Raw genomic sequence first — 72,089 nt, 5'->3', positions numbered from 1 at the left:
ATGATCCCATCCTTGCATATATGGCCATCATCCTGGTCTATTTAATCCCCTTCCTGGAATATTTGATCCCCATCCTAGTTTATATGTTCCCCATTCTTTGCCCATTCTGATATATATGTCCCTCATCCTGGTGTATATGATCCTCATCCTAGTATACATGAGCCTTCACCCTGGTGTATATGTCCACCATCATGGGCCCATCCTTATATATATGATCCTCATCCTGGTATATATGTCCCCCATCATGATCTGATTCTGGTGTCTATGCCTCCAATCACACAGCACACATAAAAAAATAAAAAATTATACTAGCCATCCATCCTCTCCCCTGGTGTGTGGTGTCATCTTCTGATGGCCGGCAAGTGACTTCAGTGTGTAAATGGGGAAGTGCATGATGTCAATGAAATGAATCCCAAGTTACACGCCGATGTCAGCTGCAGGAATATTCACTGCTCCCTACACCCGGTGTGGAGAGCAGTGCATATTCATTCTCTTTAATAGAAGACACGCGATCACTCAGCCGCTGCAGGAAGCTGGTGGCTGGGTAATCATGGGTGCCAACTACTAAAGAGAAGGGACATTCACTACTCCCCATACCCATCATCCTCTGCCCATCTCTCAGCACTGGCTTCAGTGCCAAGAGGAGGGTGGGATTATGGGCATTGGGAGCGGTGAATATTAATTTTCTTTATTAGTGGGCACACTGTTAGCCCCGATGCCGACTTCTTTCTCTTGTTACCTTGTTGCTGCCTCGCTCCTCCATTGCCACCCCCCACAGTCACAGCCAGGTACATCCAAACTATAAGAACAACCTCTCACTTTCCTCCAAAATTTGGGGGATAAAAAAGTTCATCTTATGGTCAACCTGTATATGCCAGGGTTGTTGAGGTAAAAATAAACCGCTCTCACTGCTGTCTTCTATGTCTATCTGATCTAATACTGTACACATCAGGAGTGATGACATAAGAAGACACTGCTCACATTGCAGTCCTCCACATCAATCTGATTTACTACTGGCGATAGATGTTGTGCTAAGGTAAAAAGCGACTGCTCACACTGCAGTCCAACCTCTCTATCTTAATTTCATATTGGAGATACCAAGGGTGTTGAGGTAGAATAATGTTGCTCCTATTGCTGTTCACACTGTCTTTCTGATCTAATAGTGGAGATGTCATGGGTGCTAAGGTAAGAAGAAGAGGCTGCTTACACTGCTGTCCAGCCTCCACCCTGTCTTTCTGTAAGGCAATATAGAGTAGAGGGGTCTCCAGGTCACAGCAGAAGAACGTTTTACTGCATTTGCTCATAGGCATCTTGTCGTAACATTCTAAGACATGTTTCTATCAGTGCATGAAGGTGGAGGCCATTTTAATTCTATAGTTATTACTTTCCCTAAGCATATCAATTATAATCAGCTAATTAAAAGTATATAGTAATTTAAATATATTTCCTTTAATTCTTTATTTTTGTCTACTTCTCAAGAAACCCTTTGAGATACAAATATCGGATTATTAGTGGATGGATGCTCATAGGAATAAGGTGATTGCAGGTCCTGCGGTGGCTATTTAGTTTGTATAGTTAGAACTGAGCTAATTTCTAATGTCTCAAGCACATTCCCTTGAGAAAGCCACCAGGCGAAACGCGTGTCGGGGTTGCTGGAGCTCTCTGGGAGATCTCCCTCATCCATGATGGGTAAGCTGACAGATTAATATTAGATATGCTTTTTTGCATGGAGTGGTGATAGGGACATACTTATTATGGTTATGTTAGTAGTGATATGATATATAGTATATGCTCGCTATATCACCCCACTCACAAATTGACTTGTATTGTCAGCTGCTTGCCCACTGATTTGGATAGCTGTTCTCCCTCATTTTTCCTTCCCCACTAGTGGGATTTATGTCTGTGATTTCCTCTGTATTATTTGACCTATGTATTGTTGTTGATATTATATTTTAGTGGATCTGTAATGCGGGCGTCACACGGTACGATGTATCGTGCGATTGCACGAGTGATCGTACCCGCCCCTGTCGTTTGTGCGTCACGGGCAATTAGTTGCCCGTGGCGCACAAAGTCGTTAAACCACCGTCCCACGTAATTACATGCTGAGCGACCTCGCTGTGGGCGGCGAACATCCTCTTCCTGAAGGGGGAGGGACGTTTGGCGTCACAGCGACATCACACAGCGGCCGGCCAATAGAAGCGGAGGAGCGGAGATGAGCGGGACGTAAACATCTCGCCCATCTCCTTCCTTCCCCATTGCCGGCGGGACGCAGGTAAGCTGTGTTCATCGTTCCCGGGGTGTCACACGGAGCGATGTGTGCTGCCCCGGGTACGATGAAAAACCGGCGCCATGAAAATAAACCATTTTTTTTTAAAATAAGCGACAAGTACACGACTCACGATTTGTAAGCGATTCTGCGTCGCTCGGAGGTGTCACACGAAACGACGTCGCAAGCGATGCCGGATGTGTGTCACAAAAACCGTGACCCCGACGATGCATTGCGCGATAGCTCGTCTCGTGTGATGCCCGCATTACTCCAATTTTTCTATGGTTTGTGACTGCTCTTGTGCATGGCATCTCCTACTGAAGTGATAGCTAATCTGCAGTACCTGAGAATGGCCACCATATGGTATATGGAGTGATGCTGTTCTAGTTATGAACAGTGTCTACATTCAGACACTGCAGGAGCTGCAAACGGCTGATCAGTGGGGTGTCGGCTGTGTATCCCACACCGATTTAATACGCGCTACCTTTCCTATGAGCAACCTTGGGGTGCTGATAAACTATGAGTAACAAAAATAATATTTAGAGTTAAATTAATGTGTAATTTCTGTGCATAATTCAGTTGTAAATTGTTGACGAGGCTGGATATAGTCAGATTTCTTCTAACACCATAGACTTTGCACTATTATGTTCTCCTCGTCAATCAGTGAATAGTTACAGTTTATTTTTTCACAGGGTTCTGGCAAATAGATAGTGTGAAATGTTCTTTTCATGGACACAACAAAGCAAATGTTACTAAGGAGTTCAACTTAATAAATCCCTCTCTGAGCATGAAGTCACTCTTTGACTCTAACAAGTCTGAAGTGACCATTAGGTCAGTAGATGGGCGGCAATCCAATAAACATGGATTAGAAGGCTCAAATTAGGATTCCCCTCACCATTGCACAAGTGGCTGATTCTCACAAGCTCAACTTTCTAAGCTTTTGAATTAGTATACAAGCCAATGCCGAAAGATTAAAATAAGGAAGCAAGATATCTAGAAATACACTTTTCCCATTGTACAGTGTCATCTGTGGATAAAAAAAAATCCTTAAAACCGGGGCAAAAAGGAAATAGGACTGCAAGAAAAGGCTAACGAAAAGTGGATATTGTAGGGATGAACTGATTAGCATGAAGACTTTGCCTCATCTTTTGAAGCTTCTGGGCTTCTTTTTTTAAACTCCAAATGGTATTTGATACTGTGCTAAATTCTTATATATCCATTGGTGCAGGGGTATACAATTGTAGCCATGATGCCTGTGCCATTCTCTCATTTGGCTAGGCATGTCTAAGCAGATGCTCATTGTAGATCTGATGGAAGAAACTCCTCTTTATTAGAAGGCAAGTGACAGTATTCACAATGCCGAACTTTAGTGTATAGGCGATGATGAAAATACAGTCTTTGGTAAGAGCTGTGCAATGCAGCACCGGCACATTGGTTATTGTAGAAGTCAGAGTAATTTGTATAACTATTTTTTTTTAAATGCAGCTAAAAACAATTGAGAGAATATAATATTTGGATATGTTACTATTTTGAGATGTTATATACAGTTAGGTCCAGAAATATTTGGACAGTGACACAATTTTCGCGAGTTGGGCTCTGCATGCCACCACATTGGATTTGAAATGAAATCTCGACAACAGAATTCAAGTGCAGATTGTAACGTTTAATTTGAAGGTTTGAATAAAAATATCCGATAGAAATTGTAGGAATTGTACACATTTCTTTACAAACACTCCACATTTTAGGAGGTCAAAAGTAATTGGACAAATAAACCAAACCCAAACAAAATATTTTTATTTTCAATATTTTATTGCGAATCCTTTGGAGGCAATCACTGCCTTAAGTCTGGAACCCATGGACATCACCAAACGCTGGGTTTCCTCCTTCTTAATGCTTTGCCAGGCCTTTACAGCCGCAGCCTTCAGGTCTTGCTTGTTTGTGGGTCTTTCCGTCTTAAGTCTGGATTTGAGCAAGTGAAATGCATGCTCAATTGGGTTAAGATCTGGTGATTGACTTGGCCATTGCAGAATGTTCCACTTTTTTGCACTCATGAACTCCTGGGTAGCTTTGGCTGTATGCTTGGGGTCATTGTCCATCTGTACTATGAAGCGCCGTCCGATCAACTTTGCGGCATTTGGCTGAATCTGGGCTGAAAGTATATCCCGGTACACTTCAGAATTCATCCGGCTACTCTTGTCTGCTGTTATGTCATCAATAAACACAAGTGACTCAGTGCCATTGAAAGCCATGCATGCCCATGCCATCACGTTGCCTCCACCATGTTTTACAGAGGATGTGGTATGCCTTGGATCATGTGCCGTTCCCTTTCTTCTCCAAACTTTTTTCTTCTCATCATTCTGGTACAGGTTGATCTTGGTCTCATCTGTCCATAGAATACTTTTCCAGAACTGAGCTGGCTTCATGAGGTGTTTTTCAGCAAATGTAACTCTGGCCTGTCTATTTTTGGAATTGATGAATGGTTTGCATCTAGATGTGAACCCTTTGTATTTACTTTCATGGAGTTTTCTCTTTACTGTTGACTTAGAGACAGATACACCTACTTCACTGAGAGTGTTCTGGACTTCAGTTGATGTTGTGAACGGGTTCTTCTTCACCAAAGAAAGTATGTGGCGATCATCCACCACTGTTGTCATCCGTGGACGCCCAGGCCTTTTTGAGTTCCCAAGCTCACCAGTCAATTCCTTTTTCTCAGAATGTACCCGACTGTTGATTTTGCTACTCCAAGCATGTCTGCTATCTCTCTGATGGATTTTTTCTTTTTTTTTCAGCCTCAGGATGTTCTGCTTCACCTCAATTGAGAGTTCCTTAGACCGCATGTTGTCTGGTCACAGCAACAGCTTCCAAATGCAAAACCACACACCTGTAATCAACCCCAGACCTTTTAACTACTTCATTGATTACAGGTTAATGAGGGAGACGCCTTCAGAGTTAATTGCAGCCCTTAGAGTCCCTTGTCCAATTACTTTTGGTCCCTTGAAAAAGAGGAGGCTATGCATTACAGAGCTATGATTCCTAAACCCTTTCTCCAATTTGGATGTGAAAACTCTCATATTGCAGCTGGGAGTGTGCACTTTCAGCCCATATTATATATATAATTGTATTTCTGAACATGTTTTTGTAAACAGCTAAAATAACAAAACTTGTGTCACTGTTCAAATATTTCTGGACCTAACTGTATAGTGCTGAGCGGATCCGGATCCTCAAAATCCGGATCCGCACGGTTTGAGTGCCCGATCCGAGGCTAACCAGTACACGGGATTCGGGGTGCACGATCCGGATCCGTTTTGTTTGGTTTTTTTTTCTCTCTCTCTCTCTCTCATCCGGACTTCGGCGGCAACCCGATCCGGATCGGATCCGGACCCGGATTCTAACCGATCCGCTCAATTCTAGTTATATAGCATTGTGACACATAGCCTATGGATTATATTATGTCCAGTAAGACCCATGCACATATCCATACTATGGATTTCTGATATTTGGGTTTGTGTTATGGTGAGCCTATGGGTGATATTGTGTCCAGTAGGCCCCATGGACAAATATGTGCTATGGATTTCTGATATTTGGGTTTGTGTTATAGTGAGCCTATGGGTTAGGGTTCTTTTCCACTTGCGTACCACTTCCGATGCGAGAGCAATGGATGAAATATGCTAATGAACCTCTGCTGCGTGCTTCAGCCGAGGGTCAAGCGACTGTGAAGTGATCTTGAGATCGAATCACAGGCGCAGAGAAGACGGAGGCAGCATTTTCTCCCCATCTCCTCCGCTGTCTGTCTCTGCGTATATTTTAAAAAAACTGACCCGCACATCCAACAAGTGTGAATAGGTGCTAGCTGAAAAAACATAGTAAATATAAGATACATACAGCTGCACACTAAAAAGCCAAAAATGTATAAGGGAACTCTGTCTCTGCGTATATCACACTGTATTCGAATTACATGTGAGTGCAGTGCGATGTTTCACACTCTCCCATAGACTTGTATGGGGGTGCGTGAGCTGAGACTCGCTGTCAAATGCAGCATGCGGTGATTGCACCGAGAGCATGATTCATGTGGAGATATAAAAGGAGAGAGGACACTGCCTCATTGATTAACACTGCGATCTGATGTTTTTGTCGGATCGCACTCGCACATGAAAATCACGAGTGGAAAAGATACCTTATATTGTGTGCAATAGGACCCATGCACAAATCCATACTATGGATCTCTGATATTTGAGTCTGTGTTATGGTGCTCATATATTGCTTTTGTCGAAAACTGTATCTCTATATGCCTCTGATTTTACTTTTTATTTTTCTTAAAGGGAATCTGTCAGAAGGTTTTTACTATGTAATCTGAGGACAGCATGATGTAGAGATTAAAAAACTGAATTAAGGAATGTGTCACTTACCAGGGTGTGTGCTCCTCTTTCAATATAATTAGTGTTTTATCAGCAGGAAATTATCATTGCCTAGATTGGTGCCTGTGTGAAACCTGTTCAAAACACATTCCTAGCACTAATTAGCAGCTCAATGTCAATATACAATGTATACAGAAAGCTATGGTATGGGCGGGATTAATTTTTTGAGCTGTGCTAAATATTACATCTTAAGCCAGCTTTACATGTTACGATTCTGCATACGATATCGTATGCGATCGTAACCGCCCCCATCGTATGTGCGGCACGTTCAATTTTGTTGAATGTGCCACACAAATGATTAACCCCTGTCACACTTACTTACCTTCCATACGACCTCTCTGTGGGCGGCGAACGTCCACTTCCTGGAGTGGGAGGGACGTTCGGCGTCACATCGACGTCACGCGGCAGCCGGCCAATAGAAGTGTAGGGGCAGAGCTGAGCGGGACGTAAACATCCCGCCCAACTCCTCCCTTCCACATTGCTGTCCGGGAGCCACAGGACGTAGGTAAGATCTGTTCATCGTTTCCGGGGTGTCACACACTGCGATGTCTGCTACCCCGGGTACGATGAACAACCTGACGTTCAATCCATGAGGAATGAACGACGTGCGTGCGATGAACGTTTTACCGTTCATTCGCAATCGCACGGAGCTGTTACACACTACAATGTAACTTACGATGCTGGATGCGCATCACTTACGACGTGACCCCGCCGACACATCGTAAGATATATTGTAGTGTGTAAAGCTGGCTTAAGAATGAAAGATTGTGTCACAACTGCTACATCCAGTAATCTAACAGGAACATTGCTTGAATCAGGGTCTCTTTTCCTATCATTTTGCTGCTCTCAGCAAAAACCTAATGAGAGATTCCCTTTAAATCATTGTATGCTCCAATTTATGCACCATTTTACGTGTGCTTTACTATAAAAAATTTGCTCTAGTGGACAATACAGTGCATCACATAGGCATCATGCAGTAACAGTGAAGTACAGGCCAGTAAGTAGTCTTTCCACATATTAATACCATGTCCGTAGACCGTAACGAACTACATACTAGAGTCTACAATATGGTGGCCAAGGTCAGGTGCAGCTACATACTGGGACACTGGAAAACAACAGTAGGATAATATTACTCACCACTGTGTGGCTTCTTCCTGCTACTCCCATCTAAATGATATAATGACAATTTAGTTGGTTTTTTTTAATTTGTATTACCAATGGCATTATAAAAATATTAAATATTGAATACCACTGTAAGGTGGAAGGCCAAGCAGAAGACACACAGTCAAGATCCTAGATTGCAACATAGTTGTAGAAAAAGACATGGTCCGCACATCCAAAGATCATAAGTTGATCTAAAGCCGCTAGTAAAATTGTATATACCTGAACATGAGATTCTTGGTTAAACATTCTGATCAGACTGTATGAAGCCCACTGCCATGTCATGTCGAAACTCTGAGTGGGTCCCCAGCTTTGACGTCTTAAAGGTGTAGCGACAATGTACCAGCAAGGCAAGTGACTTGGTGCCTCACAGCACCCATACTGCAAGGCTGAGTCCCCAAGACTCCAGGTCATACCGCTCCACAGACACAAAATCACCTCAACAATGGCCGCCACACAGCACAAACACCATGTGAAAGGAGCTGAATAACTCATCTTCTACCAGCTCCCAGTATGTGAACTGAGAGCATGAGTGAACACCGCCCTCTGCTGGTCAGAGAAGGAAAGCATGAACAAAAGAGTAAAGTGTGTGTTTCCTCGAAGGAAGATATTGGAAGAGATGCTGGTTCATGTGATAGTTGTGGTGCAGTTGTGGCGCCCCTGAGGCTTCAGTTGCCACAGGGTACTGCATCTCACCAGAGGTGCAGTATTCATCCCTGGTAAGGAGGAGGTCATTGCTGGTAAACCACAATCCACCAACACACATAGCTAGTTGCCCTCTCACCGGGACTGGGTTAGGGTAGGGGCATTTAGGATGGTCACCAGATCGTCTGGGGCCTCCCACCCACTAACTCAGGAACATGGGGGGTGGAGTGACTGATCAGGGAAGCAAGGCGACACACACACACAGTCAGTTGAGAAAACACCAGGAACCAAGTGAGACTTAGGAGAACATGGTCACTGAAGGGAAAGCTAATAGCTCCCTCAAGACTGGTGCACACCTCAAGGTACGGAGCACTAGGGTGGTGGGCACTTCAAGTCCTGCTAGCAGAATCCACCGGGCAGAGGATTTCAAGTTTTCTGGCCCACACACAAATCCCGGGGAATAGCAGCATATAGAACCAGAAGTCGTAACCAACGGGCAGCACCAGAAACGGACTCGCGCTGCCTGCTATAAGGGATGGGAAAAGAACCATTCCCAGGATTCGGGTCCCCGCATAGCTTCAAGCCACAGGGACTCACACAACACAGCACAGGGAGTAAGGACTCACTTAAGGAAACACCGGTTCTGGCCTCCGAACTATCCGGGATCGGCTGTAGCCCATCATAGCGGAATCCGACAGTCCAAAGGCGGGAGCAACTCAGTGAGTAAAGAGCTTAAACTGCAACCGCTGTGTCGTCTGATCCTTCCCGCGCCCCGCGTTCCCTTGTTAGGATGAACTACTACTCTCAACATCCTCCCTGGGACCTGAGCTCTGCCTGTGGAGAGCTGTACCATCTGAGCTGCGTTATCATCTGCCCCAGAGAGAAGACAACCTGCAGCAGTGACTGCCCTTATAGCCGCACACCACAGGTGGCGTCACGAATACAAACGCTTCTCCCCTGTAAATATTATTATTATTATTATTTATTTTTATAGCGCCATTTATTCCATGGCACTTTACAGTGAAAGAGGGTATACATACAACAATCATTAACAGTACAAAACAGACTGGTATAGGAGGAGAGAGGACCCTGCCCGTGAGGGCTCACAGTCTATAGGGAATGGGTGATGGTACAATAGGTAAGGACAGAGCTGGTTGCGCAGTGGTGTACTGGACTGAGGGTTATTGTAGGTTGTAGGCTTGTTGGAAGAGGTGGGTCTTGAGTTTCCTCTTGAAGCTTTCCACGGTAGGGGAGAGTCTGATATGCTGAAGTAGAGCGTTCCAGAGTATGGGGGAGGCACGGGAGAAATCTTGTACGCGATTGTGGGAAGAGGAGATAAGAGAGGAGTAGAAAAAGAGATCTTGTGAGCATCTGAGGTTGCGTGCAGGTAGGTACCGGGAGACTAGGTCACAGATGTAAGGAGGAGACAGGTTGTGGATGGCTTTGTATGTCATGGTTAATGTTTTGAACTGCAGTCTTTGGGCGATGGGAAGCCAGTGAAGGGATTGGCAGAGTGGCGAGGCTGGGGAATAGCGAGGGGAGAGGTGGATTAAGCGGGCCGCAGAGTTTAGGATAGGTTGGAGGGGTGCAAGAGTGTTGGAAGGGAGACCAGAGAGCAGGAGGTTGCAGTAATCGAGGCGGGAGATGATGAGGGCATGCACTAATATTAAATACACCCTATTCCCCCATTTATTGACACCGCCGGGGTCACAGAACCAGGTCAGGCCTCTGTGACATCCCTAACCGACACTAGCCCGGTGACGAGTAACCCCCCAAGACCCCGCGAGTGCGTCACAGTTAGAAATTATAAAAGTACGGAACGGCAGAAAATGAGCGGAGCTTGCACCTGAACCTCTGCCAGGACAGACAAGTGGGGAAGACCCCCATGATACCCTATCCAGGAGAAGACCAGAGTTCACTGTGCCGTTGCTTCCTCTCCAGATGAACAGTACTGATTGGTGTCTGGGGCTGCAGGAAAAAATGTGAGGTACTTAGTTAATACTTTTTAATAAAAAGTGTATAGACCATTGCATATCAATGAGATGTTCCTCAATGCATGGATCCTAAATCTTTTGACTTACTTCACTGTCTGCCAATATAGCCTCAAATAAACTGGGAAAGGGATCTGGCTTAGCTATAATTAAATCCTGTCTTGGAAAGCTGGATAGATAAGGATGCACAGCCCAAGGGGCGGCCATACACCCCAATGCACAATAGTATAAAAAATACAAGGTCAGCACAAATATTATTAAAAACTAATATGCAGAAACACATTTGAGGCATGTCAGACGATGTAGGATCCATTCATGAGGTCACCTTGTCATGGTTGGAAGGCTTATTTATGCACTTTTTGATAAAAAACGTTAACTAATTACTAGTGATGAGCGAGTACTAAAAAGCTCGGGTGCTCGAAGCTCGGGCCGAGCCTCCCAAGATACTCGTGTACTCGGCCCGAGCAACGAGCCCAATGTTATCCTATGGGAGACCCGAGTATTTTTGTGAAATGACCCCCCGGCAGCATGGAGAAACCCTAAAAATGTCACAAAAGTCTCAGATGAGTGCTCAAATGACATGGCAACAGCATGGGGAAGACCCCTTGAAGCATTTATCACTCAAAAGTCACAGCTGTGAACAATTTTGTCCGCGTTTCACGCCATTTTTACGGACTCACCAGAAAACCTTCCAAAATGACCCCAAAATGATTTTTCATGGCAGAAATGTTAAGGGCACATACCCTATAGTGAGATAGAGCTGGTGTATGTTACTTTTTGAGATTAATACATGAAAGATTTTACGTGAAAACATTGTGTGGCACTCCGATGTCCCTGAGAAGAGACGTACATGAAGGCCTCTTGAGTCTAATGTGCCCATTTTGAGGAAGTGAGTCTTTGTAGTATTTTCCTTTGCCAGGGCAGTCCAAAATTGTGAGGTTCACCAATGCCCCTGCATACAGACGTGCATGATGGCCTGTAAACCTGAAGTGCCCATTGTAAGGAAGTGGGTCTATTTCAGTATAGCCCTTTGCCAGGGCAGCCACAAATTGGGAGGCTCCACATTGTCCCTGGATAGAGACGTGCATGATGGCCTGTAAACCTGAAGTGCCCATTGTAAGGAAGTGGGTCTATTTCAGTATAGCCCTTTGCCAGGGCAGCCACAAATTGGGAGGCTCCACATTGTCCCTGGATAGAGACGTGCATGATGGCCTGTAAACCTGAAGTGCCCATTGTAAGGAAGTGGGTCTATTTCAGTATAGCCCTTTGCCAGGGCAGCCACAAATTGGGAGGCTCCACATTGTCCCTGGATAGAGACGTGCATGATGGCCTGTAAACCTGAAGTGCCCATTGTAAGGAAGTGGGTCTATTTCAGTATAGCCCTTTGCCAGGGCAGCCAAAAATTGGGAGGCTCCACATTGTCCCTGGATAGAGACGTGCATGATGGCCTGTAAACCTGAAGTGCCCATTGTAAGGAAGTGGGTCTATTTCAGTATAGCCCTTTGCCAGGGCAGCCAAAAATTGGGAGGCTCCACATTGTCCCTGGATAGAGACGTGCATGATGGCCTGTAAACCTGAAGTGCCCATTGTAAGGAAGTGGGTCTATTTCAGTATAGCCCTTTGCCAGGGCAGCCAAAAATTGGGAGGCTCCACATTGTCCCTGGATAGAGACGTGCATGATGGCCTGTAAACCTGAAGTGCCCATTGTAAGGAAGTGGGTCTATTTCAGTATAGCCCTTTGCCAGGGCAGCCAAAAATTGGGAGGCTCCACATTGTCCCTGGATAGAGACGTGCATGATGGCCTGTAAACCTGAAGTGCCCATTGTAAGGAAGTGGGTCTATTTCAGTATAGCCCTTTGCCAGGGCAGCCAAAAATTGGGAGGCTCCACATTGTCCCTGGATAGAGACGTGCATGATGGCCTGTAAACCTGAAGTGCCCATTGTAAGGAAGTGGGTCTATTTCAGTATAGCCCTTTGCCAGGGCAGCCAAAAATTGGGAGGCTCCACGTTGTCCCTGGGTAGAGATGTGCATGAGGGCCTCAAAACATTAAGTGTCCATTTTAAGGAAGTGGGTGTATTATAGCATAGCCCTTAGGCAGGGCAGCCAAAAATTGGGAGGCTCCACGTTGTCCCTGGGTAGAGACGTGCATGAGGGCCTCAAAACATTAAGTGTCCATTTTAAGGAAGTGGGTGTATTATAGTATAGCCCTTAGGCAGGGCAGCCAAAAATTGGGAGGCTCCACGTTGTCCCTGGGTAGAGACGTGCATGAGGGCCTCAAAACATTGTTCCCATTGCAAAGGAGCGGGTCTCCTGTCGTTGTAATGTCCATTCTGCAAAGAATGGGCGAAAAAATTTACCACTGGGGGTATACCTGAAACAAAGGCCTAAGTATTGCAATTTGTAACGGTCATCATCATGGTGGCGCATGAGGAGAAGGAGGAGCAGTCCAGCGATTATCCAAAGTCCAGAAGTGTGTACCCATGGGTGAGTGGAGGTACATGGCAAACTTTAAATTCCGCTCTCATTTGCTGGTGGTGTGGTGAAGTCTGGCCCAATCCAACCCTTGTTCATCTTGATCAGAGTCAGCCTGTCAGCATTTTCAGTTGACAGGCGGGTGCGTTTATCTGTAATGATTCCACCTGCGGCACTAAAAACACGCTCTGACAAAACGCTAGCAGCAGGGCAGGCCAGGACTTCCAAGGCGTAGAGAGCCAATTCATGCCACGTGTCCAGCTTGGATACCCAATAATTGTAAGGCACAGAGGAATGTCGGAGTACAGTTGTTCGATCTGCAAGGTACTCCTTCAGCATCTGGGCAAACTTAGGATTTCTTGTGGCACTACCCCGCACCTCAGGGGCTGTGGTACGTGAGGGGCTGAGAAAACTGTCCCACATCTTAAAGACTGTTCCCCTACCTCTGGCGGATTGGACTTGTGCCTCTCTCGGCTGTACGCCTCGGTTGTCCACTGATTCCTGACCTATGCCGCTAGCGTTTTGTGAGGGGAATGCTTTGCCTACTTCCGTGAGTATGGCCTTCCGGAACTGCTGCATTTTGGTTGACCTCTCCTCCACGGGAATAAGAGACAAAAAGTTCTCCTTGTAGCGTGGGTCTAACAGTGTTACCAACCAGTAATGATTGTCGGCCAAGATGTTCTTAACGCGAGGGTCACGAGACAGGCAGCTTACCATAAAGTCAGCCATGTGCGCCAGACTCTTAACAGCCAGGACTTCAGTAGCCTGACCAACAAGATGACTGAACATGCTGTCCTCCTCCTCCTCCTCCTCCTCCTCATCTACCCTGTCCTCTGGCCAGCCACGCTGAACCGAGGATATGACTGGTGTGCATGTCATATCCTCAATTTGGCCGGAGAGTTGCTCCATGTCTTCATCCTCCTCCTCGTCATAGTCCTCCACTGCACGTTGTGATGAGACGAGGCTGGGCTGTGTGTTATCACCCACACCCACTACTGTTTCTTGCTGCAACTCATCGCGCTCCGCCTGCAATGCATCATGTTTGTTTTTCAGCAGAGACCGTTTTAGAAGGCAGAGTAGCGGTATGGTGACGCTAATAATGGCGTCATCACCACTCACCATCTTGGTGGAGTCCTCAAAGTTTTGGAGGATGGTACATAGGTCTGACATCCATCTCCACTCCTCAGGTGTTATGTGTGGAGTTTGACCCATTTCCCGACGGCTTAGGTGATGCAAGTACTCAACAACTGCCCTCTTCTGCTCACATATCCTGATCAACATGTGCAGAGTTGAATTCCAACGCGTGGGGACATCACACACCAGTCTGTGAGCCGGAAGATGCAAACGGCGCTGAAAGCCGGCAAGGCCGGCTGAAGCAGTAGGTGACTTTCGAAAATGTGCAGACAGGCGGCGAACTTTTACCAGCAGATCAGACAGCTCTGGGTATGACTTTATAAACCGCTGAACCACGAGGTTGAGCACATGGGCCACGCATGGAACATGTGTCAGCTGGCCTCGCCTCAAAGCCGCCACCAGGTTCCGGCCATTGTCACACACGACCTTTCCTGGCTTTAGGTTCAGAGGTGTGAGCCAGTGATCTGCCTGCTGTTTCAGAGCTGTCCACAGCTCTTCTGCATTGTGGGGTTTGTCACCTATGCAGATTAGCTTCAGCACAGCCTGTTGCCGCTTCGCCGAGGCAGTGCTGCAGTGCTTCCAGCTTGTGACTGGTGTGGAGGGCACAGTGGATGAGGATGCGCAGGAGGAGGAGGAGGCTGAAGAGCATGACATTCCGGAGCTGTAGAGTGTGGGTGAAACACTGACTGAGGTAGGGCCTGCAAACCTTGGTGTGGGAAGGACGTGTTCCGTCCCTCGCTCAGACTGGGTCCCAGCTTCCACAATATTAACCCAGTGTGCCGTCAACGAGATGTAGCGGCCTTGCCCACAAGCACTTGTCCACGTGTCTGTGGTTAGGTGGACCTTGGGTGAAACAGCGTTGTTCAGGGCACGTGTGATGTTTTGTGACACGTGGTTATGCAACGCGGGGACGGCACACCGGGAGAAATAGTGGCGGCTGGGGACCGAGTAACGTGGGACAGCTGCCGCCATCAGGTCACGGAATGCTTCTGTCTCCACCAGCCTAAAAGGCAACATTTCCAGCGCAAGCAGTCGCGAAATGTTAGCATTTAGAACTGTGGCATGTGGGGTGTTGGCAGTGTATTTGCGCCTGCGTTCAAAGGTTTGCTGAATGGATAACTGAACGCTGCGCTGGGACAAGGACGTGCTTGATGATGGTGTTCTTTCTGCGTAGGCAACTGCAGGTGCAGGAGTGGAGGAGGCTTGTTCGCAGGCAGCATGGACAGGGGATTGGCTCGCATGCACAACCAGCGAAGACGTAGCAGTGACATCAGCAAGCACTGCTCCTCGACTCTGTTGTACTTCCCACAAAGTCGGGTGCTTGGCTGACATGTGCCTGATCATGCTGGTGGTGGTCAGGCTGCTAGTTTTGGTACCCCTGCTGATGCTGGCACGGCAGGTGTTGCAAATGGCCTTTTTTGAATCATCTGGATCCAACTTAAAAAACTGCCAGACTCGGGAAGACCTAACATTTGTACAGGCACCTTGTGTCGTCGTGTTGTTCCGGGGAACGGTTGCCTGACTTCTGCCTGGGGCCACCACCCTGCTTCTTACTGCCTGTTGTGATGCTACGCCTCCCTCCCCCTGTGCACTGCTGTCCTCGCTCTGCATATCCTCCTGCCAGGTTGGGTCAGTTACTGGATCATCCACCACGTCGTCTTCCTCTTCCGCACCCTGCTCCTCCTCCTGACTTCCTGACAATTGTGTCTCATCATCGTCCACCACTTGTTGAGACACGTTGCCAACTTCGTGAGAACGTGGCTGCTCAAATATTTGGCCATCTGTACAGACGATCTCCTCATGACCCACTTCAATATGAGCTGGCGAGAGGCCAGAATGTGTGAATGGAAACGTGAACAGCTCTTCCGAGTGTCCAAGTGTGGGATCATTAATGTCCGAGGAGGACGTGTACTCAGCCTGGTGGTAGGAAGGAGGATCAGGTTCAGAAATGTGCGGTGCAGTATCACGGCTACTGACACTTGACCGTGTGGAAGACAGAGTGTTTGTGGTGGTGCCAATCTGACTGGAAGCATTATCTGCTATCCAACTAACAACCTGTTGACACTGGTCTTGGTTCAAGAGCGGTGTACTGCTGCGGTCCCCAAGAATTTGGGACAGGACGTGCGAGCGACTAGATGTGGCCCTTTGTTGTGGCGAAATTAGAGCTTGCCCACGACCTCGGCCTCTGCCTGCACCACCATCACGTCCACTTCCTTGTTCCTTGCCAATGCCCTTGCGCATTTTGCAATGCTGTGCACTGCTGACGTGTATATTCACTACTTGTGCGTTATATTAAAGTTTCTGGAAATTGCACACAAGTGCACCTGTACGCTGCCACCAACAGGCACACACGTGCGGTTTTAAAAACCAAGCACGGACGCAATAAGAACCTAACAGGTTTTTTTGGGGAGCGACAATTACAGACAAGTCAGACACTATCTGGACTGTTTTACACTGTGTACACCAGCCCCAGATATGATGAAGGCTGGTATACGGTCACCACTACCCTGCCTGCCTGCCTGCCTGTATACTGGTACAATAGTCCTGACAAGGACTCTTTTGGTCACTAGCCTGTATTCAGACCTGGCTATACCCTGCCTGTATATAGCAACAGTAGTCCTGAGAAGGACTCTGCTACTGTACTCCGACCTGGCTATACCCTGCCTGCCTGTATACAACTAGAATAGTCCTGAGAAGGACTTTTGGTCACACTGTTTGCAGCCCTGCAACTGAAAAAGCTATAAAGGGCCGCAAAGCTTTCCCTGAATCAGCGACACTCTCCCTGCACTGACAGTCTGGATAGCTGTGAGCAGAGCACAGCGCGCCCGCCGGTATAAAGGCTCGGTCACGCTGTGCAGGCCGGCCAATCACTGCAATTCCACAACTAACAGGGCTGTGGCATTGCAGTGGTCTGCCAGCCAATCCCTGCATGAGGGCTGGCTCTCAAAAGAGCGCCAACATGCAGAAATGAAGACCACGAGTACAGCACGAGTATCGCGAGATTACTCGGTCCCCGCCGAGCAGCCCGAGTACAGCGATACTCGTGCGAGTACCGAGTAGTGACAAGCATGCTCGCTCATCACTACTAATTACCTGATCGTAGTGTGAGGACGCACAACGTATATATGTATGTTTTATTTGCCACAACCTATTTCTGCAGCTGCACATTAATCTAACTTAATACTATACATACGCAGAACTGTTTTTTTCTGGTTTCTATATTGAAGTCTGCACCCTTTTTCACCCATCAGGGTTTTAAAGGGAACCTGTCACCAGATTTGTTCCCCATAAGCCTCGGTGACCACCAGTAAGCCCTTATGTAGAGCATTCTAGAATACTGTATATAAGAGCCCAGGCCGATCTGTATAACATAAAAAAACAACTTTTATTATACTCACATGCAGGGCGGTTCAGTCCAATGGGCGTCACTGGTCTCGGTCCGGCGCCTCCTTTCTTCTTGCTATTGCCGTCCTCCTTCTCTTCTGCGTGTGGATGACACAACCTACGTCATCCACAGAATCCACCATTGCGCTCCTGCACACGTGCACTTCTCTCTGCCCTGCTGCTGGCAGAGCAAAGTACTGTAAAGTGGAGGCGCGGGAAGAGGTCACAGAACCCCCAAGCATGCACATTTCTTGTGGTGGTGGACTCAATGTGAATGACCTAGGATGAGTCACTCATATGGAGCAGGGAAGGAGGACAGCAATCGCAAGAAAATATGAGGTGATGGACCAAGACCAGCGACGCCCATAGGACTGGACCTTCCCACAGGTGAGGATAATGAAAGCTGTTTCCTACGTTATATGGATTGGCCTGGGCCACTTATGCAGTATTCTAAAATGCTGTATATAACAGCTTGCTGGTGATGGCCGCAGCTTATTGGGGACAAATCTGGTGATAGGTTCCCTTTAAATAAAGCTAAGCCAAATACTATATCTTTCCAAGTTCATTTGAGGCCAGGATAGGAGATAGAGAAAAATGAAACGATTTAGGATCCATTAATGAGGTCACTTTTGTTGCTCATTTATTGTTTATACACTTTTTCATCAAAAAAATGTTAATTAGGTCTCTCATGTTTTTAGAGGTATAGCAGTAGGGAAACTCAAGTATTCATCTTCTTATTAAATGGAATTTGTCAGCAGGTTTTTGCTACCTCATCTGAGAGCAACATGACGTAGGCAAAGAGACCCTGAATCTAACGATGTATCACTTGGATCACTTAGTGCAGCCATTCTGACACAATCAGAGATTTAGATTTAGCCATCTAGCAGAGCCCCGCCCACATAAGGCTCTTAATAGAGATTATACATTGACAGCGAGGTGTCAATCAGAGGAGGAGGCGTGTCAGACTGCCATGCCCTTTACGTATTAGTCCAGCACTGATGATCATCAGGTAATAAAGCCTTTAATTTTAGTAAATAAGAGCACACAGCCTGATGAGAGGCATAGTTTATTTTTGTTATTTAACCCCTACAGCATGCTGTCCTCAGATTTCATAGCAAAAACCTGCTGACAGATTCCCTTTAAGAAGGCCCCTTGCCGTTGTGACATTGCAATGCAACACACAATATGAAGTAACCATGATATTCAGGGGGCCAAAGACACTGGGAAGTAGTAGGCATTCCGCAGCTGCCACAAAGCACTGATGTGACCTCTAAACCAGGGTCTTGGGAATCTTTTTGCTCAACTATGAAAACCACCATATATCAACTGATTGAGTACCCATGGATCCATAATACAAACCAGTGGGGATATCATGTGCTGTTGTATAAGATATGTGCAGTCAACAAATAATGGACCCTAATGCTATAAGTACACAGATGTTTTGCTGAGTTTCAAAGTTCAAAGAAAAAATTAAGCAGAAATTAAAAATTTTTGAGGAGTTTCGAAATTTAGTGTTAGTTACTGAATGGGGTAAGTATCCTGTTCGTGACGCCAAGAATTGTCGTAGGCGGGGGCGCAGACCACGGCAGGGGGGCTACTCGAGACGCTCGGATCCGGGATCGTGGCTGTGGCTCGAGTGGCAGCCAGATCCGGGGCTCATGCAGCAGCCCGTCACCCAGAACTCAATAAAGGGGTTATTTACAGGGGAGAGTTTGTCAGTGACGCCACCCGTGGGTTGCGATGATAGTTGGTGACACGGCCGCTGCCTTGGTATGGGGCACCCGGGGGTGATGGAGCGGGGCATCAGGATGGTATCCCCTCCACGGGTAGGGGAGGTGTTGTCCCGGGGCCCAAGTGTAGGTGGAGTAGAATGCTGGGACACAGTCTGCAGGCTGAACCGGATTATACCGATGTACTCACTGTTTTTGAATAAATCACACAGAGTCCAGATAGTAAACCAAGTGCTGGATACCGGTAGCCTCCGGAGGGGTGTGTTCGGGTCCTGCACACCGGTGAACAGAGCAGGGGCCCTTCCTCCTGCACTCTTGTTTGGTGTCTCGTGTGCTGACTAGTCCGCATGAAACAGAAAAAGTCCACTCCCAGTGTCTATGCTGTGGGAGCTGTGGCCCGCGAGATCTGACCCTTGGGATTTTTGCAGGCACTTGCAGATGCCCTATCCCCCGAGTTGGACTTCCGTCTCGCTCTATCTGGGCTTCTAGTGGGACAAGACTTGGAATCTTGTCCCCTGCTGGCTAATTGACAAAGTGCTTTCAGCTGTCCTTGCCCTGGGGTCCAGGTACCCCGACTGTGCACGGCCTCCGGACCGGATTCCCGCTGTCGGCACCGGCGGGCTACAACCCTGCCCCAGTCCACTTAAGGACTCCCGTGACCGGATCTCCATCTCCTGTGGCCCTGCTCTGCCGTCTGCCACCTAGTCAGCTTAGGTAGTCTGGTAGTCCGGGAGCTACAACCCCCGACTACCACTTCACTCCTCTCACTTCCTCTGTCTCCTCTCAACTGAACATTGTACCACTGTTGTTCCCTACCCTTGACCCCTCAGAACCCCTGGGTGGGCGTCACCATCTGCCTGGCCCCGTCCACTGGTGTGTCCCTATTGTCCTGGGGGGGTGACTAGGCTTTTGTGGCTGGTGTTTGTACCTGTGTGTGGGGTTGTGTTGGAAGGCCAAGAAGGAGGGAATCCTGCACCAGGAAGATGGGTGCAGTTTTCTGTGACAACCTGATTTTGTCAGGGCATCACAGATGTGAGCAACTACAGAAGGGTGTTCTTACTACTTTTCCCAGATTTTTCTGTTTTATACATAAAAGAATAGCTGTAGTACCTGGTGTTGCCTGCAATAGTAACTGTCTTTCTGTCTCTCTCCCTCTCTATCTCTTTATCTCTCTGTCTGACTCTCTCTTTCTCTCTATGTCTGTCTGTCTCTCTATCTCCCTGGCTGTCTCTCTCTCTATCTCCCCGTCTGTCTCTCTCTATCTCCCTGTCTGTCTCTCTATCTCCCTGTCTGTGTCCCTCAGTCTCTCTCCTTGTCTGTCTCTTTCCCTGTCTGTCTCTGTGTTTCTGTCTGTCTCTTTGTCTGTCTGGCTCTTTATCTGTCTTGTTGTCTGGCTCTTTCCCTGTCTGTCTTTTTCCCTGTCTGTCTTTCTCTCTGTCTGTGGCTGTTTGTCTGTATCTTTCCTTGTCTGTCTCTTTCCCTGCCTGCCTCTTTCCTTTTTTGTCTGTCTCTGCCTCTCTGACTGTCTCTGTCTGTCTGTGTCTGTCTGTCTCTGCCCCTATGTCTCTTTCCCTGTCTGTCTCCTTTCCTTTCTGTCTCCTTCCCTGTCTGTCTCTGTCTGTTTCTCTCTGTCTGTCTCTGCCTGTCTCTTTCCCTTTCTGTCTCTCTCGCTTTCTGTCTCTCTCCCTGTCTGTCTCTTTTCCTGTTTTTCTTTTTCTGTCTCTGTCTGTCTGTCTCTGTCTGTATCTTTCCCTGTATGTCTCTTTCCCTATCTGTCTCTTTCCCTGTTTGTCTCTTTTCCTGTTTTTCTGTCTCTGTCTGTTTGTCTGTCTCTGTATCTTTCCTTGTCTGTCTCTTTACCTGTCTCTCTCTTTCCTTCTTTGATTGTCTCTGTCTGTCTCTGTCTGTCTGTCTTCTGTCTCTTTTCCTGGCTGCCTCTATCTGTCTCTTTGTCTGTTTCTGTGTGTCTCTGTCTTTCTGTCTGTCACTGTCTATGCCTGTCTCTGTCTGTCTGTCTCTTTTCCTGTCTGTCTTTCCCTGTCTCTCCCTGTCTGTCTCTTTCCATCTGTCTGTATATTTCTCTGTATGTCTCTTTCCCTGTCTGTCTCTTTCACTGTTTGTCTCTTTTCCTGTTTGTCTGTCTGTTTGTCTGTCTCTGTATATTTCCTTGTCTGTCTCTTTCCCTGTCTGTCTCTTTCCCTGTTTGATTGTCTCTGTCTGTCTGTGTGTGTCTGTCTCTTTCCCTGGCTGCCTCTATCTCTTTGTCTGTTTCTGTCTGTCTCTGTCTCTCTGTCTGTCTCTTTGTCTGCTTCTGTCTCTGTCTCTCTGTCTGTCTCTTTTCCTGTCTGTCTCTTTCCCTGTCTCTCTTTCCCTGTCTGTCTCTTTCTGTCTCTTTCCCTGTCTTCCTCTGTCTTTGTCTGTCTGTCTCTGTTTGTCTGTCTATGTGTGTCTGTCTCTTTCCCTGTCTGCCTCTTTCTCTGTCTGCCTCTTTCTGTCTGTCTCTTGCTTTCCATGTCTGTCTCTTTCCCTATCTGTCTGCCTCTTCCCCTGTCTGTCTCTGTTTGTCTGCCTCTTTCCCTATCTGTCTCTGTCTGTCTGTCTCTGTTCCTGTCTGCAAGTAGTGGAAATTCCTTTCCTGATCCAGCAACACGTCCGAGATAGATGTGAATTAAAAATTCATTTTATTGAAAAATTGTTAAACCACCAATCATCAGAATGACATCCAAAAAAATTTTTTTCCCTTAAAAAGAAAGTGTCTTACGCGTTTCTGGCCATTGTGGCCCTTAGTCATAGACATATGTTATCATAACATATGTCTATGACTAAGGGCCACAATGGCCAGAAACGCGTAAGATTTTTCAATAAAATGAATTTTTAATTCACATCTATCTCGGACGTGTTGCTGGATCAGGAAAGGAATTTCCACTACTTGCTGCTTTATATTCCTGAACACGGAATTTACATCCCTGCACCATTCTGGGTCCTGGAGCCAGGTGAAAAAATACTACGGGTGAGCTGAAAAAAACTTTTCTTTCTTACCAACTCTGTTCCTGTCTGCCTGTCTGTCTCTGTCTGTCTCTGTCTGTCTCTCTGTCTGTCTCTTTCTCTCTATCCAACTCTCCACTGGGATAAGGATAATATTACCTCATACATAAGCTTCTTATACTAAGAATGTCCTTTGTTGCCTATAGCAACCAATCACAGCTCCTATTAATGACCTGTGGCTTCCAGCTCCATTCACTTTAACGGAGGCAGGTTTTTTGGTTAATAACTGTAAAGCGTGGTTTAACATTTCCTCTCAAAACATAGTCTGTGACATTCCCTGAGTCAAATGAGGTGTCTATTCAAAATGTTGTGATTGTACATGCGGTGGCACGGATTCCTTTAGCATACACACACACACATACACATACATACATACACTCAGCTTTATATATTAGATTTCAAGATAATCTAGATTGGTTCCTCATTTGCATTGGCCATTAGTGGGTTAATGTGGTACGCTCCACAACACGAGGAGCACCTCCTATAGCTAAGTTGTTTAATCTGTGTTGATCTGTTTGGTTTATCATCCAGGGAATAAAGCAATTCCTTTTTTTTCTTTTTTAAATTCAACCTAGAAAAATCAACAGACATTTGAAATGGTAATGAAGTTGAGTTTATTATTTTTGGGATGTGGTGAGTCTCTGCGGTATGATATCATCGGAGATAATGCCCTGCATCAATGCAAATCTGCTGAATAATTGTACACAAGTCATTGAAGGGCCAGCAGTGTTAACCCTCTCAGTGCCTAGGCGTCTTGTCAATTAAACAATTTGTCTCTTTAAGATGACACTAATGAAGGTGCAGCCTTATCTGCTGAGAATAGGGAATAAAGGTTGGTACTACAATGGAACGGGCGACTCCCAGCTACTAATGAATTTAACTTGCTAAATATTTAATCTGCCAGAACTGCACTTAACAGCAATATTTCCCCATCATTCCTTCATTGTGTTTTTCTTTATCTTTCCTTTCGTTTGCGCTTTCATTCTTTGCTATTCATGCAGTATTTAACCATTATGGGCTACCCCACATTCTCTGTAAATTATTAATGACATGGTCAAATATTGAGGTCTTGTGGCCCCTTCTGTGGCTCGGCTTTTAGGCACAGCATTGCTATAGAAGGGAATGGATTCATAAAGGGGTTCCATTATAAAGATATCCAAAACCAATAGGATTTTCTCTCCTTGTGCGCTTACTAAAAATGTCAACCGGTCTGTAGTTTAGATGTTTCTATGTAGTACAATACAAACAATATATGCATCATTTCTTAACAGGAGAAGCACAAATATAGAAAATGTAGACGGTAAGTGAAAAGGTCAAACATTATTTTCCTCTACAGATTCCCAAATTTCTGAATGTTTGAGCAGGCTTGATTGACAGGCAGCTATTCTAGGTTTATCCATTAGATGTCGGCTCCTTCATGAAGGAAGATTCTGATTGTACACAGTTCTGGAATCAAGAAGCAGCATCACTTCTACATTGCACAGAAATCATATTTTTTTTATGTTAGATTTATATTCTTACCTCTCTGATTAGAAGCTCAATATCAGAAGTAGAGTTATCTCTAGTATTGGATTGACCATATTTGCAATCATCATTTTTAAGTGGCAAAAAAATGACACAAGGAAAAGCGTACTAAAAAAAAAAGCAAAAAAAAAGAAAAAAACCCCCAAAGAAACCCAATGTGTCATACAAAATGTTAAAGATTTAAAAAAGGTATTAAAACATTATAATAAACAAAATCTTTGCGTTTAAGGTTGGAAAGGTCATCATCTCTCTTATCAAAAAAGGTTTGTCCGAACTCCAAATTTGTTTGCAAATGTGTTTAAAATACGAAGATATTCCACTTTTTAATAAACTTGAATTAAAAAAGGTGCCCTGTTCAGTACAAGTGCCAGGCCCTGCCATTTTCACTTTCAGTTAGGGTCAATCAATCATTTTGATAGTAGCCCCATCCCCATTGTTTACACAGCGGTGGACATATAATTGGCATAACATGTACAGGGGCCCTAAAGGTAAGGGGGAGGGAATTTTTATTTCTAAAGTAGGTAGGATTGTGCATTATGATGAGCTTTTGGGCTATAAAGTGCCCTTCTAATGTTCTTGTATAGGCGCCCTCTTCTGTCCGTCTTCTGTAACCACCAGTGTGTCTACATATGTATCGGCCATGATGGTAAAGGAGCCTGGATAGGCTAAAGAAATCAGCCACTAAGCCAACCCCCATCACACAATGCTGGTCTCATTCATAGGAAGTTTTCTGCTGTGTTGAACCCCAGCCAGAAGTGGAGCTGAGATCAGTGCCGATATCTTCAGATCGGGACTCTTTGTTAAATCAAGTATATTAGGCAAATGTAATCCAAAGGAAACGGGGGAGTGGGCAAGCTCACTCTTAGTTCTGCAGACCCAAAGGGACGTGGCTGGCTACCACAAGTACTAGCTGTAGTACCCAGCGTTGCCTGGGATAGTAACTGTCTCTCTGTCTCTCTCCCTCTCTCCCAATCTCTGTCTGTCTCTTTTCCTGTCTGTCTCTGTATCTCTTTGTCTGTCTCTCTCTATTTGTCTTTCTGTCTCCCTGTCTTTCTTTGTATTTTTTTGTCTATCTGTATCTGTCTATCTCTGTCTGTCTGTCTCTCTGTCTGTCTCTTTCCCAGACTGTTTCTGTGTGTCTGTTTGTGTCTGTCTGTGTGTCTGTATCTATCTCTGTGTCTCTGTCTGTGTCTCTCTGTCTGTCTCTGTGTGTCTGTCGGTCTGTGTGTCTGTCTCTTTTCATGTCTCTCTGTCTCTTTCTCTGTCTATTTCTCCATCTCTCTGTCTCTTTGTCTGTATCTTTCCCTGTCTGTCTCTTTCTCTGTCTGTATCTTTCCCTATCTGTCTCTTTCCCTGTCTATCTCTGTCTTTTTCCCTGTCTGTCTACCTCTTTCCCTGTCTGTCTCTGTTTGTCCCTGTTTGCTTCTGTCTATCTTTCCCTGTCTGTCTCTTTCCCTGTTTGCCTCTTTCCCTGTCTTTCTCTTTCCCTGTCTGTCTCTTTCCCTGTCTGTCTCTTTTCCTGTCTGTCTCTTTTCCTGTCTGTCTCTCTCTTTTCCTGTCTGGCTATGTCTGTCTCTTTCCCTGTCTGTCTCTCTCTTTCCCTGTCTGTCTCTGACTCATTCCCTGTCTGTCTCTGTCTGTGCCTATGTCTGTATCTCTGTGTGTCTCTTTGTCTATGTCTGTCTGTCTCTATGTCTGTCTGTGCCTATGTCTGTCTGTCTCTATGTCTGTCTTTGCCTATGTCTGTCTGTGCCTATGTCTGTCGGTCTCTGTCTGTACTGTACCTATGTCTGTCTGTGCCTCTGTCGGTCTGTGCCTCTGTCTGTGCCTATGTCTGTCTGTGCCTGTCTTTCTTTCTATGTCTGTCTCTCAGTCTGTCTCTGTCAGTGTCCATCTCTCCACAGAAATCATATTACCTCACACATAAGCTTCTTATACTAAGAATGTCCTTCGTTCCTATAGCAACCAATCAGAGCTGCTATTAACGACCTGTAGTTCCCAGCTCCATTGACTTTAAAGGAGGCAGATTTTTTGGAGAGTAACTGTAAAGCGCGGGGTTAAATTCTCCAGTCAAAACATAGTTTATGACGTTCCTTGAGTTACATGGGGTGTCTGATCACAAAATTTTGTGATTGTAAAGGTGACGGTGCGGATTACTTTAGCGGACATACACATATTCACACATACACACATACATACACTCAGCTTTATATATTAGATGTGATTTCTCAATAAAGAAGACAGAATTTTTTATGGAAAATTTTGGTGCTGGACCTTTCCTTTTTTCTATATTAGGTGAACATTTTTTTATTTTAGTTTACAACTATTGATCATTTTTTCAAACAGGACAACTCCTTTAATCACTCTCATTGGTGTAACGTGTATCTTTTGATAAATAAACTGATTTGAGAGATATAAACTATTTCACATACAAACTATAAAAGTTTAGAAACTATAAAAAAAATGCATAAAACCAACAGAAAATGAAAGGAAGGTGAAAACATGATTTAATACATAGTATCTACTACCTTCCAGCAAGTTCAACTATTGCTAACCTAACTTTTCACTCTGACTCATTGAACAGATGCCCAAATTTTTACATTTCTTATGCACTGTAAATTATATAAAATTAATACTGCCTAAAAATAAATACATTTTTGCTTAGTTAGACAAGACACATCCCTTTGATTTTGCACCAAATTGGATGTTTCCTTAGGCTGTGTTCACACGTCCAAGATTTATTTTCGTTTCTGGATCCATTATGCGATGACAAGAATGGAAATAAAATGATCCACTGCAGGATCCATTCATTTGAATGAGGACAGAAATGTCCTACAATGTCTAACATTTTACTTTAATCGAGCTGGAATACACTTTTTAGCTGGATCACATGATTTTGACTGCACAACTCTTTTGTTCAGTCAAATAACACAATTTTTTTACATTGAAATCTAATGGGGATGGATAATAGTTGGTGGTTATCTATTATCTCATCTGATAATGGATCTATTTTTTTAGCACTGTGATTACCCAAAACAGTACAGGTATAAAAAGGATCCATTTGAAAGGGAAATAAATGAATGCAAAATGGAAACCAAGATATGCATCCATTTTTACATTATTTGTATTAGATTCATTTTTTTTTAGTATTGAATCTGTAACAGATGACAAGTGCACATGTGAAAAGAACCTAAAACTCAGTGTATAGATCATGTTCCCCTACCCGATGTTCACAGTACTCTTGTATCCTAAAGCATGCTTTGCATCATCTAAATCTATATACTTAGGTACCTGGATGGGAAGTCATTAATTAACCAGAGCCAGCATGGCTTCATGACCAATAAATCTTGTCAGACCAACCTGGTTTCCTTCTACAACAAAGTCACTGAATGGTTGGACCATGGGAATGCTGTGGATATAGCATACCTTGACTTCAGTAAGGCATTCGGTAAAGTATCACATGACATGCTCATTGAAAAAATTATCATGTATGTGTGGCGCCCCTGAGGCTCCTGTCGCCACAAAGTATTGCACCTCATTTAAGGTGTGGGTAAGGAATGGTTAATCACCGGTGTTCCACATTCACACCTTACATAAATCTTAGGAGCCTTCTCACAGGGGAGCTGGACTAGGGTAGGCAGGAGGTTAGCCAACACAAAACTTGGGACTATCCCGGTCACTAGGACAACCACCTGGTGGGCGGGTTCCACTTGGGGTAGAAATAGGAGCAAACTCACACAATGACTAGTCAGTCTAGCCGGGACACCAGTTCTGGGACACACCACCACCACTTTCTGCTCTTCTTTTCACGGAACCTGTGGCTTGGAGCGGAGCGCTCAGCCCAGGTTCCTCCCGGCTGGAAGGGCAACTCTGAAAAAGGACTTTCTTCTTTCAAACACCGGTGACTTCTTCTAACTTATCCGAGGTCGACTGGACACATCATAGCGGGAGACCGGTACTACTCGGGCGAGCAGCATAAAGAGTGAGTAAAGACAACTGGAACCGCAGCAACCGACTCGGACTCTTATTATCTGCACCGCCGGCCCGCGCCTCGGCGCCAAGGGCCATCGCCATCACTATTCCCCTCATCATCCTCCTTGGGGCCCGCTCCACCTGTGGGGAGCGATACCATCTCTGCTGCTACTACCATCCGCCCCAGAGGACAGTGACAGCAGCGACGGCTAATCCCTGGCCGCATACACCAGGTGGTGTCACGACATTCATCCTACTACTATTCCCATCATCTTCCCTCCTTATTGGTGTACACCTCGGGGCATGAAGCCGGGCAGGCCACTGCGACATCCCAGACCATCACACCAGCCCAGTGACGAGTAACTCAGGTATGAGACTCCCTGTGTCTGAAAACCCTAGCCCCCTGGGTGCCACATACTGAATTGACAAAAAATCAGTTAAATGGATTCACAACTTACTTAATGATCATGCACAACGAGTAATACTAAGTAACTACACATCAAACTGGAGGAAAGTTAAAAGCGGGGTGCTGCATGGCTCTGTCCTGGGGCCAGTGCTGTTTAATATCTTTATAAATGATCTGGCCATGGAATTACTGGTAAACTCATAAAATTCGCAACTGATACTAAGATTGGAGGCGTAGCCAACAGTAGAGAGGAAAGAGAGCATATTCAAAATGATCTAGACACGCTCGAACAATGGGCCGAGGAGAACAGTATGGGGTTTAACAGAGACAAATGCAAAGTCCTACATCAGAGTAAAAGAAATGTAAAAAGCATATATAGTATGGGAGTAATAGAACTAGGTGATAGCACCAGGGAAAAGGAGTTGAGTATAATAGTAGATCCTAGATTTAACATGAGCCAACAATGCGGAGCTGCAGCTAAAAAGGACAACCAAATTCTGGGATGTATCAAGACAAGCATTGAATCTAGATCAAGAGAGGTCATTATTCCCCTTTACTCTGCCCTGGTCAGACCCCACCTGAAATACTGTGTACAGTTCTGGGTGTCCCAATTCAAGAAAGACATCGACATATTGGAGCAAGTCCAGAGAAGAGTAACCAAGATGGCAGAAGGTTTGCAAACCATGTCATATGACGACCGGTTAAAAGAACTAGGAATGTTTAGTTTGCAAATAAGAAGGCTGAGAGGAAATTTAATAGCGGTCTACAAATATCTGAAAGGTAGTCACAGTGCAGAGAGAACTACCCTATTCTCATTAGCACAAGGAAGTACAAGAAGCAATGGGATGAAACTAAAAGGAAGGAGATTCAGATTAGACATTAGGAAAAACTTTTTGACTATGAGGGCAGTCAGAGAGTAAAGCAGGCGTCCACGGGAGGTAGTGAGCTCTCCATCAATGGAAATCTTCAAGCAGAAGCTGGATAAACATATAGCTGGGATGATTTGGGAAAACCTCCACTCGCAGGGGGTTGGACCTGATGGCTCACTCTACCATTCTATGATTTAAATCCTCCTTTTCATAAGGAGTTGCTCACATGGGAGAATATTCTCTCTCTTAATTTCTCCATCTTCTCCATTGACCGTGTCGGCGTATATCAGACTGTCCTTGGATCATGTGACACCCTGGCCTATCAGGTCGTCACAGGTATTGTGCAATCTGCTCTTATGCACAGTATCCACCCTCCTTGGTTACGGATCCCAGTCCTTTGGTGTTGTTAACAGCTTGTCCAATCAAAATCCTAGGAACACTTCCCACTTGAACCTACCAGACTTACCATTGGGGGGCCTGAAGGGAATACGGCCTCCCACATGCGGGTTGGTGAGGAGAAAGTGAGGACCGTGAGAGTTGAGAGTGAAGGAGAGAGGAGGTGAAGTGGCTCTCGTGAGGAGAGGCCACGGAGGAGAGTTCCTGTATACTAGGTGGTAGACGTTGGTCTGGGCCTGGTAGGAGCTGGAACCCGGTTGCAGAGGACAGTGTCAAGGGGCACGGACTGCCGAGGAGGGCAGCTGGCAGCCTTGAGCTATCACCAGGCAGGGGGAGGGCATGACGGGGTACGTGGACCCCAGGCCGGAAAATAGCTTCACGCGTTCCGGTAATTTACCCGACGGGGGTGAAGACTTCAAGTGTCATCCCCAACCCGCTCCAAAATCAGGGTACTAGCGCACCAATGGGATAGGACTTTCCCACTACAGTCCAAAAAAATCCTACGCGTGAACCCTGAGAGCAAGCTCACTCCGTTAGCCATATGGGTGAGCAGGACCCGGAGAGTTTCATACCAACGGGTCCAATCAAGACTAATGCGGGCGTCACACGATACAATCTATCGTGCGATCGCACGAGCGATCGTACCCGCCCCCGTCATTTGTGCGTCACGGGCAATTAGTTGCACTTTGGCGCACAAAGTCGTTAAACCGCCGTCACACGTACTTACCTGCTGAGCGACGTCGCTGTGGGCGGCGAACATCCACTTCCTGAAGGGGTGGGATGTTCGGCGTCACAGTGACGTCACACAGCGGCCGGCCAATAGAAGCGGAGGGGCAGAGATGAGCGGGACATAAATCCCGCCCACCTCCTTCCTTCCGCATAGCCGGCAGGAGCCATGGGACGCAGGTAAGCTGTGTTCATCGTTCCCGGGGTGTCACACAGAGCGATGTGTGCTGCCCCGGGTACAATGAACAACTGGTGCAAAGAAAAATAAACGACTTTTTAAAAATGAGCGACGTGTCAACGATACATGATTTGCGAACATTCTGCGTCGCTCGTAGGTGTCACACGGGACGACGTCGTAAATGATGCCGGATGTGCGTCACGAAAACCGTGACCCCGACGACATATCGCACAATAGATCGTCTCGTGTGACACCCGCAATAGGTGCCAGGGATAGGGCCACAGACCAGCAACAACACCAAGGGCACGGATCCAGGCATGCTCCCCGCAGACTACAGTGGTGCTCAGACCTATGGTTTACAAGCTGACGGTGTTGTTATTCCTGGACTGAGTGAGTAAGCTGAAAATCCCTGTTCCTATCTACAACGGCACCCAAACGCCAATCAACAGATGGGCCCCGAGACACAAACCCCCTACCCACGGAGGGGTTAAACATCAGGCTGCCACACCATCGTCACCGGGCTCCCTAACGGCAGCGGTGGTCCCTCACATTACCACGCACCGGGGTGGCGTCACGAACTTTCCAAAATCCCCCTGTACATATCTCCCCCCCTTCTTTTAATCGAGTGGCTGCGGTTCCGGAGACCCCTCGAGCCACCGCAGATCCGGATCCGAGCGGCGGCAGCAACCCGGCTGCTTGCATGGGGGCGGTACAATCACATCTAAGTTCACTAAATGAGGAAAAAAGGTATGCAAATGTTGGCACCACTCATAGTGTGCAGTGTGTCACTCACCCCGTTAGGCTGGAGTCACACTAGCACATCGGATACGATATGATAATGGCCCTCGTCTCCCACTCTCCTGCAAGTTTGAGCTGAGTGTCATTATACTATGATCTGATCTTGTGATCAGATCACAGCTGCAGAGGAGAGGGAGAGAGTGATATATTGCACTGCGGGTGGAATCCGAGTGCAATCCGATGTTTTACTCGCACCCGTAGACTTGTATGGGTGTGCGTAATCCGAGATTCACACACAATTGTAATTATTTCCTCAGTACAATTAAGGCTGAGGAAAAACTCTCAGATCTGAGCTGCAGCATTGTCTTAAATGGGGCCAAGTACAATGTGAGATTTTCTTACCCTTATAGTAAATCTCTGCAGGCTAGGACTCCATGGACTGCTGGCGGTGATCCGCTTGTAATTCCCAGTGCAGGGAAGAAAATTGCAGAAATCAAAGAGCACTCACCATCTGGCTTTATTTAATCCACTTCATAAAATCACAGCTATGACAGTTAAGGCCAAATCTCACTAAGCAACATCGCTAGCAACATTGCTGCTGAGGCACGACTTTTGTGACGCAACAGCGATGTTGCTAGCGATGTTGCTGTGTGTGACATCCAGCAACAACCTGGCCCCTGCTGTGAGGTCGCTGGTTGTTGCTGAATGTCCTGGACCATTTTTTAGTTGTTGCTCTCCCGCTGTGAAGGACACATCGCTGTGTGTGACAGCGAGAGAGCAACAACTGAATGTGCAGTTCAGTGAGCAGGGAGCCGGCTTCTGCGGACGCTGGTAACCAATGTAAATATCGGGTAACCAAGAAGCCCTTTCCTTGGTTACCCGATATTTACCTTCGTTATCAGCATCGCCGCTCTCACCCTGTCAGCGCTAAGCGGTATGCGCTGGTAACCAAGGTAAATATCGGGTTGGTTACCCGATATTTACCTTAGTTACCAAGCGCAGCATCGCTTCCACGCGTCGCTGCTGGCTGGGGGCTGGTCACTGGTTGCTGGTGAGATCTAAAAAAGAAAAATTCAGCTCACCCGTATATGTATCCGCTCAGTTCAGATGGGGTGCAGGATGTCCACCGGACAGGCAGGTCCGTAGAGGCAATAGCAAGGAGTAAGGACGGGACTCAGCACCAATTCCAGGATAGAAAAAATATAAATCCAACGAAAGATATATAAAAATGTAGAAACTTTATTCAACGATTAAAAATCCAAGAAAAACATCATCGATTCCATGAAAACATCATGGCTTGACGCGTTTCGGACAGTTGGAATGTAGATAAGTCCTTAATCATAAGCAGGATACACGGTTTTGCACGGTCAACCTTGTGGACCTGTTAAAGCACTTGACAGCACGAAACGGCCGTCGTCCGGCCTCTGGCACCTGCACCTCCTTGTTCCCCCTCCCCTGCATGACGTTTGGATTTCTGACATCTGAGTGCAGTTCGATGATTTCCACGCTCCCGTAGTCTTGTGTGGGTGCATGTCATCCGATTATCAGATGCACTTGCAGCATGCTGCATATTTTTCTCATGCTGAATGGCCATGAGAATAAAAGTGGAAGTCGGCACTGCCCCAAAGTATAACACCGGCCGAGTGCTATTCAAAAAACATTGGATAGCACACGTCCATGTTATATGCTAATATGAGCGAGCCCTAAGTGACCCCTTATTTGGTTGATAATAATTAAACTTCAGTAAAATCTTTAGCGCTCACAGCTACGAAAATATAAAAGGGCAATAAAAAGTTAAACTGCTCAATGTGCAGCAAAGAGACTTGCTGCTTTTATTGCCTTGGATATTGCCTATATTAAAGAAACACCTATTACTTTGCAACTGTTTATTGATAAATATGTTCCCTGCTGCCATGAATAATATAAATTACAGTAATAAAAATCTGAGTCCTTACAGTGAGAGGAGCCAGCACGGAACAGGTTAAGTCCGTGCCTTTGTGCAGGTGCATGGCAGAGCAGTTCTTAAGAGATTCATTACGACTTCCTTAGAGATCTAGTTTTACTCTGTGTTTAATCAGCCACAGGCAGAATAAATGGCTTCATTTCAGCTTGATGGGAGCCAGATTACAAAGAGGAAAGTAGTCCACGAGGTTCATCAATAAGCATATTGTCTTAATTTGCAAAACACTCTGCATTCCACCGATCAAGCATTTTAAGTCTAGTATCCCAGCTTCTACCTAAGGTCTCACCCATAAGATCTCCATTTCCTAGACATGGACCGACTAAATCTGATCTTGTACTCAGTGCAATACAAACTACTATCATGTTGATTTCTTTGGGCTATTCTAGTAGGCAACTTTGCCATGTTATGGAGGTATCTAAGTCCAAATCAGAAGACAAGCCTTTATTGTTTTACCAGGCATGATTAAATGTCATAAAGGGGGTTGTCTGTTTAGAAAATCTCTTTTCAACTACCCTCTTAGGATGTTCAGACTTATGTAAGAGTAGTGGACAATGGACGTCGCGTTACTGTCCTTGAAGACACGAATAGCGTCATTGTATTATGTAGTTGTGTAACGTGAATTATGTCTTTCATCTTTTGTAAATACTGTGACCTGATATGCTATTTGAAGTGTGATTTATTGTATTGTAATGTGATATATTCCTGTGTAAATAATGTAAGGACTAGGAGATACTGAGCCTGAAAGTCAAAAGTTCAAAACATTGTTACCCATTTGCTTGTCAAATATGTCTTTAGGGTGGCATGGTGGCTCAGTGGTTAGCACTGCAGTCTTGGAGCATTGGGATCTTGGGTTCAAATCCCACCAAGGACAACATCTGCAAGGAGTTTGTATCCTCTCCCTGTGTTGTGTGGGGTTCCTCTGACACTTCAAAGACATACTGATAGGGAATTTAGATTGTTAGCCCCAATGGGGACAGTGTTCCTGTTGTATGTAAAGCACTGTGGAATATGTTAGCGCTACATAAAAATAAAGATTTTTTTTATTTTGCATCTTTTGTAAATACTGTGATGTGATGTGCTACGTGAAGTGTTATATATTGTATTGTAATCTGATATGTTCCTGTGTATTGTAAGGTGTAAGGTGTAAGATGTAATGTTAATGTATAGTATTTATATGAGAATGTTATGTAGGTGAAAGGTAAAGTCTGCCCAACAACAGACAGCAGGGACAGAAACAGTTGCAGCTCATATGGATTCCTACCCCACATGGCTGAAGTCCACACATCCAGTCAGGACCAGGTATTCACATACGTGGCAAGGCGTCCACAGTCAATCCCTTGCCCTCAACTACCGCCTCAAGCCACTTTACACGTTCATGGTCATTCCTCATTTAGGATCTTTACTAATAGTTTGTACATTATATGCACATGAATGATCTGGTGAGAAATATTCTAAAATGGAGAGAAATTATGAAGGCAACAAAAAAATACAAAAAAATTAAATTGACTTTGACCAGCATAATGTAGCAAAGTGAAATAAATGCACACCTGCACGCTGCTGTGACGGCAGAAATATATAAACAAGTGCAGCCGCACACTGGGAGCTCTTGGGTATATGAGATCGGTGAATATATGAATTTTGAATTGTACTATATTGACTATACTTTTGGAGTAGAAGTACTTAATAGAGATGAGTGGATCAAGCAATATTCGAATTAGCCCGTCTACAGTCACTCTATGTGTCACTATGTGACTGCAAACTTGTGAATCCCCACATCATACACTGCGTGCTCGGAGGAATATTTGGTGCTGAATACGGGAACAAGTAATCAACTGACCATAATCTGTAAATATGCCTTCTTCTGGCCACATTCCAACTAGACTGTATCTGGTGTAGCTCAATACACTTTGAATGAACTGTACCCATCTAGTCGGGATGTGACCGCACATGTATCCACATTTTTCCCAGCACATGTCTGCTGATCTGATCAGCAGACGTGCAGCTGACAAGTGATCTTGCCTGTTAACTAGTTAGATCACGTTGGCAAACTTAGATATCCCAATATAATGCGCTCCACTGGGATTTCACCATTCACGGCTGCCATCGGTGGCCCCATGACATGATCACGAGGCACACATAATTTTTCATGACAGTGTGGGGTCAGCTGATGACCCCTATCGCTATCATGACTCAGAGTGCCGGCATTCACTTGAGAACCGCATTTCTGCTGTTCAGAGGGGTGCTGAAACATCCCTCTGAACAGCAGAAGTGATCGGACAGTGCAGGCTTTAAGTCCCCTAAGGGGACAAATAAAATCAGTAAAAAGTAAAAAAAAAGTTTTATAAATATGAAATAAATAAAAAAACTAAAAGTTCAAATCACCCCCTTTTGCCCCATTGAAAATAAAACAAAAAACAAATAAAAAAACACATTTTGTATCGCCACATTCAGAAATACCCAATCTATCAAAATATAAAATCGAATAATCTGATTGGTAAAGGGCGTAGCGATAAAAAAAACAAAACGCCAGTATTACATTTTTCTGGTAGCTGCAGCATTGCATTAAAATGCAATAACAAGTGACCAAAACATCACAACTACACAAAAATATGATTAAAGACTTGAGCTCAACACGCAAAAAATACGCCATTACACAGCTCCAGATCCCGAAAACTGAGAACGCTATGGGTTTCGGAAAATGATGAAACAAGAGCGCAATTCTTTTTTTTTTAATTTTTTTTTTACAAACTTCTGAATTTTTCTCACCACTTAGATAAAGGTAAAACTATACATGTTTGGTATCTGATCTGGGGAATCATATTGGTCAGTTTTACCATATAGTGAACATGGTGAATAAAAATAAAGCAAAACAAAACATTGCATTTTTTTGTAACTTCACCACACCTGGAGTTTTTTTTTCCCCATTTTCCAATTCAATATGTGGCAGAATGATTGGTGTCATTCAAAAGAACAACTTGTCCAGCAAAAAACAAATCTTCGTATGGCTATATTGTTGGAAAAATAAAAAAGTTATGGCTGTCGGAAGAAGGGGATGAAAAAATTAAAAGGAAAATCGCCGGGTGGTATAGGGGTTTATATACTCACCTCCCGTCACCCTCTTTGGTACTGAGCGCCATTCTACTCCGCTTCTCAGTGACATCACCGCTCATCAAACTTTCTGGGTCACACTGTGCTCTGCATCACAAAAAAGTGACTTTTTTCATTATAAGTCTATGCAGTGTCCCAAAGGATAAAAACAAACAATACTTGATAGATTTATACTGTTAAGAGACTTCCCGCTCATGAATAGAGCATAGAGTGATCCGGCTAGTCAGAATTGCTGTGACGTCATTAAGAAGAGGAGAAAAACGACACTGGACACCAGAAAAGGGGGCGTTAGGTGGTATATTAATACACATACTGCACACCATAAATATATACCTACATTTAATTAAAAAAATATATTCATAGGATTGCTTCTTTAAGATGGTTTTACTGAAAAATGCATATCACAAAGTATAGCCGTGTATAATATTTTGTGATTTAAATAATTCAGGAAACTCCCAGCTATTAGTTTGCCATTTTAACCTATGATCTGGCCCAAACACAGTAACATATGTGACCATACTGCCTAATTTGAAAGGAACATTTCAACAGTAAATGTAATTTAAAAAAATAGTTTCCTAATATATTTTTCCAAATGTTTTAATAGGAAAGCTTTGCTCAATGCACTTAGTATAATGCTATACTGTAGCTTAATTGCCTTCTTTGCATGCAAGGTGCCTAATATCAAGATGAAGAGTGCATAATATAAGAATAATATTGTTTTCAGATTTTAATTTATTTTATTTTTTTTTGGGGGGAGTCATCCACCCCTATTGTAAAATACACCACAAATCTTTATTGTTCTATTTTGCATATGAAAGCATAACAGACTATCCTCTACTTTACAGTGACAAAAAAGGTGTCCTCATGCAAACCCATCCATGGTATGTTAAGGCACACCATTTGCTTGTACTGGAGGCTTGGGGCAGGGCAACTTTGGTGAGGGAACTTTGGTGATCAAAGAGTTTACACATTACAGAAGAGAGAGAGGGAGAGAGATAGAGAGGCAGAGAGAGAAGAGGGAGAGAGAGAGAGAGAGAAGAGGGAGAGAGAGATAGAGAGGCAGAGAGAGAAGAGGGAGAAAGAACTTCATTGACCATAAGATCTTACACTCTACAGAAGGGAGAGAGAGAATCCTGTTGACCATAAGAACTTACATTCATTAAGAGAGAGGGATCCCTTGACCATATGATCTTACACACTATAGGAGAGAAAGAAGAACCCACTAGCCACAAGAGCCCATACTCCACACGAGAGAGGACCCCACTGAACAAAAAACCTTAATTACTACTACGAGAGAAGAGCCCACCTACCACCAATAGCCCTTACTCTACACGAGAGAGAGTGAGAATTCCATTGCCCATAAGAGGTTATACTCTACAGAAGAGAGGGGACCAGCTGACCAAAAGACCCAATGCTCTACACAAGAGAGAGGGAATACCTTGCTGACCATAAGAGCTTACACTATACAGAAGAGAAAGACTTTTCCATTGACTCTAGAGTTGGAAAGTGACTCTGCCATACAACCTGTATTCCATTGAGAAACGCTGATCTGTGATGGCCCAGGTAATGACCACCACTGTATAAGGTAAAATTATCTGTTAGATGTTATAGCTGCAGGGCATTATGGCGAGGGCTTCGTGGCCATGAAAAAATATATTAGAACACTCTCTGATGCTTAAGCAGTGTGGGAAATATTGCCAGGCAAGTGTTTTTCTGAACCACATCTCACAGGTTTCAAATAAGCATAAAATCACATATTTCAGGAAAGTTGACTCAAACTCGATCCTCTGTGGATTAGTCCACTCATCAAATCCCTTATTAGTAGAGATGAGAGAACCTCAGGTTTGATTTTCGAACCGAACACCAACTTAAAAAATTAAGGTTCGGGTCCGTGGTTTGGAGTCTTTATGTGTGAACTTCACTCATGCGAGCAACGCAGTGCTCAGTTACGCTTGGTGCTCAGCCCTGTGCGAGACGCTTGCAGTGTTTGAATGACGCACACTGGGGGTAACAACAGCATAATCGGATATAGTGTGCAAGCCAAAAAATTATTTTAAAAGCCCACCCACGCTCCCCTGGAAGTGATCTGCTTATGGCTGGCTGTTTGTGAGCGGAGACTCAAACTGTCAATCAGTTACTTGCTCCGGGGTTCGGTTAAAGCTCAAGCCAGTAAAGGCTCGTCTCCTTGGCTGCTGGTGAACCGAACCTCCCTGGAACCGCTCATCTCTACTTTCTAGCCCGTGTTTGTAGTGTGGGAGGAAATTTGGTGGAAATTGAACCCATGATCTGAGCCACAGTGTCATACTAGAAATGTGGTTTATGTACCTACAATCGGAGAGAACTAATTATAATAAATATTTAACTCTTACTTGATAGAGAAAACCTGCAGCACGCTTTATCCAAGATCTCCCACCCTATCATCATTTATGAACAAAACTTGACAATTATCACTAAAAAGATGCAGCAAACATGATCCAGATGACGGGAATACAGCATTCAAGTTGTCTTACACTGATCATTGTCCTATTTCATTTTCTAGGACCCAGAAGTATGAAACATCTGTCAGTGAACATTGTTTGTGGCTACTATGAGTGTTGTGGGTTGGACATTCTGACAATATGTCAATGATTATTTCTGGCACAATCCTGCCACTCATGGGGCTGCTCTTCAGCGATTCTCTTTAACAAAAGACAGATAGCAGTGAGTTTTTTAGCAGATGTGAACTGCGGTGATGTTCATCCTGGGATGGATTATTCTATTGGCAGCTGAGACAAAGACTACTTGCGAGATTAATGATAACTTTGATTTTCCTTGTATTTTTTTTTTTATGCCAAGTGACTTTGAAAGCAGCAAATGTTTTTTTGGCTTGTGATCTGACCAAGTAATTAGGGCTGAAGCATTGGAGTATAAGCCTCAATGAGTGCAGAAATATGCCAGGATATTGTTTCATTCTTCATTTGGTTGAAGTGTATAAAGTATATAAAGTGTATTTTCTATTTTCAATAGCATTTTACAGTTTTTATAGAGCTGTAAGTGATATAACTAAAATTGAGTAACTTAGCAATACTTAATTTTACATCTTACATCTTAGATATGCACACATATAACATATATTGATATCAGATTAATATTATGTTTCAGACACTTTTGGTGACTCTCTAAGGGTTGTCTCTGAACTACAGAAAATCTGGATTCGGATATGCCCTCAACTTTGGATTCAATTTGATTTTTGTTTTGGCCATATTTATCTTTACAGTTGGAAACTATGGCAGTTATTGTATCCTACGTCCAAGATAGAACCCCTAACAGAGTCCAAAATTGCCTGTTTTGGAGTCTCATAATTGGGATTCCCTGATGGAGTCATGAACATCTGACTGAAGTGTAATTTGAACATATCCAAATCTTTTGCACGTAATATTCTCTGATGCTTACATTTTGGCAAAGATATTTCTTATATTTCAGGATTTGTAAAAAGCCACTAAACCATTGGGGATGTCTGAAAATTTGAGCTGAGAATCACATAGAATTGAGAATGGAGTGACGGAAGAAATGAGCAATAGCCGAATGAAGGCAGAGATGGAATTTGTGAGGTGGGAAAAGGGGCACTTAAACTTCCATTAGCAACAAAAGGGAGAATGAGGGAGACCTTATTAGTAGTAAATATTTGTGTTTGTATTATTCGTAATGAATCCCAAAGTACTATTCCGGTATTCACAACGCATAACAAACGTAATGCAAGTCAATGGGGAACCCGAGCATTTTTCTTGCCATGATGAATAATGGAATAATACTCGGTATTCGATAAGCATTATCCAAACACAAAATGGTACTGTTCACCCATCTCTAATTATTATAAGCAGTTGTAAAGTGGAAAATACTGTAACTATTTCACAGATTCTGCCCTTCTTTTGCAGACTATCCCCCCCGCCATATTAGATATTTGGGAGCAGTCCTAACTTAGATTACTTTAAAATGCCTATTGGACATGATAGACTCTACCAAGGAATACATCTTGCTAAGGTGAGATGTACATTGACAAACAAAGAAGTGAGTAATAGTATAGTTTAAGAAATATATCTTTATTAGAATATTTAAAATAAAAAATAAAAATACAAATTCAATATATAGTGGTGCTTTAACTGAAGAGGGACATATATTACAGACTTGTGTATAAGTAATCAGATAACAAAGCACAACATAAAGTGAGCAATCCATGCTCCCTGAGGAAGTCTATTGAAATGCACGTCGGGGTGGAGGGACAACAGAACCATTTGTTATTCCTAAGGTAAACAAATGCACTAGAGCACCTTAATATTGAAATGTATTATCATTATTTGATTTTTAATACTATTAGTACACCCACCCTGCAGTAGCAGTTTATAGGTTTAGTGGAGACCATATATACTTTGTGACTAGGGGTGTTTATTAAAACACTCATTTAGAACAGGACTGCTCACTTTATGTTGCGCTTTGTTACCTGAATACTTATACACAAGTCTGCAATATATGACCCTCCTCAGTTGAAACACTGCTATATATTGTATTTGTAGTTTTATTTTTTATTTTAAATATTCTAATAAAGATATATTTTTAACTATACTATTACTCCCTTCTTTATTTGTCAAGGTACATCTCATTTTAGCAAGTGTTGTTGAACATTCTATTGATGTGAAGTGAATTACATATTCAGACGTGTTGTTGATATTCAAGAAATAAATTTGGCAAATTTTGGTAGATTTTACAGTGAAATTTGATTCACGGTAATGTTATTTTATTCACAGTGGCAGCAGAGGCCTAATCAAGTAAGAAGCTAGTATATTAACTGAATAGTCAAAACCAGAAAAATGCGAACATAGCCCAAATTGAGAAGCTGCAAAAACTTTATTGAAATTAGGGAGGTGACATGCGTCACAAAACACAAGGAAGGACACGATTACCAGGAAAATACAGCAGTGTTATGAGTTGAATGATAAATGATTAAGAATCTCACCAACTGAATATACTTGTAAGATACATATATATAGTATAGAAAAAAGATGTAAAAAATTGCCAGATATATAATATGGACGCTTCACCACCATGTAAATGTCAGGCACAAAAAACACCATAAATAATGACTACAGTGCAGAGTCATTGAACATAATGAACATGGCTACGCTGATTGTATATAATGGCATATACCAAGATCCTGTGACATATAATTATGAGACACAACGATCAATAACAGGGACAATGGCGAATTTGAAACGATTAGTTCAGTGATATCATACTTGAAGGAGTGATAGGGGAAGCCACCTGGTACCTTGTCCACCCTGATTGCCGTTTCGGCTGAAAGCCTTCGTCAGGGGTGGACGCGGCCGTTGGGATGGCCGCGGTACCAGGTGGCTTCCCCTATCACTCCTTCAGGTATGATGTCACTGAACTAATCGTTCCAAATTCACCATTGTCCCTGTTGTTGATCGTTGTGTCTCATAATTAGAGATGAGCGAACCGGTCGCGGTTCGGCTCGAGGTTGGTTCGCCGAACGGACCTCCCGTTCGAGTTCGGTTCGTCGAACGTTCGACGAACCGAACTCGAACTGCATAGGAAACAATGGCAGGCAATCACAAACACAGAAAAACACCTAGAAAACACCCTCAAAGGTGTCCTAAAGGTGACAAACAACTCAAACACATTGGAAAGTGACAAGGACATATACTCATGCGAAAACAAAACAGCTGGACAAGGAAAAAGAGGAGGACACACAGATATAGGCATGGCACGCCCTTCTAAAATCATGTAAAACACCGCAAGGTGACTCCAAGCGGAGTCTCCATTTTTTCCAAAAATTGGGCCACACACACACCCACCCCTTCAGTGGCAGCAGTTGTGCCCCAGTTGTACACTTCACAGCTACATTTGCATCAAGCACATTCAAAAATACGCCATTCTTATCCGTCCCCAGGATGACACCGGGGTAGGTAGCAAAGTCTTTGCTGATCCCAGCTCTGTTCATCTTGGCTTCTTTTAAAAACACATCAAGCAAGGGTTACTCCAAGCGGAGTCTCCCTTTTTTTCCAAAAATTGGGCCACACAGACACCCACCCCATCAGTGGCAGCACTTGGGCCCTAGTTGCAAACAGGATGTTTTGATTTGCATCAAGCACATTCAAAAATACGCCATTCTTATCCGTCCCCAGGATGACACCGGGGTAGGTAGCAAAGTCTTTGCTGATCCCAGCTCTGTTCATCTTGGCTTCTTTTAAAAACACATCAAGCAAGGGTTACTCCAAGCGGAGTCTCCCTTTTTTTCCAAAAATTGGGCCACACAGACACCCACCCCATCAGTGGCAGCACTTGGGCCCTAGTTGCAAACAGGATGTTTTGATTTGCATCAAGCACATTCAAAAATACGCCATTCTTATCCGTCCCCAGGATGACACCGGGGTAGGTAGCAAAGTATTTCCTGATCCCAGCTCTGTTCATCTTGGCTTCTTTTAAAAACACATCAAGCAAGGGTTACTCCAAGCGGAGTCTCCCTTTTTTCCAAAAATTGGGCCACACAGACACCCACCCCATCAGTGGCAGCACTTGGGCCCTAGTTGCAAACAGGATGTTTTGATTTGCATCAAGCACATTCAAAAATACGCCATTCTTATCCGTCCCCAGGATGACACCGGGGTAGGTAGCAAAGTCTTTGCTGATCCCAGCTCTGTTCATCTTGGCTTCTTTTAAAAACACATCAAGCAAGGGTTACTCCAAGCGGAGTCTCCCTTTTTTTCCAAAAATTGGGCCACACAGACACCCACCCCATCAGTGGCAGCACTTGGGCCCTAGTTGCAAACAGGATGTTTTGATTTGCATCAAGCACATTCAAAAATACGCCATTCTTATCCGTCCCCAGGATGACACCGGGGTAGGTAGCAAAGTCTTTGCTGATCCCAGCTCTGTTCATCTTGGCTTCTTTTAAAAACACATCAAGCAAGGGTTACTCCAAGCGGAGTCTCCCTTTTTTTCCAAAAATTGGGCCACACAGACACCCACCCCATCAGTGGCAGCACTTGGGCCCTAGTTGCAAACAGGATCTTTTGATTTGCATCAAGCACATTCAAAAATACGCCATTCTTATCCGTCCCCAGGATGACACCGGGGTAGGTAGCAAAGTCTTTGCTGATCCCAGCTCTGTTCATCTTGGCTTCTTTTAAAAACACATCAAGCAAGGGTTACTCCAAGCGGAGTCTCCCTTTTTTTCCAAAAATTGGGCCACACAGACACCCACCCCATCAGTGGCAGCACTTGGGCCCTAGTTGCAAACAGGATGTTTTGATTTGCATCAAGCACATTCAAAAATACGCCATTCTTATCCGTCCCCAGGATGACACCGGGGTAGGTAGCAAAGTATTTCCTGATCCCAGCTCTGTTCATCTTGGCTTCTTTTAAAAACACATCAAGCAAGGGTTACTCCAAGCGGAGTCTCCCTTTTTTCCAAAAATTGGGCCACACAGACACCCACCCCATCAGTGGCAGCACTTGGGCCCTAGTTGCAAACAGGATGTTTTGATTTGCATCAAGCACATTCAAAAATACGCCATTCTTATCCGTCCCCAGGATGACACCGGGGTAGGTAGCAAAGTCTTTGCTGATCCCAGCTCTGTTCATCTTGGCTTCTTTTAAAAACACATCAAGCAAGGGTTACTCCAAGCGGAGTCTCCCTTTTTTTCCAAAAATTGGGCCACACAGACACCCACCCCATCAGTGGCAGCACTTGGGCCCTAGTTGCAAACAGGATGTTTTGATTTGCATCAAGCACATTCAAAAATACGCCATTCTTATCCGTCCCCAGGATGACACCGGGGTAGGTAGCAAAGTCTTTCCTGATCCCAGCTCTGTTCATCTTGGCTTCTTTTAAAAACACATCAAGCAAGGGTTACTCCAAGCGGAGTCTCCCTTTTTTTCCAAAAATTGGGCCACACAGACACCCACCCCATCAGTGGCAGCACTTGGGCCCTAGTTGCAAACAGGATGTTTTGATTTGCATCAAGCACATTCAAAAATACGCCATTCTTATCCGTCCCCAGGATGACACCGGGGTAGGTAGCAAAGTCTTTGCTGATCCCAGCTCTGTTCATCTTGGCTTCTTTTAAAAACACATCAAGCAAGGGTTACTCCAAGCGGAGTCTCCCTTTTTTCCAAAAATTGGGCCACACAGACACCCACCCCATCAGTGGCAGCACTTGGGCCCTAGTTGCAAACAGGATGTTTTGATTTGCATCAAGCACATTCAAAAATACGCCATTCTTATCCGTCCCCAGGATGACACCGGGGTAGGTAGCAAAGTCTTTCCTGATCCCAGCTCTGTTCATCTTGGCTTCTTTTAAAAACACATCAAGCAAGGGTTACTCCAAGCGGAGTCTCCCTTTTTTTCCAAAAATTGGGCCACACAGACACCCACCCCATCAGTGGCAGCACTTGGGCCCTAGTTGCAAACAGGATGTTTTGATTTGCATCAAGCACATTCAAAAATACGCCATTCTTATCCGTCCCCAGGATGACACCGGGGTAGGTAGCAAAGTCTTTCCTGATCCCAGCTCTGTTCATCTTGGCTTCTTTTAAAAACACATCAAGCAAGGGTTACTCCAAGCGGAGTCTCCCTTTTTTTCCAAAAATTGGGCCACACAGACACCCACCCCATCAGTGGCAGCACTTGGGCCCTAGTTGCAAACAGGATGTTTTGATTTGCATCAAGCACATTCAAAAATACGCCATTCTTATCCGTCCCCAGGATGACACCGGGGTAGGTAGCAAAGTCTTTCCTGATCCCAGCTCTGTTCATCTTGGCTTCTTTTAAAAACACATCAACCAAGGGTTACTCCAAGCGGAGTCTCCCTTTTTTTCCAAAAATTGGGCCACACAGACACCCACCCCATCAGTGGCAGCACTTGGGCCCTAGTTGCAAACAGGATGTTTTGATTTGCATCAAGCACATTCAAAAATACGCCATTCTTATCCGTCCCCAGGATGACACCGGGGTAGGTAGCAAAGTATTTCCTGATCCCAGCTCTGTTCATCTTGGCTTCTTTTAAAAACACATCAAGCAAGGGTTACTCCAAGCGGAGTCTCCCTTTTTTCCAAAAATTGGGCCACACAGACACCCACCCCATCAGTGGCAGCACTTGGGCCCTAGTTGCAAACAGGATGTTTTGATTTGCATCAAGCACATTCAAAAATACGCCATTCTTATCCGTCCCCAGGATGACACCGGGGTAGGTAGCAAAGTCTTTCCTGATCCCAGCTCTGTTCATCTTGGCTTCTTTTAAAAACACATCAAGCAAGGGTTACTCCAAGCGGAGTCTCCCTTTTTTTCCAAAAATTGGGCCACACAGACACCCACCCCATCAGTGGCAGCACTTGGGCCCTAGTTGCAAACAGGATGTTTTGATTTGCATCAAGCACATTCAAAAATACGCCATTCTTATCCGTCCCCAGGATGACACCGGGGTAGGTAGCAAAGTCTTTGCTGATCCCAGCTCTGTTCATCTTGGCTTCTTTTACAAACACATCAAGCAAGGGTTACTCCAAGCGGAGTCTCCCTTTTTTTCCAAAAATTGGACCACACAGACACCCACCCCATCAGTGGCAGCACTTGGGCCCTAGTTGCAAACAGGATGTTTTGATTTGCATCAAGCACATTCAAAAATACGCCATTCTTATCCGTCCCCAGGATGACACCGGGGTAGGTAGCAAAGTCTTTCCTGATCCCAGCTCTGTTCATCTTGGCTTCTTTTAAAAACACATCAAGCAAGGGTTACTCCAAGCGGAGTCTCCCTTTTTTTCCAAAAATTGGGCCACACAGACACCCACCCCATCAGTGGCAGCACTTGGGCCCTAGTTGCAAACAGGATGTTTTGATTTGCATCAAGCACATTCAAAAATACGCCATTCTTATCCGTCCCCAGGATGACACCGGGGTAGGTAGCAAAGTCTTTGCTGATCCCAGCTCTGTTGATCTTGGCTTCTTTTAAAAACACATCAAGCAAGGGTTACTCCAAGCGGAGTCTCCCTTTTTTTCCAAAAATTGGGCCACACAGACACCCACCCCATCAGTGGCAGCACTTGGGCCCTAGTTGTACCCTTCACAGCTACATTTGCATCAATCACATTCAAAAATACCCCATAATTAACCATCCCCAGGATGACACCGGGGTAGGTAGCAAAGTCTTTGCTGACCCATGACTTGTTCATCTTCGCTTCTTTTAAAAACAATGTAAGCAAGGGTTACTCCAAGCGGAGTCTCCCTTTTTTCCAAAAATTGGGCCACACAGACACCCACCCCATCAGTGGCAGCACTTGGGCCCTAGTTGCAAACAGGATGTTTTGATTTGCATCAAGCACATTCCAAATCCACAAGCATTTACTCTCCCCAGGATGACACAGGGGTAGTAAATTCCTTCTGGATCCATGACTTGTTCATTTTGATGAACGTCAGTCTGTCCACATTGTCACTGGACAGACGCGTGCGCTTATCTGTCAGCACACACCCAGCAGCACTGAATACACGTTCAGAGACAACGCTGGTGTGGCGCCCCTGACCTGGTCAGGCACCACTGAGTACTGCACCCATGCTGGGGACAGTACAAAACAGGTAATCCAGAAGGCTGACAGGGGTGTGGAACACAGGCGCATAGTGATCAGGTCTCACACATGTACCCATGAGAGGACCCCTGGGGATCCCAGGAGGGGGAAAAGCCTTGACCTTCACTGGAATAGTGGAGGGGGCCAAAAGCCTCCATCTCCTCTCAAGGGGTGTGGTAAGAGAGTCTGGTTGCTAGGTGGCGTAGGCAAGAACAGGAGAGGAGGGGCAGTGAGTCAGTTAGAGCAGAACTCCATAGGGCTCAGTGAGGAGCAGACCTGTGGGGCTGTTGCTGTCTAACAGCGCCCGCGCAGTGGCTACTGACGGGGGAGAACGGTCAACTAGGAGTGCTACCCGAAATCCATCTTCAGCTAAAGAGAGAGCACGGAGTGGGAAGTAAGGAGACTGCTAGAGAGTACCAGGCCCAAACGGGCGGCAGATCCCGAAGCGGAGATAGATCCAGCTTTCTTTTGCTAAACCTGCCGGTGTGGGGCTCTCAAAGCCCACGCCACAACACCACAAAAGCCGCAGCCACGTAGCCACAGTTAGGGCCCATAGGTCACAGGAGGCAAGCAGCTGGAGTGGCCTGGCCCAGGCAACAAGCACACGGCAAACGAAGGGGAGAGAGGCTGCAGCATCTTCCCTGGGTGACCCCCATAGGGACTCAAAGTCGGGGTTACCCCAAACCACCAAGGGCTAAGGAAGGCGAGTTAGTAGTCACCCTCACAAGTCAGCCTGAAGGACACCTGGTTCCCGCCTGGTTCATCCCAGCTACGCCCGGGTTACTCACCCTGCCACCTGAAGTGAGTAAAAACCCTGAAAGACATTCTGCCTGTGTGGAGTTATTCTGCGCCTTGTGGTACTACGCACCTACATCGGGCCCTGGGGCTTGCCTCACTCTCAGGAGGCTATTCCAACTAACTGCACATACCATCAGCCCCAGGCGACCCTCAACCTGCAGTGGCGGTCCCTACTGGCCGCAATACTGAGAGTGGCGTCACGACAAGAAGAAGATCTCCTACCTGTGACCAGATCCAGCTGCGTGGAGTCCCTGAAGGTAATGCACCGACACAACACCTGTGGGGCTTCACACTGGCAGCTGGACACGACAAAATCTCCAAGGCGTAACTGGAGAGCTCTGGCCATTTTTCTATGATTGAAGCCCAAAAGGAGCAAGGCTCCAGTTGCACAGTCATGGCATCGATGTTCATTTGGAGATACTCCTGTATCATCCTCTCCAGCCGTTGAGTATGTGTCAGACTTGTTGTCTCTGGTGGCCTTGCAAAAGAGGGTCTAAAAAAATTATGAAAAGATTCCATAAAATTGCTGTTACCGGCACCAGATACGGTCCTACTGGTACGGGTAGACTGGTGAAGATGACGAGACCGTCCCATGTTTGTCAAGTTACAACTGGGAGATTCCCTCCCTGCACCTGCACGGTTGTTTGGTGGAAAAGCCGAGCTAAGATCGAGTAACAGCTTCTGCTGATACTCCTGCATACGTGCGTCCCTTTCTATGGCTGGAATTATGTCACAAAATTTGGACTTGTACCGGGGATCTAATAGTGTGGCAATCCAGTAGTCATCATCACTTCTAATTTTGACAATACGACTGTCATGTTGGAGGTAGTGCAACAAAAAGGCACTCATGTGTCTTGCGCAGCCATGCGGACCAAGTCCACGCTGTGTTTGTGGCATAGAGGTGCTACCCGTTCTTTCTTCCTCTGACATCTCCCTCCAACCTCTTTCAACTGAAATTTGACCAAGGTCTCCCTCATCCGCTGAGTCTTCCATGTCCATGGACAGTTCGTCCTCCATTTCTTCATGTTCTCCTGCACCTTGCTCAACATTTCGCCTGCTACTATGCGCCCTTGTCGATCCCTGTTCCCCATGGTCCCATGCCTGCTGCGTTGGTGATGATGAACGTCTGGACCTTGGTGATGTTGTTGTCCCTTGCACATATGAATCCTCCTGTAGTTCCTCCCCTTCATGTTGTCCCACCCCCTGACTCCGAATAGTGTTTAGCGTGTGCTCCAGCATGTAAATGACTGGAATCGTCATGCTGATAATGGCATTGTCAGAGCTAAACATATTCGTCGCCATGTCGAAACTGTGCAGAAGGGTGCATAGGTCCTTGATCTGAGACCACTCCATCAGGGTGATCTGCCCCACCTCTGCATCTCGTTGGCCCAGGCTATACGTCATGACGTATTGCACCAGGGCTCTGCGGTGCTGCCACAGTCGCTGTAACATGTGGAGAGTTGAATTCCAGCGTGTCGCCACATCGCATTTCAGGCGATGAACCGGCAGGCCGAAAGACTTCTGTAGCGATGCAAGTCGCTCAGCTGCGGCGCTTGAACGCCGGAAGTGAGCAGACAGTTTTCGTGCCCTGTTCAGAAGGCCATCTAGGCCGGGATAGTGTGTTAAAAATTGCTGCACGACAAGGTTCAACACGTGAGCCATACAAGGTACGTGTGTCACCTTGCCCAGGCGAAGGGCCGCACCCAGGTTTGCAGCATTGTCGCACACGGCCTTACCAGGCTGCAGGTTGAGTGGAGACAACCATTTATTAAACTCGGACCGCAGAGCTGACCACAACTCCTCAGCTGTGTGACTCTTATTACCAAGACATGTCAAGCTAAAGACCGCCTGATGCCGTTGCGCTCGGCTGCCAGCATAGTAATGAGGCGTGCGTGATTCCTTCTGCGCAGTGAGAACGCTGGTGGCCTGACCAGGCAGGCTTGGGGCGGAGGTGGAGGACCCAGATGAGGTGGAGGATGCAGAAGCAGTGGCGGAACTTGGACAGACAGAGGATTGACACACAAGTCGTGGGGACGGCAAGACTTGTGCAGCAGACCCTTCACCATCTATCACCATAGTTACCCAGTGCCCAGTCAGCGACATGTAACGTCCCTGTCCATGCTTACTGGTCCAAGTATCGGTGGTGAAATGCACCCGTTCACACACAGAGTTTCTCAAGGAAGCGGTGATGTTGTGTGCGACATGCTGGTGTAGCGCGGGCACACCTTTCTTAGAGAAGTAGTGGCGACTAGGCATCTGGTACTGGGGCACAGCGACAGACATAAGGTCTCTAAAATCCTGTGTGTCCACTAGGCGGAAAGGCAGCATTTCGGTAGCCAACAGCTTACAGAGGGATAGAGTCAACCTCTTAGCTTTGTCATGGGTCGGAGGAAGTAGCCTTTTATTTGACCACATCTGAGGGACAGAGATCTGGCTGCTGTGTGTAGACGGTGTTGAGTAGGGTGTCCCTGGAAAAATGCAGGTTTGTGAGGAAAGTGCAGGCGGAGACATGATGTTGCCTTCATCCAACGTTGGTGCTATCGATGTCTGAGAGAGCTGTACACACTCACTTGTTTCCCCTTCCAAACCAACTGACGACCTTACAAGCAAACTGCCTGTTGCGGTTACAGTGGTGGAAGTTTTGCGTGGAAAAACAGGTGTGACAGCTGTCCCCACAGTCCTAGAAGATGAAGAGCGCGCGGATGCACTGGAAGGGGCGGGCGGTGGATGGTTCGCTCCGCTAGCCGGCATTGCAGCACGGTGAGCTTCCCACCGGGACTTATGATATTTATTCATGTGACGATTCATGGAAGAAGTTGTCAAACTGCTGAGGTTTTGACCTCTACTAACAGAATCATGACAAATGTTACATATCACATGAGTTGGGCGATCTTTTTCGATGTGAAAAAAGGCCCAGGCTAGGCAAGGCTTAGAGGCCATGCGACCTGTTGATCCACCCCGAATAATGCTCATAGGCAGAGTGGTGGCTGAGGATGCAGTTGTAGACGTGCTACCAGTGCTCCGACTCTGTCCAGGAAGGCGCAAGGTAACTTCGTCGTCGGTTGCATCCTCCTCCACCGCCTCTGTTGACCTCCTCGAGTGCCTGACTGGGGGTTGACAGTAGGTGGGATCTAGAACGTCATCATCAATTGTTGTGTTCGCACTCCCCTCCCCCTCAGACCGAGCCTCTTCTTGCCCTGACCGAATATTTAAGTTGTCATCCCAATCGGGTATCTGCGTCTCATCTTCATCAGTATGTTCCTCATTGTCTATAACCACAGGTGTTACAGTTTGTGACAAAGGGTCAACATTATGCTCAGAAACTTGGTCCTCACGGCCTGAATCTGAGTCACAAAGGTTCTGGGCATCACTGCAGACCATTTCCTGTTCTGTACTCACTGTAGCTTGGGAGCAGACCTCTGATTCCCAGGCTATAGTGTGACTGAACAGCTCTGCAGACTCAGCCATCTCAGTTCCACCATACTGTGCAGGGCTGATGGAGACTTCAGAGCTGGGAGAAATCAAGTGTGATTGGGATGACAACTCAGAGGAATGGTGTTTTTTGGATGCGGTACTTGAAGTGGCTGAGAGGGCACTTGTTGGACCACTTGAGATCCATTCAAGCATTTTCCTTTTTTGCCCATCATCTACCTTTGTTCCTCTTGTTCGTGTCCGTAAAAAAGGGAGCACATCGGATTGTCCACAATAAGTAGTAGACATCTTACTTTTGCTAGTAGATGGTCTATCTTCAGCAGATGATAATGGAGCTTTGGCACCTTCCCCACTGACAAAACCTTTTTTGCCTTTTCCACCACGCCTCTTCCCCTTTCCACCAGCATCTGTCATTTTGCCACTCATGTTGATTGCGACAAGATTGTGGACTGAAAATGTGGTAGTAAAAATTGAGAGGTGGTGAAGATTGCAGTGGTGGTCTAGCTTTATTAACAGCAGAATAATAAAGAATAAATATCCCTGACAATGTAACTTAGTTATAATTCGTTGGAGTGTGCAACGCAGGCAGACGAGCTGCAAATGTCTTGGCACTAGTGGGACTATAGCAAAGTCCAATAGCCACGTATAGGATGCCACTAGGTACACTGAGTGTGTGCTAGTATAATGGCTTAGTTATAATTAGTTGGAGTGTGCAACGCAGGCAGACGTGCTGCAAATGTCTTGGCACTAGTGGGACTATAGCAAAGTCCAATAGCCACGTATAGGATGCCACTAGGTACACTGAGTGTGTGCTAGTATAATGGCTTAGTTATAATTAGTTGGAGTGTGCAACGCAGGCAGACGTGCTGCAAATGTCTTGGCACTAGTGGGACTATAGCAAAGTCCAATATCCACGTATAGGATGCCACTAGGTTCACTGAGTGTGTGCTAGTATAATGGCTTAGTTATAATTAGTTGGAGTGTGCAACGCAGGCAGATGCGCTCTGCAAATGTCTTGGCACTAGTAGGACTATAGCAAAGTCCAATAGCCACGTATAGGATGCCACTAGGTACACTGAGTGTGTGCTAGTATAATGGCTTAGTTATAATTAGTTGGAGTGTGCAACGCAGGCAGACGTGCTGCAAATGTCTTGGCACTAGTGGGACTATAGCAAAGTCCAATATCCACGTATAGGATGCCACTAGGTTCACTGAGTGTGTGCTAGTATAATGGCTTAGTTATAATTAGTTGGAGTGTGCAACGCAGGCAGATGCGCTCTGCAAATGTCTTGGCACTAGTAGGACTATAGCAAAGTCCAATAGCCACGTATAGGATGCCACTAAAAAACACTTAGTGTGTGCAAGTATAATGGCTTAGTTATAATTAGTTGGAGTGTGCAACGCAGGCAGATGCGCTCTGCAAATGTCTTGGCACTAGTGGGACTATAGCAAAGTCCAATAGCCACGTATAGGATGCCACTAGGTACACTGAGTGTGTGCTAGTATAATGGCTTAGTTATAATTAGTTGGAGTGTGCAACGCAGGCAGACGTGCTGCAAATGTCTTGGCACTAGTGGGACTATAGCAAAGTCCAATAGCCACGTATAGGATGCCACTAGGTACACTGAGTGTGTGCTAGTATAATGGCTTAGTTATAATTAGTTGGAGTGTGCAACGCAGGCAGACGTGCTGCAAATGTCTTGGCACTAGTGGGACTATAGCAAAGTCCAATAGCCACGTATAGGATGCCACTAGGTACACTGAGTGTGTGCTAGTATAATGGCTTAGTTATAATTAGTTGGAGTGTGCAACGCAGGCAGACGTGCTGCAAATGTCTTGGCACTAGTGGGACTATAGCAAAGTCCAATAGCCACGTATAGGATGCCACTAGGTACACTGAGTGTGTGCTAGTATAATGGCTTAGTTATAATTAGTTGGAGTGTGCAACGCAGGCAGACGTGCTGCAAATGTCTTGGCACTAGTGGGACTATAGCAAAGTCCAATATCCACGTATAGGATGCCACTAGGTTCACTGAGTGTGTGCTAGTATAATGGCTTAGTTATAATTAGTTGGAGTGTGCAACGCAGGCAGATGCGCTCTGCAAATGTCTTGGCACTAGTAGGACTATAGCAAAGTCCAATAGCCACGTATAGGATGCCACTAGGTACACTGAGTGTGTGCTAGTATAATGGCTTAGTTATAATTAGTTGGAGTGTGCAACGCAGGCAGACGTGCTGCAAATGTCTTGGCACTAGTGGGACTATAGCAAAGTCCAATAGCCACGTATAGGATGCCACTAGGTTCACTGAGTGTGTGCTAGTATAATGGCTTAGTTATAATTAGTTGGAGTGTGCAACGCAGGCAGATGCGCTCTGCAAATGTCTTGGCACTAGTAGGACTATAGCAAAGTCCAATAGCCACGTATAGGATGCCACTAGGTACACTGAGTGTGTGCTAGTATAATGGCTTAGTTATAATTAGTTGGAGTGTGCAACGCAGGCAGACGTGCTGCAAATGTCTTGGCACTAGTGGGACTATAGCAAAGTCCAATATCCACGTATAGGATGCCACTAGGTTCACTGAGTGTGTGCTAGTATAATGGCTTAGTTATAATTAGTTGGAGTGTGCAACGCAGGCAGATGCGCTCTGCAAATGTCTTGGCACTAGTAGGACTATAGCAAAGTCCAATAGCCACGTATAGGATGCCACTAAAAAACACTTAGTGTGTGCAAGTATAATGGCTTAGTTATAATTAGTTGGAGTGTGCAACGCAGGCAGATGCGCTCTGCAAATATCTTGGCACTAGTGGGACTATAGCAAAGTCCAATAGCCACGTATAGGATGCCACTAGGTACACTGAGTGTGTGCTAGTATAATGGCTTAGTTATAATTAGTTGGAGTGTGCAACGCAGGCAGATGCGCTCTGCAAATGTCTTGGCACTAGTAGGACTATAGCAAAGTCCAATAGCCACGTATAGGATGCCACTAAAAAACACTTAGTGTGTGCAAGTATAATGGCTTAGTTATAATTAGTTGGAGTGTGCAACGCAGGCAGATGCGCTCTGCAAATGTCTTGGCACTAGTGGGACTATAGCAAAGTCCAATAGCCACGTATAGGATGCCACTAAAAAACACTTAGTGTGTGCAAGTATAATGGCTTAGTTATAATTAGTTGGAGTGTGCAACGCAGGCAGACGTGCTGCAAATGTCTTGGCACTAGTGGGACTATAGCAAAGTCCAATAGCCACGTATAGGATGCCACTAGGTACACTGAGTGTGTGCTAGTATAATGGCTTAGTTATAATTAGTTGGAGTGTGCAACGCAGGCAGACGTGCTGCAAATGTCTTGGCACTAGTGGGACTATAGCAAAGTCCAATAGCCACGTATAGGATGCCACTAGGTACACTGAGTGTGTGCTAGTATAATGGCTTAGTTATAATTAGTTGGAGTGTGCAACGCAGGCAGACGTGCTGCAAATGTCTTGGCACTAGTGGGACTATAGCAAAGTCCAATATCCACGTATAGGATGCCACTAGGTTCACTGAGTGTGTGCTAGTATAATGGCTTAGTTATAATTAGTTGGAGTGTGCAACGCAGGCAGATGCGCTCTGCAAATGTCTTGGCACTAGTAGGACTATAGCAAAGTCCAATAGCCACGTATAGGATGCCACTAGGTACACTGAGTGTGTGCTAGTATAATGGCTTAGTTATAATTAGTTGGAGTGTGCAACGCAGGCAGACGTGCTGCAAATGTCTTGGCACTAGTGGGACTATAGCAAAGTCCAATAGCCACGTATAGGATGCCACTAGGTTCACTGAGTGTGTGCTAGTATAATGGCTTAGTTATAATTAGTTGGAGTGTGCAACGCAGGCAGATGCGCTCTGCAAATGTCTTGGCACTAGTAGGACTATAGCAAAGTCCAATAGCCACGTATAGGATGCCACTAGGTACACTGAGTGTGTGCTAGTATAATGGCTTAGTTATAATTAGTTGGAGTGTGCAACGCAGGCAGACGTGCTGCAAATGTCTTGGCACTAGTGGGACTATAGCAAAGTCCAATAGCCACGTATAGGATGCCACTAGGTTCACTGAGTGTGTGCTAGTATAATGGCTTAGTTATAATTAGTTGGAGTGTGCAACGCAGGCAGATGCGCTCTGCAAATGTCTTGGCACTAGTAGGACTATAGCAAAGTCCAATAGCCACGTATAGGATGCCACTAAAAAACACTTAGTGTGTGCAAGTATAATGGCTTAGTTATAATTAGTTGGAGTGTGCAACGCAGGCAGATGCGCTCTGCAAATGTCTTGGCACTAGTGGGACTATAGCAAAGTCCAATAGCCACGTATAGGATGCCACTAGGTACACTGAGTGTGTGCTAGTATAATGGCTTAGTTATAATTAGTTGGAGTGTGCAACGCAGGCAGACGTGCTGCAAATGTCTTGGCACTAGTGGGACTATAGCAAAGTCCAATAGCCACGTATAGGATGCCACTAGGTACACTGAGTGTGTGCTAGTATAATGGCTTAGTTATAATTAGTTGGAGTGTGCAACGCAGGCAGACGTGCTGCAAATGTCTTGGCACTAGTGGGACTATAGCAAAGTCCAATAGCCACGTATAGGATGCCACTAGGTACACTGAGTGTGTGCTAGTATATTGGCTTAGTTATAATTAGTTGGAGTGTGCAACGCAGGCAGACGTGCTGCAAATGTCTTGGCACTAGTGGGACTATAGCAAAGTCCAATAGCCACGTATAGGATGCCACTAGGTACACTGAGTGTGTGCTAGTATAATGGCTTAGTTATAATTAGTTGGAGTGTGCAACGCAGGCAGACGTGCTGCAAATGTCTTGGCACTAGTGGGACTATAGCAAAGTCCAATATCCACGTATAGGATGCCACTAGGTTCACTGAGTGTGTGCTAGTATAATGGCTTAGTTATAATTAGTTGGAGTGTGCAACGCAGGCAGATGCGCTCTGCAAATGTCTTGGCACTAGTAGGACTATAGCAAAGTCCAATAGCCACGTATAGGATGCCACTAGGTACACTGAGTGTGTGCTAGTATAATGGCTTAGTTATAATTAGTTGGAGTGTGCAACGCAGGCAGACGTGCTGCAAATGTCTTGGCACTAGTGGGACTATAGCAAAGTCCAATAGCCACGTATAGGATGCCACTAGGTACACTGAGTGTGTGCTAGTATAATGGCTTAGTTATAATTAGTTGGAGTGTGCAACGCAGGCAGACGTGCTGCAAATGTCTTGGCACTAGTGGGACTATAGCAAAGTCCAATATCCACGTATAGGATGCCACTAGGTTCACTGAGTGTGTGCTAGTATAATGGCTTAGTTATAATTAGTTGGAGTGTGCAACGCAGGCAGATGCGCTCTGCAAATGTCTTGGCACTAGTAGGACTATAGCAAAGTCCAATAGCCACGTATAGGATGCCACTAGGTACACTGAGTGTGTGCTAGTATAATGGCTTAGTTATAATTAGTTGGAGTGTGCAACGCAGGCAGACGTGCTGCAAATGTCTTGGCACTAGTGGGACTATAGCAAAGTCCAATAGCCACGTATAGGATGCCACTAGGTACACTGAGTGTGTGCTAGTATAATGGCTTAGTTATAATTAGTTGGAGTGTGCAACGCAGGCAGACGTGCTGCAAATGTCTTGGCACTAGTGGGACTATAGCAAAGTCCAATATCCACGTATAGGATGCCACTAGGTTCACTGAGTGTGTGCTAGTATAATGGCTTAGTTATAATTAGTTGGAGTGTGCAACGCAGGCAGATGCGCTCTGCAAATGTCTTGGCACTAGTAGGACTATAGCAAAGTCCAATAGCCACGTATAGGATGCCACTAGGTACACTGAGTGTGTGCTAGTATAATGGCTTAGTTATAATTAGTTGGAGTGTGCAACGCAGGCAGACGTGCTGCAAATGTCTTGGCACTAGTGGGACTATAGCAAAGTCCAATATCCACGTATAGGATGCCACTAGGTTCACTGAGTGTGTGCTAGTATAATGGCTTAGTTATAATTAGTTGGAGTGTGCAACGCAGGCAGATGCGCTCTGCAAATGTCTTGGCACTAGTAGGACTATAGCAAAGTCCAATAGCCACGTATAGGATGCCACTAAAAAACACTTAGTGTGTGCAAGTATAATGGCTTAGTTATAATTAGTTGGAGTGTGCAACGCAGGCAGATGCGCTCTGCAAATGTCTTGGCACTAGTGGGACTATAGCAAAGTCCAATAGCCACGTATAGGATGCCACTAGGTACACTGAGTGTTTGCTAGTAAAATTGCTTAGTTTAAAAAACTTGGAGTGTGCAATGCAGGCAGATGTGCTCTGCTAATGTCTTTGCACTAGTGGGACTATAGCAAAGTCCAATAGCCACGTATAGGATGCCACTAGGTACACTGAGTGTGTGCTAGTATAATGGCTTAGTTATAATTCGTTGGAGTGTGCAACGCAGGCAGATGCGCTCTGCAAATGTCTTGGCACTAGTGGGACTATAGCAAAGTCCAATAGCCACGTATAGGATGCCACTAGGTACACTGAGTGTGTGCTAGTATAATGGCTTAGTTATAATTCGTTGGAGTGTGCAACGCAGGCAGATGCGCTCTGCAAATGTCTTTGCACTAGTGGGACTATAGCAAAGTCCAATAGCCACGTATAGGATGCCACTAGGTACACTGAATGTTTGCTAGTATAATGGCTTACTTAGAATGAGTTGGAGTGTGCAGAGGACAAGAGGGTACAGTGGCAGGATTGTGGTGCTCTGGGTAGAGGAATGGAAGCCTGCCTTTCTATTCCCTCCTAATGGTGAAATGCAGGGAGGAAATCCCTGACCTGGGCTACACAGACGCTGTTGCTGTTTGCAGGACCTGTCACTTATGGCTCTCTGACCCTGCCGCTTTGAGCCCTTAAAAGGACTGCTAGAATGTGCTCTCCCTAAGCTGTCTAACGCTGTGTATGCAGCGCATACAGCTGTATCGGCTATAGGACTCAGGAGGACGGAGCTGCGACACTGATGTCTGACACCAAAGACGCAGAAGGCAGATAATGGCGATCGTGAAGAAAATGTCCGGTTTTATAATGCAGGGACATGTGACATGCAGATCCTATCACACATGCCGTTGCTTCTCTGGCTCAAAGTCCACTTAGGTGTGTGTGTGTCTGTGATTGGCTGACATGCTGGCCCGCCCCACAAGACGCGCGCGCTTAGGGAAGGAAGACAAGAAAAAAAAAAAAAAAAATGGCGATCGCCATTATAGAAACAGCAGTGATCTGAAGGCGCTGTTCACGCACACTATACACTGAAATGTGATAATAGTTTGATTCACAGAGTGACTTACACTATTACAGCAGAAACCAAGCTAGGATTTAGCTGTTTTTTGGCTGCTAGAACCGTTCTCGAACGTTTCTAGAACTATCGAGCTTTTGCAAAAAGCTCGAGTTCTAGTTCGATCTAGAACATGCCCCAAAATCACTCGAGCCGCGAACTGGAGAACCACGAACCACGAACCGCGCTCAACTCTACTCATAATTATGTCACAGGATCTTGGTATATGCCATTATATCCAATCAGCGTAGCCATGTTCATTATGTTCAATGACTCTGCACTGTAGTCAGTATTTATGGTGTTTTTTGTGCCTGACATTTACATGGTGGTGAAGTGTCCATATTATATATCTGGCTATTTTTTACATAGTTTTTCCACACTATATACAGTATATGTATCTTACGATTGTATTCAGCAGCTGAGATTCTTAATCATTTATCATTCAACTCATCCCACTGCTGTGCTTTCCTGGTAACCGTGTCCTTCCTTGTATTTTGTGCCGCATGTCACCTCCCTGATTTCAATAAAGTTTTTTCAGTTTCTTAATTTGGGCTATGTTCGCATTTTTCTTGTTTTGATCATTATGTAGCGATTTGCTCTGGTCCTATCCAGTGGTGTACAATTTATGAATTCTTCCAACAATATGTATTCACTGTCATGGTAAAATATGGATTGGTTGGTTTTGGTTAACACTCTTCACTGTATGGGCCTAAGAGGAAGAGAGTAACTTGGAAATCGTTGCGAGGAAGAGGAAAGTCTTTGAGGATAGAGGACATATGAATAGTGATGTGAGTATTATTATTTTCTTTATACCATTGGCATGGTCTTCTACGGGTCAGCAAAATAATGGCTACAGCTAGCTGTTAATTTGCTGAATTCTCGGGATGCTAATTACATAACATTTGTCTTCTAGAGAGGAGTATAACAGGTTGTAAAGTTTGTGGAGAATTATATTCCACTTGGCTAAATTTGATCATCTATAGTGAGTAGCATTTTATAAAATCCATACACATTTTTCTTTTTGGTAGGCAATATCACATTTGTGCATCCCAGTACTGCAGAAGCAAAAAAAGATAAACAGTTGTCTTACGAAACTTTTCTCTCTTCCATGTACATTGCATCTATAGTAAATGTAATCTGTTGTTTGATGAGGAACCATCTCTTTAAAGGGTAACTCCACTTTGTTGATCACTTCCATGAAATTAGAAAAAAAGTGTAAATAGTCCAACATTTTGGATGGTTTTAAGGGATGTCAAAATCCCAAATGACTTTCCTACTATTAGTCAGTTAGCTATAGATTGGGTCTTGTTCACAAAATGATTCCAATAACCACATTATATTGGGAAATTACTAACTGCAGAATAAGTTTGTATTTTATATTGACTGAACGTGTTCACCTGCCTTTTCATTGGCACTGAAAATATTAGTATGCGTTCCCATTATTTGGCACGGTTTACCCAGTAGCAGACATATACCAGTAAGGAGCTGCCAAAGGCTGATTTATTTTTCAATGAAAACCTTAATAAGCGTGATCGGAAATGAAACCAAAGAAAATTTTCTCAATGAAGAGATTTGAGTTTCTTTCTTTTTTTCCAGACCTCTGAACATTTCATTGGGTCTGCTCTATAGATAGCAAAGTACCTGATATCGTACACCTCCAGGTGTTCTTATCTAAAGACAAACACATTTTCTTCATTTGTTCCCATCGAGGTAGCACATATCAATGCATTATGCCAATGGAACGGGATGAGTAGAATTTTTAATTTCAGCATGTATGAGACTTTAAACATTTCATTGGTCTGGTCACTTAGAGAACAGGATTCTCCCTCTGGAACTTCTAATTATTCTTAGTGAGAAGTTCCTAAAACAGTCTAAATACCTGCTCAATCTCAACTTTGGGTAATTTTTAGAAAACAACAAAAAAAAAGTAAAGAGTAAAACCCCATCATGCCTGACATAATTTACACTATTAAGATAAAGTGTAACAATGTGTTGAACGTTTGACTTTCAGGCACCATATCTCACCATCCACTACAGCTTTTAGTGTTAGGGTACCGTCTCACTAAACGACGTACCAGCGATTCAGACCACGATACGACCTGGTCAGAATCGCTGGTGCGTTGCAAAATGGTCAGTGGTGAACTGTCAATCAGGCAGATCTCACCAGCGACCAGACATCAGCCACTTGTGTAACGATGCTGCGCTTGGTAACCAGGGTAAATATCGGGTAACTAAGCAAAGCGTTTGCTTGGTTACCCGATATTTACCCTGGTTACCAGCATACACCGCTTAGCGCTGGCTCCCTGCACACGTAGCCAGGGTACACATCGGGATACTAAGAAAAGGGAGAGATCGCTGATGAGGTCACTGGTACGTCACAAAACCTGTGACTCAGCAGCGATCTTGCTAGCGATCTCGCTATGGGAGAAGTACCCCTTAAGGGTACTTTACACGCTGCGATATCGGTACTGATATCTTGTCGGGGTCACGTCGGTAGTGACGCACATCTGGTGCCGTTACCGACATCGCAGTGTGTAACACCAATGAGCAACAATCAACCTGCACAAAAACGTGAAAAATCGTTGCTTGTTGACACGTCGCTCATTTCCTTAATATCGCTGCTGCTGCAGGTACGATGTTGTTCGTCGCTCCTGCGGCAGCACACATCGCTATGTGTGACACCGCAGGAACAACAAACACCGCAGGAGCATCCCGCCCACTTGCCTCCACCGGTAATGCAGAAGGAAGGAAGTGGGCGGGATGTTACATTCCGCTCATCTCCGCCCCTCCGCTTCTATTGGACGCCTGCCGTGTGATGTCGCTGTTATGCCGCACAAATCGCCCCCTTAGAAAGGAGGCGGATCGCAGGCCAGAGCGCCATCGCAGGGCAGGTAAGTCCATGTGACGGGGGTAAGCGAGGTTGTGCGCCACGGGCAGCAATTTGCCCATGTCGCACAACCGATGGGGGGCGGGTACGATCACTTGCGATCTCGCTAGCGAGATCGCAGCGTGTAAAGTACCCTTTAGTCTACCTTCATTTTATAGACATCATCTTGGCTATCTCATATATAAATTTGACTTGCGACTATTTACCAACTATTTAGTTATGTAGATTCTTGTCATGTCACATAAAATTATAGTAGTCTCACATTCGAAGCTGTAGTTGGTCATGAGATATGGAGCCTGAAAGGCAAAAGTTCAAAACATTGTTGCCCTATAGCTCGTTAGTGTATATCCTGTTTGTTGGCCATTTGCCATATTGCATTGATTGTTACGGACATTATCTGCTAAGCTACGTAAGAGGAAGTACCAAGGGAAGGGATGGGAAATCCTGTGTCTAAAGAAAGGGAGGATGGTGACCTCTGACCAAACCTACTGCTGGTCCGTGGGGTCCCTCACCACCCTAGTTACGTTCCGCACCTATGTGCTGAGCCGGATACCTGACCCTAGTTATCCCTAGTGCTGGACTCTAAATGTGGGATAGATAGGATGAACTCTTCGTGAATCCCAGAAAACACTATAGATGACACAAGAAGGACACACAGGGGGAAAATGCATGAACTACTTATCTACAGGTGACACAGGTAAAAGTTCAGCAAAGTTTTTAGCAAAGATACCACAGAGGAGTACAAGCCACCTGCTTGCAACCAAGGTTTGAATGAATTGAAAAGATCATCAGCACCAAGCCAAGGAAGGAAGGGGTATTTAAGTACCAAGAGAATACTAATGATCAACATGTCGGTAGAAGGCAAGCTCATGCTGGATCCAAAAGGGAGAGAGATGAATCCAACAGGAAAGCTACCTATACCAATGAATACTGACAGCAGGAACAATAAAAAATCAGGGAGCATTCTGCACAGCCAAATTCTGTGACCTTCTATGGTCAGAAACCACATGACTGCCTGTTACCCATGACACACTCATGGCGTTATCGCTTTGCTGAGACTTGACTTTACTATTGAATCTCTAGCTTTGGCATAAGAGTTGCCAAAATAAGGAAGATAAAGTACAATATAGCTGTTGTTGAATATCAATTTACATATTTCTTGTCACTTTCTTAAAATCAGGATTAACCCTCTTAGTTTCATTACAAGTAATTAGTGTGAGAAATTTACATTCTTTCTTTCTCAATACAAACTTTTTGTTACCCAACAACTGTGACAACAAGTAAACCTATCATTGATTTTTTTTTTTTACCGATCTGTTCTCCCAATGCTGCATCTGCCCAGAATTTTGGTCAAAGTGGGTCATGTAATGACCTTTAGCTTGGCACTGTCTGTGCTATACTGTAGTGCTAGTGTGACGCCCTGGACTAGCCAGGTAGTCACAGACATACCAACATACACCCCCCCACCCTAGACAGTTACAACAGTCAGACATAAAACCCTTGTTGCCTCCCTCCAGGGCCTGATGTCCACACCAGGTGGGGCGGAGCCAGGCGGTTGGCCCCACCCACCGAGGAGTTCACAGGCCTGGAGGCGGGAAAAGCAGTCAGTTAGAGTTTGGAAGAGATGAGTTTTGGAGGTGAAAGTGAGAGGAGTAAAATGTCTGTGTGTGCCTGGGTAGGAGCCCAGGCACCGACAGCAAGGTTGGCAGACGGTGGTGGCTGTCTGCAGGAGTTGGTGGAACTCTTCAAAGCCGTAAGGACCGGGGCTGGGCGGTGGCCCACCGGTACCGAATCGGGGAGCAGAGTGAAGCTAAGCACACAGGCAGGGCCATCGGACCCCGACCAGGCTTGGAGCCACTGTCAATAGTCAAATACGAGTGTGACAGGAACCCCAGGGGTTCCCCAACAACCAAGTCCCGAGAGAAGGCAACAGTCCACACCGTGAGGATATACAGCCACCGCCATAGGCTAGAGATCCAAGGGCCAGCGCCTGCGGGCAAAACTGGCTCCTACAGCACCTATACGCCGGGGAGCGGACTACCGGTGGGCAACTACAGGAGTCAGAACATTCTAAAAGGTGCAGGGAAAGACAGCCACCATCAGCCGTCCGGGGAGAGCACAACAACACCGTCCATCCGGCCGTTTTGGTTTACCAGAGACTCTGTCAGTGATTGTCTGAGTGAGTACACCAGTGCCGTCTGGCACCGTGCCGCGCTGTCCCTGCAACCCTGCACCCCAGCCATCCAGCCTCCCCGTTACACCACCGGGCCCCGGGATCACCAACCCCCTACCCACGGAAAGGGACAACATCCTAGCTGCTCCCTACCATCTCTCCCGGGATCCCCGTCACCAGCAGCGGTGGTGCCATCATCACTACGTCCCGTGGGTGGCGTCACGAATAATCTCCAAACTATCCCTTTTCACTCACGGGTGAGGAGCGCTGCTCGAGTCCCCGGGTCCGGCCCACCGCTCGAGCCACCGAGCAGCAGCAGCAGAAGCCCCGGACCCGAGCATGGCGAGTGCATCCCCTCCACCCGAGACAACTTCGCGTCACGAACAGGATAGAATCGATCTACCTACCGGTAGAGGTGCGCCTTGCAGTCCCCACTGGCGGCGTCCGGCCGAAAAATTTGAAGCGCCATCATCTTTGGCGCGAAGATTTCCCGCTCAAGCAACTTCCCCGAGCAGGGAAGGCGCGAAAGCGAAGCCCCGCCCCCTGAAGAGAGAAGTGCTAAAGAGAACCAAGGGGGGGCAAGTAAAGGCCTGCCTAATGTAGCCGAGGGCATAAAAAGCAGGGACACCAGGACTCTGCAACATATCCGGTTCCTGGAAGCCTGCCAGCAAGCATGTCTGTCCCGTCCGGTGATGCCGAAATTCCCGAGCCCACGCCAGGAACGGCAGCGTGGGTGGAAGCCAGGACCGCACAAATGTGCTGCCGCCTGCAAACCCAGGTCCAGTTCTTGATGGAGCGCTGGCTGGCCGAGATGGAGGAAGTGGCGGCGGCCGTGCGGAGACGCGAGGTGGAGGCAGTGTTGGAGGAGCGGGTAAGCGACCCACGCCCCTGTGTCCGAGAAGGATCGGCCGCTGCGGCTGAGGGGCCCGGTCCATGTCCGCTCACCCTCCTGTCTCCCCCGCCATCCGTACCGGTTGCGGTTGCCCTTCCACTCGGTCTATTACTCCCAACATCGGTAGCGGAATCTAACCCGTCCGCCCTAGAGGACCGGCCTGCGGGCATTAACCGGAGAAGGCCCGCACCAATTCCACTGCCGTGGAAGGTCCTTTCGGAGGTGCCCGTCCATGAAGCAAAGCCGTCGGCCCCGGAAGTGGCCACACCCACAGATGACATGGCCCCAGCAGTCCGCCCGGCCGTGGAAGAACTGGCCGCTGCGGGCCCGAAGGCCCAACCAGTGAGACCATCTGTCCCTGAACTCCCTGCCTCGGCTGAGGCTGCGCTGGGTCGTCGCTGCAGGGCAGCACCTCAGGCCACGTCACCGCCGGACCCCCCAAAGAGCGTGCTGGTTGTACCCGGCGTGGGGGCAATCCAGCGGGGCCCTACCCGAGCGCAGGGGTATGCCAACGCCCCGTACTGGGACAAACAGTTGAACCCGTTGGGCCAGGAGATAGCCGCCAGGGAGCGGGAGAGAGCCGACGTGGTGGCCCATACTATACGGGAGAAGGACCACCTGAAGAAATGTCCTCACCCCTTGAGAGTGACAAATGAAGTTCCGGTTCCTATGCCGAGCGGGGAAAAGGAAAAGAAGGTGATCCACACAGTGATGGGTGATTTTCCAGCAGACTGGCCTATGAAAAACGGTGCGGTGATTGTTCCGGTGATAATGTTCCCACAACACGTGGAAAAAATGGAGACGGAAATGCCCGCCAGTGAGCCGCTCAAACAAGCGCCCAGGGATGCACCTATACCCCCTCCCCTTGGGTCTCCACTTGCCATACCTGCCGTACGGGAAGAGGAACTGACTGTCTCCTCTGTCCCCTTGGCCTCCACTGATGACACTGGGCCCAGAAGGTCCACACGCTCCAACCTAGATCGACCCCCACTTAGGTACAGGGAAACCACCATCTAGGGGTGCCGTATGTTAATTGTGTAAATAGTTGCATGAATGACCGTCAAATCAGCACCAATATTCGAAGTTTCACCTGATCAGCAACCAGTGATTATCCCAGCCGTTGCCGGCAAGTTGTCCCCGGAGGGACTCTCTGTGTTTTACCGCCCACATGAGAAACTGCTCATGAACATGGCCGAGAACTAGCAGGCCTCCCACGAACTTGTGGGTTTGTAAATAATTTGTGGGCCGGTTTTCCGTTCCGTTCCGCCTCCGGAGAGGCAGATTGGTGGAATGGCTCGCAGCAGAGGAGGCTGGGGCCCGGCCACCACCAGAACCAGTGGCCATCCTCCGGGGGTCAGGGGTCCCCCTGGATGTGGGGTCCCCTGAAGTGACAGCCGGGTGCGAGACACCGTACCCGTTCGGGTAACCTGGACCTGGACTGGGGTCAAGGGGTGCTGCCTGTTTCTTAGGGGCAGCACCAAGGTTTAGGTTATTTGGGTGGGAGAGCGGATGACCACGAACCTGTCCGTTTTAATAAAAATGTTTGCAACGTTAAAGTACCGTGCCTCCCGTAAGGGAATATTTCTAAAAAAAAAATGCTTATGTTGGATGTTTATATGTTATTTATCTTTTACAGAAACAAAAATAAAACCGGTGATGAACGGGCAGCCCGCGGACGGTCTGCATTTTACCAAGGGGGAATGTGACGCCCTGGACTAGCCAGGTAGTCACAGACATACCAACATACACACCCCCCACCCTAGACAGTTACAACAGTCAGACAAAAAACCCTTGTTGCCTCCCTCCAGGGCCTGATGTCCACACCAGGTGGGGCGGAGCCAGGCGGTTGGCCCCACCCACCGAGGAGTTCACAGGCCTGGAGGCGGGAAAAGCAGTCAGTTAGAGTTTGGAAGAGATGAGTTTTGGAGGTGAAAGTGAGAGGAGTAAAACATCTGCGTGTGCCTGGGTAGGAGCCCAGGCACTGACAGCAAGGTTGGCAGACGGTGGTGGCCGTCTGCAGGAGTTGGTGGAACTCTGCAAAGCCGTAAGGACCGGGGCTGGGCGGTGGCCCACCGGTACCGAATCAGGGAGCAGAGTGAAGCTAAGCACACAGGCAGGGCCATCGGACCCCGACCAGGCTTGGAGCCGCCGTCAATAGTCAAATCCGAGTGTGACAGGAACCCCAGGGGTTCCCCAACAACCAAGTCCCGACAGAAGGCAACAGTCCACACCGTGAGGATATACAGCCACCGCCACAGGCTAGAGATCCAAGGGCCAGCGCCTGTGGGCAAAACGGGCTCCTACGGCACCTATACGCCGGGGAGCGGACTACCGGTGGGCAACCACAGGAGTCAGAACATTCTAAAAGGTGCAGGGAAAGACAGCCACCATCAGCCGTCCGGGGAGAGCACAACAACACTGCCCCCGGCTGCGGGACCCTTCCATCCGGCCGTTTTGGTTTACCAGAGACTTTGTCAGTGATTGTCTTAGTGAGTACACCAGTGCCGTCCGGCACCGCGCCGCGCTGTCCCTGCAACCCTGCAACCCAGCCATCCAGCCTCCCCGTTACACCACTGGGCCCCGGGATCACCAACCCCCTACCCACGGAGGGGACAACATCCTAGCTGCTCCCTACCATCTCTCCCGGGATCCCCGTCACCAGCAGCGGTTGTGCCATCATCACCACGTCCCGTGGGTGGCGTCACGAACAATCTCCTCCACCCAAACTATCCCTTTTCACTCACGGGTGAGGAGCGCTGCTCGAGTCCCCGGGTCCGGCCCACCGCTCGAGCCACCGAGCAGCAGCAGGAGAAGCCCCGTACCCGAGCGTGGCGAGCGCGTCCCCTCTGCCCGCGACACTAGTAATGGGCATAACTCAAACTGTTTACCTCCTTGGTTGACAGCAAGAGTGATTCAAGACTCTGAGGGCAGATAGAGCACTGGCAGAAATGAAAGTGGAGTAGAATTTAATGTGGCTAATGCTGGGAAAATTGGTTTCCCTGGCAAAAGACAAAGGTAACCCGCCAATGGTGGGATGAATATATAAACAGCCTATAGGAATTTTTAACATTAAAATCACTTATAGTATGCATTATGGACCTATAGGAAATATATATATATATATTTATGTCATCTTAAATGGAGAGGGATAGAAGTATACAAATGCTTGAAAAAACATCATCTTTGGAAGAAAATGGCATGTGATATTAGAAAAAAAGAAAAAACCCACAGATTTGTGAAATCTGACACATCTAATTTCCAAAAAAACATTTAAGTGGCCGTGTTTAATAGCTGGTGGAAGTTGTAGTCCTTCCAGACTGTGTTAATTACACAAGGGAACCAAAGAGGTTTAAAAGCAGCATAATTTCATATATTAGGAAGCAGTAACTCTTTAGTAACATACAATAGAGAAGCCCGGACCGCTCTGAAGGACATTTATCTATTTCCCCTGCTAATAGGCCGGTATGCATTTATATATTTACAGGAATACCATTTTTTTTTTTTGGTAGCATACACTGATGTTCTACATTTGTGTGTGCGGCACAAATAAGAAACAAATGTTGAAGTTATGAGAAGCAATGAACCTTGTAAATGTATAATAATAACCTTTATTATTTATAGCGCCATTATATGGTGCTGCGCTTTACTACAATTATTACTTATAATATACTTATAAGGTTTTTTTCATTTAACCCCTTAATGATATGCTTTAAAACGGCGGTCATTAAGAAGCTTTATTCCCTCATCACACTTTACAAACGGCAATCAGGAATAAAGCTGGGTTTACACACTGCAACATCTCAAACGACATCGCTGTAACGTCACCGGTTTTGTGACGCAATAGCGATGTTGTTTGCGATGTTGCAGTGTGTGAAACCTATCAGCGACCTGGCCCCTGCTGTGAAGTTGCTGGAAGTTGCTGATCACTACAAGTCGTTCAGGACCATTCCTAGGTCCTTTGTTTCCCGCTGTGCAGCATGAAGTTTCAGTGTGTGAATCCTTTTCAGCGACTTTGTTAGCAACTTCCCTTTCAAAAGGCTGCTTATCAACGTCCCCAACAACCAGCTAGGTCGCTCTGCAGGTCCGGATCGCTGGTAAGTTGTTGGCCAGGTTTGCCGGGTTGAACGCTCACCAGAGACTTAGCAGAGACTTATGGAGATCGCTATTGCGTCACCAAACCGGTGACGTTACAGCGATGTCCTTTGCGATGTTGCAGCGTGTAAACCCAGCTTTAGACTCACATAAAGCTGGGTTTACACACTGCAACATCTCAAACGACATCGCTGTAACGTCACCGGTTTTGTGACGCAATAGCGATGTTGTTTGCGATGTTGCAGTGTGTGAAACCTATCAGCGACCTGGCCCCTGCTGTGAAGTTGCTGGAAGTTGCTGATCACTACAAGTCGTTCAGGACCATTCCTAGGTCCTTTGTTTCCCGCTGTGCAGCATGAAGTTTCAGTGTGTGAATCCTTTTCAGCGACTTTGTTAGCAACTTCCCTTTCAAAAGGCTGCTTATCAACGTCCCCAACAACCAGCTAGGTCGCTCTGCAGGTCCAGATCGCTGGTAAGTTGTTGGCCAGGTTTGCCGGGTTGAACGCTCACCAGAGACTTAGCAGAGACTTATGGAGATCGCTATTGCGTCACCAAACCGGTGACGTTACAGCGATGTCCTTTGCGATGTTGCAGCGTGTAAACCCAGCTTAAGTGTATAGTTCCCCTTGCGTGTCCAAACATCCAAGAGTTATTATTATTGTCGTGTCCAGATCAAGAACATCTACAAAACTGGCATGTTATTTATTCCATACAGCCAAAACCATTTAAAAAAAATAAAAAACATGCCAAAAATGTCACACTAACACAAAAAAAATTGAATAAAAGTGATCAAAAAGTCATATGTAAAAAAAAAAGTGGCAGAAATGAAAACAGCAAACTGTACCATAAAAAACAAGCTCTAATATGGCTCATTCGGCAAAAAAAAAAAAAAGTTACAGCTCTTAGAATATAGTGACACAACAACAATTTATCTTTTGTAAAATAATGTTTAGAAGTAGCAAAGCATATTAAATGTGATATAAGTTTCATATCGCTGTAACCGTACTGACCCAAAGACTAAATCGATCAAAAAATGTGTGTGTCCCATCATTTTAGGCGTCTTTTTAGCGCACAAGTGTGGATGACCACAGCTGTGTGCATGCCATTAAAAGATGTATACCCATGGAACAGATGACAAACAGAGTCCAAAATGACTCCATCTGACTCATTATAGTGAGTGGTTATGTCTGGGGTTTCATCTGAATCTCATTTTTTTAGGGATTTAGACTGAAAACCCAACGTAAGTGCTCAGCACAGAACACAAGGATGGGATCCCGGCCTTAAGCGGGCTCTACACACAGCAACATCGCTAGCAATGTTGCTGGTGAAAGCACCCACCCCCGTCGGTTGTACGTCACGGGCAAATCGCTGCCCGTGGCGCACAACATCGCTAACACCCGTCACACATACTTACCTGAGTAGCGATGTCGCTGTGGCCGGCGAACCGCCTCCTTTCTAAGGGGGTGGTTCGTGCAGCATCACTGCGGTGTCACTAAGTGGCCGCCCAATAGAAGCGGAGGGGAGGAGATGAGCAGGCCGAACATCACGCCCACCTCCTTCTTTCCTCATTGCGTGCAGTCACAGGTAAGGTGATGTTCCTCATTCCTGTGGTGTCACACATAGCGATGTGTGCTGCCGCAGGAACGACAAACAACTTGCGTCCTGCAACAGCAACGATAATCGGGATAGGAACGACTGGTCAACGATCAACGATATGGTGAGTATTTTTGATCATTAACGGTCGTTCCTGTGTTTAACACGCAACGACGTCGCTAACGAGGCCGGTTGTGCGTCACGAATTCCGTGACCCCAACGACATCTCGTTAGCGATGTCGTTGCGTGTAAAGCCTGCTTTATACTGCAAGCAATCAAAAAATCTTATGTACCCCAAAATGTTACCAAAAAACCACTAACTTATCTTGCAAACAAAACACTCAAGTCCCTCATCCGTCACAAGATATATAAAAGGTTCCCATCGTTACTGGTAGAACAAAGACTCTGGATATGCAACGGCTCCCACCCCACAAATTCAATCCAGTGAAATCTGTGCTCTCAAATCTAAAATCATTCCTCCTTCTGAGCTCCACTGTGTCTAAATCAACATAGGTGATCATGTGTTTGGCATTATTGTACTGTGAAGAGCAGAATTAACAATTTACAGGACGTGTGTCTCAAAAAACCCAAACTGGACACTATGTATGGGCACTAGACTGGAAAATTTGCAATTCTTCAGAAATAAAAGGCATGCATGAATGTTACAAAATAGTCACTGCAGCAATGGATGCTTTCACTGAGAAATACAATTTGTATAGTGGGGTCACTTTTGGGATTTTTCTACTTTTTTGGCACCTCAGGGACTCTAAATAGCCAACAAAGTGTTTAAATTTGCATTTCCAAAATGAAATGCTACTGTTTGCTTTCCAAATTTTACATGTGCTCAAATATTATTTTTTTTTTACCACAAATGGGGTATCACTGTATTCAGGTGAAAATCCATATTATATTATTGGGTCCATTTTTTCCTATTGCCTCTTTTGTAAATTATAAATTTGGCGCTATATCAGTATTTTAGTGGATTTTTTCATTTTCATTTTCACATCTAAGTGTTATAAAGTTTTGTCATTCACCTGTAGAATAAAAATGCTCAGTACACCCTTAGATAAATTCCTTCAGGGGTCTGGTTTCAAAGGTTGGGTCACATGTGGGGGTTTATGCCAGGGGTTCTGCAAATGTGACATCTATTCCATACAAATTTACTATTTAGTTTTTGACAATATATAAAGTATCAATGAATTTGAAAGAAATTATGTTACAAATTATGGGGTCCATTTTCTCCTAATTCCATTGTTAACATTACAAATTTTGACAAAATCAACATTTTAGCGGAACAAAATGCAAGTTTCCTTTTCACATCCACATTTTAAAAAGTTCTAGGAAGCACCCATGGGTTCAAAATGCTAAACAATAACCCTAGGTGAATTCCTTGATTGGTATAATTTCCAAAATAGGGTCACTTGTGGGGGGGTTTCTACTGTTTAGGTAACTTGAGAACTCTGCAAATGCGACATGGTGTTTATTTCAGCCAAATTTGTGTTCCAAAATTCAAATATACTCCTTCCCTTTTGATCCCTCCCGATTGCCCAAACACAGGTTTAAGACCACATTTGGGATATCAGCACACTCAGAAGAAACTGTCTAAAAAATTGTGTGGTCCATTTTTTCTTCTATCTCTTTTAAAAGAGAAAAAATTGGGCTAAAGCAACATTGAAATTATTTTTTTTCATTCCATTTTGCATCAATTCCTGTATAGCAACTGAAGAGTTAAAACATTTTCTTGATAGCAGTTTTGAAGTATTTGAGTGGTGTGGTTTTTAAAATGGTGTCACTTTTTGGGAGTTTCCAATACATAGGCCTTTCAAAGTCCATTTCAATCTGAATAGGTCCTTAAAGAAACCGGCTTTGCAAATTTCTCGAAAAAAATGACAAATTACTTCTTTAACCCTTTTAACTTCCTAACAAAATAAAATAACATTTGAAAAATGGTGTAGATGTAAAGTAGACTTGTGGGAAATGTTGTTTATTAATTATTTTTTACAGCATGACTATAGTTTAAGGATATAAAAATGTAAAATTTTAAAATTTCAAAACATTCAACATTTTCGCCAAAATTCCGACATATTCACAAATCAACATAAAAAATATCAACCTAAATTTACCATTAATTTAAAGTACA

Source organism: Anomaloglossus baeobatrachus, chromosome 4, assembly GCF_048569485.1.
Source record: "Anomaloglossus baeobatrachus isolate aAnoBae1 chromosome 4, aAnoBae1.hap1, whole genome shotgun sequence".
Lineage (NCBI taxonomy): Eukaryota > Metazoa > Chordata > Amphibia > Anura > Aromobatidae > Anomaloglossus > Anomaloglossus baeobatrachus.
The sequence above is the reverse complement of the archived record's forward strand: the minus strand, read 5'-3'. Positions refer to the sequence as shown.